The sequence below is a fragment of the Mesocricetus auratus genome, unplaced genomic scaffold (genome assembly GCF_017639785.1).
Source record: "Mesocricetus auratus isolate SY011 unplaced genomic scaffold, BCM_Maur_2.0 Super-Scaffold_100026, whole genome shotgun sequence".
NCBI classification, from domain to species: Eukaryota; Metazoa; Chordata; class Mammalia; order Rodentia; family Cricetidae; genus Mesocricetus; species Mesocricetus auratus.
The window spans coordinates 27,652,808-27,724,896 of NW_024429207.1; the positions used below are offsets into that span (position 1 = coordinate 27,652,808).

At 44.9% G+C, this 72,089-nt stretch overlaps 2 long non-coding RNA genes across 2 annotated transcripts; both read right to left on the bottom strand.

Moving 5' to 3' along the window:
• Positions 1 to 22,992: 22,992 nt before the first annotated feature.
• LOC121134167 lies at positions 22,993 to 37,137 on the bottom strand. Its single transcript, XR_005871200.1, has 2 exons — positions 36,717 to 37,137; positions 22,993 to 25,058 (listed from the first exon to the last, which is right to left on the bottom strand). It is a non-coding gene; the product is annotated as an uncharacterized LOC121134167 (long non-coding RNA).
• Positions 37,138 to 39,999: 2,862 nt separating this feature from the next.
• On the bottom strand, positions 40,000 to 46,365 carry LOC121134166. The gene is made up of 3 exons (XR_005871199.1): positions 46,210 to 46,365; positions 44,220 to 44,410; positions 40,000 to 40,113 (listed from the first exon to the last, which is right to left on the bottom strand). It is a non-coding gene; the product is annotated as an uncharacterized LOC121134166 (long non-coding RNA).
• Between the last annotated feature and the right edge of the window lie 25,724 nt (positions 46,366 to 72,089).

A 72,089-nucleotide genomic window follows, 5' to 3' on the forward strand; every position in this document is an offset into this window, starting at 1 on the left:
ACATTGCACCCCTAGTTAGAAAGCAGAAAGCAAGGAATACATAGGCTCCACTTTTGCCCACCTTTTAGTTAAGTTTGGGAGCCTAGTCCACGGAATCATACTTCGTATATTAGGGTTGGTCTTCTTGCTTCAACTGAATCAAATAGTACTTACAGATATGACCTAAGATTTATTGCCATGGTGATTCTAAATGTTATCAAGTTGACAAAGATCAACTATCACAACTCCACCCCTTGTCAACTGTACACCAAACCACATCAGTTTCAAGGTATAGCCTTTCACGTCTTGGCTGTACAAGCTCACGGATACCGTATAATTTACAATGTATTCAACTTAACTTTAAAAGTCTCCTGTCTTCACCAGTTACAGCCCTGTTTAAAAGTCCAGAGTCTAATCTCCCTGAGTCTCATAGCAATCTCTCTTTTTCTTTTCCTTCTTTTCTTTGGCTTTTCAAGACAGGGTTTCTCTGTGTAACAGTTTTGGCTGTCCTGGAACTCACTCAATAGACCAGGCTGGCCTCGAACTCACAGAGATCTGCCTGCCTCTGCCTTCCAAGTGCTGGGGTTAAAGGCACCACCACTGCCAGCTCAAAGCAATCTCTTAACTGCTGGTCCCCATAACAATGAAAACAAGTTACAATGCTCCAATAATTAATAATTGGATGATTAGTGCTACTTATCAATGTGACAGATTCTAGAATATTCTAGAAGATGGATCTTCCAGTGATTATCTTGATTATGCTAATTAATGTGTGTAGGAGGAAAACAATGCCATTAACCATGTGACTTATTAGAGGCGCATACAGATGAGGAACTAAAAGGGCGGTTTACCACACCGCTAAACACACCCACTTTAGGCATGACTAAAGACGTATAATGACGTAGGCGGTGAACTACGTCACTAGCCAGGCCCACTTTTGGGCATGGCTAGGGGCTTTACAAGGAAGGTATAAAAGACTGAACAGGGGAAGTCTAGCTCTCTTTTTCCGGCTTTCGGCTTCCAGTCTGGCGGCGGAAAACTACCCGGCTCTGACACTGGGCCCATGCTTTTGCTTCTTGGACTCCGACCCATGCCATGGGGCCTTTCTACACACTGCATCACGTGACTCTGTCTCCTGTTCTTTCTTCAGCCCTCACGGCAGTCACGGCTCATGTTTCTGTGGCATCGCTTGTCTCTTTCACTCTGGTCACCACACACTTTGTATTTCTTACACCACAAAAGAGACATGAACTATTTGTTTTCCTTTACACCTCTCACCCAGAGGAAGGTGGCCGCATGTAGTAGAAATGTGAAAATGAAATAATGTTAATCAGAGACCTGTGTGGCAGCAGAGAATATTCCAGCAGGAAAAACAGCAAAGCCATAGGAAAGCGGTATCGTGTTACAGTGGCCAGCAATAGAAACACCAGGTCAGGCTTTGAGGAAGACAGGGCCACAAGACGTGCTAAGACTTCTGACTAGGTTGGGTTTATAATAGAATGAAAACCAACATAAACATAGGAAGAAGAAAATGGGTTATGTCTTCTTGATAACTATAATCATATTCTTGGTTTGGGTTATTGTTTCTTGAGACAGCATCTCACTTTATAACGCAGGCTGGCCTAGAACTCCTTGTGTAACAGCCTCAGTCTCCAAGTGCTGGGATTACAGAACCACCAAGCCCAGCTCTCTACAGCTCTAATTCTAATCTTGAAAAAAAATGACCTTAAATGTCAGCACTTTCTTTGTTGTATTGAGACTAAGGAATAAAATGTCCTCCTCTCCAAAATAACTAAGAGTGATGGCAAGATGATGCTGTGACTCCTACTGCTGGGATGTGTGATCCCCTCAGAGTTGCCTGACTCACTGAGTACTTACTTGACTTAATTGCCAAATCTAGCTGGTCTTCCCCTTCTCCACCTGGCAAATTTATCCAATGGTAAGATGGCATGAGGCAATCGGCAAAGCCTCTACTGAGATCCAGAGATGTCCGGCTGAGGCACCGAAAGTATATTGGTGTGCCCACTTCAGAACAGAAAGAAGCTACCTACTCACCAGCATCTGGTCTCCTTTGCCACCCTTTCCCTACGCCCATGGAGACACCCAGAGACGTTCACTACCTGCCACTTGCAGTGTTAAGTTTTGAGTGACCCAGCTTCGGCATTTGAACATTCCAGCCGAGTCCAGTCCTTGTTGTCTCAGGGGAACCTGCAACTTTAGAATTTTAGCAAAAGAACAAACACCCAAAAGCAAAAAATATTTTTAAAAAATCTTTTATTTGGAAGAAACAATATTTTCCTGAAACATTTTATAAACTCAAAGAAAGAGTTTGGAGACTCAAGTGTGGTTTGTGAAAGATGTCCCACTGGCTTATGGAAATTTTAAGCTAGAGTTTTGCATGCCAAGAGCTTGTGGGGAGAGGGCAGCTCAACATCCCTCCCATGGAAAGTCACACAGGGTTCTAGAAGACAGGCCACTTGTACTGTGTAGATACCCCTACACCAAGATTTTCTCCAGGCTGCTGAGACATCACAAGTTCACAGGGAGTAAGGCTTCCCCTCCCCTTTGCTGGCCTATTACAAGCCATCCACCCACACCCCCTGCATCTTGCAGCCCTTACTTGGGGACCAAAAGAAGGGACTGAGAGCCCAAACTATCACTGCTTGTTGATTTAATACAGGTGCTCTGTTTATTTTGACTTCTAAAAACATTTTTAAACTTGAGACAAGAACCACCCCCCCAGTGGCTCTGTTGTCTGCAGCTTGAGGACAAAGGCAGGTCTCCCCTCAAAGTGGCTCCTGCTTCTACCAATGGAAAGGCCACGTCTACATGCTTGCCCTGGGCCCATCAAGGCTCTGATGGCCATAAATTATGTGTTTCAAGAGCAGATGGTTTCAACTTGATCCCAGCCATACTGTCTCAAAAGAGACAATCCTTGTAAACTACCCATTAAAATCCCCCAAAGACATGTTCTTAACACACAGCAAGGACCAGGATGGTGCCAGGCAGTCAAAAAGAAGAAGGGGGGGAGGGAGGTTAGAGCCAGCCTCATTAAAACTGCTTCCAGTGGGTGTTGAGACTGAGATTGGAGGGCCCTTGTGGAGCGGTTTCCTGAGCTCTGGATGGTAGGGGCTCCCCCTCCTCATAAACATGCTCCTCTCTCCCTTCTCACTCTGTCACTGTTCCTCTCCACATCAATAGCTAAGGGATTACTTTTAGAAAACCAGATCTTGTTAGTTCTGCCCCTCCCCACACTGCTTTTACGTTTCTGTTGATGATACCGGTGAAGGATGCCGGGTAACTCCATCCATAGCCCTCCTAGCCAACGTGTGCAGCAAACACTAGCACACACTTGTGTTTTCATGAGCTTCCCTGTGCACACTGGGGCACTAGCAACAGGAATCCAGTATTGATGGGTGTAGTGAGCATACGTGCCATTTTGTTTTGTTTTGTTGAGGTAGGGTTTCTCTGTATAGACCTAACTGTCCTGGAACTCACTCTATAGACTCGGCTGCCTTAGAACCCAGAGGTTAGACTGCCTCAGCCTCCCAAGTGCTGGGACTAAAGGCATGAGCCACCACCACCATCCAGCCCATATGTGTAATCTTAGTAATAGCTGGGTAGAGGCCAGAGGATCACAAAATTGAGGCCATTCTGGCTACATGAGACTCTATCTAAAGAAATCAAAAGAGAGAGGGGAGGGAGGGGAGGAAAGAAGAGAAATAAAGGGAGGTAAAGGAAAGAGAAGAAGGGAAAGGGGAATGGAAAATCAAGTACCACAAGAATTCTAGCCCGTGAAAACCCAGTATTCCCAACAAGGACACCCCTGCTCTCGGGCACGCTGTCAAGGGCAGCAGGAGCACTTCCATGTAGTACCTCAGCTGTGACGTCAGGGCAAGCACGCACAGCCTCTTTGGGTCATCACCCTCTAGAATTCGGGGTGCAGGCCCCTTTGCTCAGTGAGGCCGCATGACTTATGTCTGCCCTCCCTTTAACACTTCAACAAATGATTCAAATATAGAAGAAAGAAGCATACAGCCCTCCAGTTACCACGGTACAACCACGGTAGGTCTCTGGTTATCACAGTGCATCCACAAAGCCACACCTAACAGAGCCTGTCGGGTTAGACCTTCCAAAGACTTCCAGAAGGATCTGACCTCTATCCACCACACTGTTATTTTAGAGCTGCTGTCTTGTCCAGAGCTCTGGGCCTTAAACCTATCTAGCCAAACACTTTCAAGGCTGAGAGCCACCTCCTTGCGACATCCACATCAGTCCTGCTCCTGTCTCCCGTTCATTCCCTCCCATGGCCATCAGATGGCACCACGGTCCCACAGGCCATCCAGGAAGGTCTACCAGGTGTCTGGGATCTCTTCACACCTACCCTTGCTGCCCCTTTCCCAGGCGGTGTGAAGGGTGTTGGGAGCCTAACTGCTCCCTCGAGAAAGTTCTGTGTGGTCTGAGCCTCGTACAGCTCAGCTCAGGTGCCCACCCCCCATCTGCCTGGTGCATGCTTGCAGCACCTGGTACAGAACACAACCCCTGTGGGCCATTAACAACTGCTCTGGGACTTGGTAGGGTCCTAGGACCACTGTCAGCTAGGGAGGTTCAGTGGGTCTGGCTTTATCATATTAAAGTTGTTCCTGGATCCCCCAGATCCATTTTCCATTAACCACCATCTGCTCTCCCGCCCCACCTCACTTTTCTGATTTAAGCAGGGAACCCAGACACTGGAGTTTCTTCCTAAAGCCACTTTGTATTAGCTTGTCTTCCTGGCAACTCCCAGCAATTCGATCACGTTAAAATGTGATCTTGCCCAGGAAACTCGTTTTGCCCCTTGGCCCTTGCTCCCTGAAGCACCAATCAGATGATGGTAAACCTTCTAGATTCCCCAGTGTGTTCCATGCTGTGGTCACATGGCCCAGAATTTCCTCATGATCTGGTAGGAGCATCTTTGACCAGAGGAGTGTGTGTGCGCGCGCGTGTGCGCTCGAGCAAGCGCGGATGCATGCTTGTGTGTGTGCACATGCCTTGTTGTAAACAAGGCTGTAAACGAGCTAGGGCCTCGAAGGACAGAGGAAATGCAAGGGAACACAAACTTCAGAAAAATCATCGATTGCTTGAAAAGCCACAGGATTAATGCCAGCCACCACACAATGATGGTACACACAGCATACAATTGATCTGAGAGTCAAGCTTCGGGTTATAGAATCCCCTCAAACAGATGTTCAGTTTTAGAATTCTTCGTTTCCCCTCCCCCTCCTCTCTCTTTCTCCTATCTGAGATGTTTTTCTTCAAACTTTCCAGGTTGCAGAGAAAGGGTCAGTGTAGACACAGGCCATCAAAACCGCTTCTACTCAGACAGGTACCTACAGACAGAAGCTTGGGTTTAGACACCACCACCTTGATATTTTACAGCCTGTGTCAGTCAGAAACTAATTTATAAAAGCTGTGTGAAATCTCTCTTCCTTGGGGCACCACAAACATTCTGCTCCTGACAGCCCTAAGACTAATGTTTCCACCTGCTTCAGCCCTGAAAATGCTAGGGAAAACCCCTGAGAGTGTGGTAGTGGATCTTGTCACTTCTTGTCACCAGTAAAGCATATCTTTAGTTTCCAAAGACTAGAGGGCTCTGATCTCATGAATATTTAACCCAGTGGTTCTCAACCTGGTTGGGGGGGGTCAAAAGGCCCTTTCACAGGGTCTCTAAGACCATTGGAAGGCACAGATATTCACATTATGACTCACGACAGTAGCAAAATTACAGTTCTGAAGTAAAGAAAACAATGTTATGGTTGGGGGTCACCACTCATGAGGAACTGTATTAAAGGGCCGGAGCATTAGGAAGGTTGAGAAGCACCGGTTTAACTCACTGACGACTTCAAGACTTGAATGTCGGGAAGTGGTGAAGTGTGGAGGGTGCGACCCGGCTGGAGGAAGTAGCTCTGGGAGCTTGCCTTTGGGGACTATCTCTTGCTCTAGATCCTTCTAAGGGCCCCACACAGCTTCCTGTTGGCGAAGAGGTACACAAACTCCTGCACCACTCCCTTATGCCACCATAATATTCTGTTCAACATCACGGCACCAACTAACATGGACTGAGCCCTCTGCAACCAAGAGCTAAACTAAACTAAACCCATCTTCAAGTTGCCCTGCTCATCCATGGAGTCTGCTCACAGCCACACAGAATAAACACAGTGTCGCCTGGTCTGCCGTCCGGCTCTAGACAACCAACAGACACCGTCTTAGTTAGGGTCACTATCGCTGTGATGAAACATCATGACCAGAAGCAACTTGGGGAGGAAAGGGTTTATCTCATTCACAGTTTCATATGGCAATTCATCATGAAAAGCAGTGAAGCCGGGAGCTCAAGCAGGGCAGGAACCTGGAGACAGGAGCTGACGCAGAGGCCATGGAGGGTGCCGCTTATTAGCTTGTTCCTCATGACTTGCTCAGCCTGCTTTCTTACAGAACCAGGACCACCAGCCCAGGTGTGACCCCACCCACAATGGGCTGGGCTCTCCCCCATCAATCTCTAATTAAGAAAATGCCCTACAGCCTACGGCTGGATCTTATAGAAGATTTTCTTAATGGAGGCTCCCACGTCTCAGTAGTCTTTAGCTTGTGTCAAGTTGACATAAACTATCCAGCACAACGGACCCCCTGTCAACTTGGCATGCAAACACATTGCTGTTAAGACACAACCTTTTTTTCTCATTCATCCCCAAGATCTCACACTAAAGACGTAAATAACTTTCAAAGTCCCATGCTCTTTGCAAATTCAAACACATTAAAAGTTCAGTCCTTTTAAAATATCCAATCTCTTTCAAAATCTAAAATCTCTTTAAAGAGTTCAAAATCTCCCAACTGTGGGCTCCTGTAAAAAATAAAAGTTAAGTTAAATACTTTACTTCAAGAGGGAAAAACCAGAGCACAGTCACAAACAGATCAAAGCAAAAAGCAAACTCCAACAGAATGAATAAATCAATGCCCAGCTATCGGGGCTTCACTCACCGTCTTGTGGGCTCCTCCGAGGGGCCTGGGTCCCTCTCTCCACACACGGCTCGTCTTCCAGGCCCCTCTGTTCTGCTTTGCTGTTGCTGCTCTTCCTGGTGGACATCTCATGGTACTGGAATTTCCAAAATGCTGGGGGTCTCTTGCTGCAAGTGGGCTGCACTTTCACCAACAGCCTCTCCTGGGCTGCCTCTGGGGATTCTAGGCCTGACACACAGCACCAAGGCCCCTCTGCTCTCCGTGACTCCTCGTGCCTTCAAAACCAGTACCACCTGGGTAACTCTTACACTACCAAATTTGGCTGCTAGTGTCAAGTACAACCTTGGTTGCTTCTGGAACACAGCTTCTGTATGCTGACCCTGAGGAAACACTTCCAAGAGATTTCACCTCAATGATGCTGGTCTCTTATTTTTATTTTTTATTTTATTTTATTATATTTTTAAATATTTTATTTTATTTTTATTTTTGCTGGTTTCTTATTAATCACCACTGACTTCTCAGCCCTAGTTGACCAGCATCCATCACCCCAGCAAAGCAAAGCTTTGCTTTAGTGATTCTGATCACTTGCTAATCACAGTTGATTCTTCATCTCTGCTGATCAGACACCAAAGATTCTTCACACAAATGTCCCAGGAGAGCCTTTCCTTCCCTCTGAAATGTCACAAGTCAGTCCTCCGTCATCTGCATTGCTCTCAATATTCTTATCTCCCAAGCATCTACAGAACAGCTCCCTGAACTCTCAACACTCAACGGCTGGCTCTTCTAGCCCAAAGTTCCAAAGTCCTTCCACAGTCCTCCCCAAAACAACATGGCCAGGTCTGTCACAGCAACACCCCACCCCTGGTACTAACTTGTCTTAGTTAGAGTTACTAGTGCTGTGATAAAACACCATAAGTTCCATATACTAGTTCATCATCAAAAGCAGTGAGAACAGGAGCTCACACAGGGCAGGAACCTGGAGGCAGAAGCTGATGCAGAAGCCATGGAGGGTGTGGCTTATGGGCTTGCTCCTCATGATGTGCCTAGCCTGCCTTCTTTTTTTGTTTGTTTGTTTGTTTGTTTTTAATTTAAATTAGAAGCAAGCTTGTTTTACATGTCAATCCCAGTTCCCTCTCCCTTCTCTCCTCCCCTGCCACCCACTGACCCCCTATCCCATCCCCTTTCTGCTCTGCAGGGAGGGTGAGGCCTTCCATGGGGGATCTTCAAAGTCTGTCATATCATTTAGAGCAGGGCCTAGGCCCTCCCCCATGAGAGAGTATCCCTCTATGTGGAATGTGCTCCCAAAGTACATTCGTGTACTAGGGATAAATACTAATCCACTACCAGAGGCCCCATAGATTGCCCAGAACTCTGAACTGTCATCCTCATTGAGGGGGTCTGGATCAGTCCCATGCTGGTTTCCCAGCTATCAGTCTGGGGTCCCTTAGCTCCCCCTTGTTCAGGTCAGCTGTTTCTGTGGGTTTCTCCAGCCTGGTCTTGACCCCTTTGCTCATCACTCCTCCCTCTCTACAACTGGATTCCAGGAGTTGAGTTCAGTGTTTAACTGTGGGTGTCTGCCTCTGCTTCCTTCCATCAGCTACGGATGAAGGCTCTAGGATGGCATCAATCTCATTATCAGGGAAGGGCATTTAAGGTAGCTTAGATTGCTAGTTGGGGTCAACCTTGTAGATCTCTGGATATTTCCCTAGTGCCAGATTTCTCTTTAAACCTATAATGGCTCCCTCTATTATGGTATCTCTTTTCTTGTTCTCCTCTATTCTTTCCCTGACTTAATCTTCCTGCTCTCCCATGTCCTCCTCTCCCTCCTCTTCTCCGCTTCTCTTTCTCCTAACTCCCTTTTCTCCCCCACACCCTCCCAAGTTCCCAATTAGCTCAGGAGATCTTGTCCCTTTCCCCTTCTCTGGGGGACCATGTATGTCTCTCTTAGGGTTCTCCCTGTTTTCTAGCTTCTCTGGCAGTGTGTATTGTATAGCCTGCCTTCTTATAGAACCCAGGACCACCAGCCCAGGGATGGTACCACCTACAATGGGCTGGACCCTCCCCCATCAATCACTAATTAAGAAAATGCCCTACAGGCATGCCCACACCCTAATCTTATGGAAGCATTTTCTCAATTGAGGTTCCCTCCTCTCAGATGATTCTAGCTTGTGTCAAATTGACATAAAACTATACAGTACAGACACCAAGGCCTATCTCTTCTGCAATCACAATTTATTAGAACTTTGCCCTTGTCTTCACGTGTTCTGTCTGGAATGAGTGTCTCAAACCTGTCCTGCTTAGGGTTTCCTTCTCAACAAAGTCCTATGATCTCTCTCTCTCTCTCTCTCTCTCTCTCTCTCTCTCTCTCTCTCTCTCTCTCTCCCTCACTTACTCTCCCTCTCTCTCTCTTTCCCTTCATTCCTCTTTCCCTCCCTTCCTTACTTTATTCCTTCCTTCCTTTCTTTTTTAAATGTATTTAATTTTATTAACATACAATTAGAGAATTTAACATTTGAAGTTTTGTATTTTATTTCTCTTGGATCATACTGATAATGGTCATTATTGAGCAACATGGCTGCATACTTATCCAAATGGTTCTATGAGACTTTGCTCAATAAAATATAAATAATCTTGTAATAAAATCTTAAATAAAGGAATTAAAAAGTAGACATAACACAGTTAGATCATGTTTCATTTTATATTTTTAATAGCAAGGTTGGCATTTTTTTCTCAAAAGACTCAGGAAATAATTATTTTTGCCTCTTAAGACAGTGGGTCTACAATCACAAAAAGACAAACATGGTATGTACTCATTCATATATGTATTTTAGACATGGAGTAAGGGATTGCCAGCCTATAATCCCACTGCCAGAGAGTCTGGGAAACAGGGAGGACCCTAAGAGAGATATGCATGGTGCCCCAGAGAAGGGGAATGGGACAGGATCTCCTGAGGGAATTGAGAGCATGGAGGGGAGGAGAGAGGGATCTGGGAGTAAAAGAGGGAGAGAAGTGGAGGGGAGAGGAGGACATGGGGGAGCAGGAAGGTTGAGACGGGGGAAGAATAGAGGAGAGCAGGATGATAGATACCATAATAGAGGGAGCTATTATAGGTTTGAGGAGAGATCTTGCACTAGTGAGATTTCCAGAGATCTACAAGGATGACACCAACTGGCAATCTAAGCAATAGTGGAGAGGCTACCTTAAATGCACTTCCCCAATAATGAGATTGATGATTACCTTATATGCCATTCTAGGACCTTCATCCAGAGACTGATGGAAGCAGAGGCATACACCCACAGCTAAACACTGAAGTGAACTCCTAGAATCCAGTGACAGAGAGGGAGGAGTGATGAATAAAGGGGTCAAGACCGGGCTGGTGAAACCCACAGAAACAACTGACCTGAACAAGGAGAAGCTCTTGGACCCCAGACTGATGGCTGAGAGGCCAGCATGAGACTGAATCCAGACCCCCTGAATGTGGGTGTTAATGAGGAGGCCTAGGCAATCTATGGGACCTTGGGTGGTAGGATGCTCTCTCAGCCTGGACTCTTGGGGGAGGGCCTATGCCCTGCCCTGAACCAAATGACAGACTCTGGAGATCCCCCATGGAGGGCCTCACCCTCCCTGGGGAACAGAGTGGGGATTGGGTGGGGGGCTGAGATGGCTGAGGTATTATTGCCTCATTTGAAATGGTATGGAAGACAAAGACAATGAGGGGAAAATTGCTGGAAATAAATTTCTTTAAAAGCTATGAACAAAATTCAACCTAGATTTAACTTGATTATTCATAATCACATTCCAAAAAGAGGTCAAAGGTGACAAACTGAAAATCCTCTGGATAGCAGACATGCTTTTCTCTAACCTCCCACTTTGGCCATGAGTTGTAGGAGCCGAGTCCCATGGGATTGCACCTACCATTTTCCAGCTGTACCTGACCATGGTTTTCCTGAAACAGTGCCCAGAAGAGGGGAAAGGGGGTGTCCGGTAGAGAGGAGAGTGAGGGATTATCGGGGAACAGAACTTGCCCAACCTAGGAGATAAAAATTACTAGGTGATTACCTTCCTATCAAGTACCTCCCACTTCCTAACCCACACCATCATGTTGGAGCAAGAAAAAACAACAAAAAACAATGTTGTCACAAGCACCTTGGCATCTAACATGTGTGTCTGATCTTACCTAAATTAACAGACAAACTTGGGGCCACTTTGACAGCATATAGTAACCTCTAGGACTCTGTCTAGTACGTGGTCCATTTTTGTCCCTCTCATTTTGCAGATAAGGGGGAGGCTAAGGTCTACATGTTAGCCAAAATCCACCGAACTTGGAGTAGAACTGACCTCTGCACCTAGAACCATGTGTTGCCATTGTTGTGGCATCTTTTTGTTTTTTAGTTTCCAACCTGGTTTACTGTAACGGCATGCGGCTGTAACAGGAGACAGATGATCTCTGAGAAGAACAATGTGTTATTATTAGCTGCATTTGTGTTTCCTCCACTGTAGCCCTGAGACAAGAAGCTGCCTGGGGACCGAACTCAGAAAGCAGACAGTGAGGGGGAACCTGAGACATCTGTGGAGAGAAGGCTTTATGTGGGGGGATGGGAGGGGGTAGTGAGCAATTTACACAACACCAAATGGGGCCCTACCTGGCTAGGGATCCACAGATTTGCTTCTCTAGGTAGTCACTGGGCTAGCTACCCACAAATGCCCACACCCCAACAATCTGCAAGGGCACCTCCTGCTCACAACTTGCCTCGGCTGTGTGAAATCCAAGGCTGAGGTTTTGAGTTCCTCACCTTGGCGGTCATGTAAAGCAGCTGTCATGAGAAGGTAAGCATACCCAATCAAAGATTTTTGGAGGTACAGTGCGATCTCTTTGGGGACAACCAACCTTGCCCTTTCGAAGAAGCAGCGTAATGGGCAAACAGCTGATCCCGGCTGTGCTCTACCAAACTTCCCTCACAAAACCGGGGCCATCTTGTAGCCGTGCTATTTTATTGCAGCGTAGAGGAAACTGAGACCCACGGGACAGAGCAGACATCAGCTCGTGGTCACGGTTAGGGACCTCACAGTGGAAGTGACATTAGAGCTAAAGAGAGTCAATACAGGTTCCCTTTCCAGCCTGGAGCACATACACTGAGCACTACCCAGGCCCTTTGCTATAGCAGATGGATACCCCACCCTGAATGACACCCTCATGAGCAGAAGAGGACAAGGGAGTCATGGCTGCTTTCTAGGGCTCTGTGTCTTGCACATGTTTCAGTCACAGCATCTAAGCAGGGCTTTCCATCCTGTTGGTCAGAACCCTGAGTGAGTAAGAGCTACAGAGGGCCGTCCCTAACGTGACCCCTGCCTGTCTCTCTAGGTGGGATGAACCAAGCATGCAGGCCTGAGAAGCCTGCAGTAGAGTCAACCCGCAGTGGACTCAGCCTGTGGAGACGTCTCACAAGAACAATGCATGTGTGACCAAGCACATTGGATGTTAAACAAACAACAACAAAACAACTGCTTTCCCTCCAGATGCAATGTATGCCTTTGCTTTGCTCTAAGCCCTGGAGACTGGACCATGTGAGCTACAACGCAAGTCCTCCTGGTCTCTGGCTTCCTGGTACCGTGATGTAAGATGTTCCCTTAGATCCCTCCCAAAGGGATTGGTGCAAATTGGCTGCTTGTCACCACTGAAAGACCTGCAGGTCACTTTTAACCCTGTTCTTTCAGGCATGGGTTGCAGAAGGCAACCCCATTCTAGTCCTGGCTCTAAATATATACATACATACATATATAAATAAATATATATATAATTAAATACCACTCAATTACCCAATTACAGTTACCAATTCCTTATTTCATAGACTGTTACTATATAACATGCACTATTGTGTAAAACGTGTCAGTTGAATGCCAAGGTCTTTATGTACCCTCCTGAGAGGAGGAACCACCTTGTGGCTTGAACAGCAGTACTGACCCTGATTTGGGTATGTGCACTGAAGAGGCTGCAAGAAACGGAGGGAGAGAGAACACAAGTGAAAGCAGAAGCTGGTGGCTTCTGTGTGGGTATGTCAGATTACATCCTTTACCCCAAACTTAGCATAGAGGAGGTGGCCCAGGAAATATCATCCAGATCCCAGGTTACGAAAATCTGCAGTCCAAATGGAGTAGACTGTCCAAGTTTGCTGGCTCATGCAAGAAAACAAGGCAGGACTGTCTCTCAGAATGAGAGAGAAGAACAAGCCATGGACATTTGTGCACATCATGGGTCCCTGCTGAGAGACAGACGGGGCAGTCATTTTTCCCAGGTATCCTTGGTATTCGAGCTAAGTTCTACTTAGCCTTCAGAAACAGACCCAAGCCTTGAGCAAGGAGCTGAAAAAACGTGTAAGACACAGCAGCCATAACTGAGAAAACAGCTGTAGTCTCCTTGGGTTACACTAGGTAAGAAGCTAATAATGAGTCCATGGGAGGCAATGCACCAAAGCTGTACCCTAACCCTTCCCAGTGAAAACCCAGAAATGTAAAGAGGGCAGTGCACTCAGATGCCCAGGCACCTTCAGAAGCCAGATACAGGCTTCCAGGCAGACTATGATACCCTCTTAGCTGCCATCACTGCCCATAATGTAGACATCACTGGGCTCCAGGCTCTGTAAATCAGATGTGAAATATATGAAGGATTCCTATAACTCCCCCAAACTGAAAACAGCCAGGATGCAGCCTAGATAATGAGGAAAGAGATGGGGACTGATTTAAGTTTATGCTGATTTGGGTCTCTAGAGGAAGCCACCTGCCTGCTCCCATACCCCATGAGAACTCAAGGGAGGGTCTGAATGACGTGCAGGCCTCAAAGGCTGGAGATGTCCTGGTCACTGTTTCCAAATTCACCATATAAGTGAATTCTTTTTTCCCTATGGAGATTTGTATTTTTAATCCATGCTAGTATTGAGTTCTTTAAAATTTACTGTTTGAAATAGCAATACTCTTGTTCTTTCTGTTCTGAATGATATATGTGTGATATTTTTAGGTTTGCTTATTTCATGGGTATGAGAGTTTTGCCTGCATGTATGTATATAAACTGTATATATGCCTGGTGCCCATGGAGGTCAGATGAGGGCATCAGAATGCCTGGAACTGGAGTTACTGTAGTTGTGAGCTGCCATGTGGGTGCTGGGAACCAAACCCAGGTCCTCTGGAAGAGAAAGCATCACAGGCTCTCAGCCACTGAGCCACGTCTTTGCCACAAGAATTGAACCTCCAGTGTCCAGAAGCATCTATAAGTTGGGCAGTTGTATTCCCCCCATCCATCCATGCCGTGTGTACTTATTATGAGACCCAGGCATACCTCTCAGTCTCCATCCACTCATTTTTTAAAATTGTTGTTTTGGTTGTTCTTTCTTCCTTGAGCCATCTAAAGAGCGTGAATGACTTCAGATGTGAGGTGATGGGACCTGGTGCTGTCAGAGGAAGGGGGACAAGGCTACAGTTTCACAGGATGAAGACCAGCACCGGACAAGCTATGATGTCATATGGTGAAGGCCCAGAAGAAGGAAAGAGACAATTAAAGAATGCTGTCCCCCACAGCGTGCATTCATTGAACTCTTTTTCCATGCCTGTGTAGTTTTCTATACTGTATGATGAATCACAAATTCGGTGAATTAAAACAACCCTTCTTTATTTTTCTGTGGTTCCTGTGGGTCAGAAGTTCTGACACAGCTTAGCTGGATCTTTGGCTCACAATCTCCCAAAGCCACAGTCAAAATGTTGACAGGACTTGGTCCTTCTCGGATGGCTCAACTGTGGGAAGAGCTATTCTTTTAGAGTTGCTGGAAAAATCCATCTTGCAGCAGTAGGAAAAGGGTTGTTGTTTCCTCCTGGCTGGTGGCTGGTGGCTGTTTTCATCTCTTAGAGGTATACCACAGTTTACCAACACCTAACCAAGTTGTTTACTTCCTGAAAGCCAACTGAGAGAGTCAGATGAAGTCAACCCTGATAATCACAAGAGGGGGACTAGAACAATGGGCTAGTGATCTAAACAGAGCATTCTCAAAACATGTAGTAAGAATTGCTGCAAAACACCTAACAAAGTGCTCATCATCTTTAAAAAGTAGGGAAATTTAAAACAACTGAGATTTCATCTCGCCCCAGTCAGAAAGGCTCAAGAACAAAACAATGAATGCTGTGGAGGTTGTGGAGAAAGAGGAACCTTCATTTGCTGTGGGTGGGAATGCAGATTGATACAGCCACTTTGGAAATCAGTGTGAAGAATTCTCGAAAAGCTAAAAGTCGATATACCATATGACCCAGCAATACCATTCCATGGCATATGCCCAAAGGACTTGAAATTCCTGTCATTCTGGTCATGGTGTTGCTTCATGGCAATAGTGATCCTAACTAAGACAGGTATGTCTCCTCCAGTGCTACTCTAGGAATTTTGTCAAGAAGACATGTTGGATTTTGTCAAATCTCTTTTCTACATCTATTGAGAGAATGTCTTCTATTTATATGATTTATTACATATATTGACTTGTATACATTTAACCATTCCAGCATCTCCAGAATTAAGTCAACTTGGTCATAATTGGTGATCTTTTAGATGTGTGCCTATATTTGGTTTACAAGTACTGTGTTGAGAATTTTGCACTTATTTTTGTCAGAGATTTGGTCTATAGTTGTTTTTTGTGGTGTCTTTACCTATCTTGGGTATTAGAGTAAAACTAGTCTTGGAAATGCTCCTTATGTTTCTATCTTTCTGGAATAATATGTGAAGAAATGGTTCTTGAAAGTCATGTAGAATTCTGTGACTCCATCTATATCAGAGATTTTTTTACTTGGAAGATTTTTATTATTGTTATAATCTCTTCATTTGTTATAAGTTTATGTTGTTGGTCTCTTCTTGGTCTAATTTTGGTGGTTTGGATATATCTATACCCATCCACTTCTTTTAGGTTTTCCTGCTTAATGGACTGTGAGTTTAAAATATTCCCTTATGATTCTTGAAAACATTTCTTGTCTGTTGTAATGTTTTCCTGTTTATCTTTAATTTTATTAATTTGAGTCTTCTTTCTTTCACTTTGTTAATTTATTTAAAAGTTTGTCAGTCTTGTTCATCTTTTCAAAACTTCTGCCCTTAGTTTGATTATTTGTATTCGTGTTTGTTTCTATTTCATTAAAATTTTTTTTTTTTTTGTATTTACGAGACAGGGTTTCTCTGTATTGTTTTGGAGGCTGTCGGTCCAGCCTGGTCTCGAACTCAGAGATCCGCCTGCCTCTGCCTCCCGAGTGTTGGGATTAAAGGTGTGCACCACCACCGCCCGGCCTATTTCATTAAATTCTGTACCACTTTTTATTTCTTCTTTCTGTCTACTGACTGAGAATCTGCCTTGTTATAGCTTTTACAAGCTCTTGAGTGTATCTTTAAGCTATTTATTTGCCCTTTTTCTGAATTTTTCAGTGGAGACATGCTGTGCCATAAATCTTAGGAAAGTTTTCATTATATCCCAGAGGGTTTGGTATGTTCTGTTTTAATTTTTATTTAGTTCTAAGAGTTTTTAAATTTATTTATTTTTGAGACAGTGTTTCCCTGTAGTTTTGGAGCCCATCCTAGAACTCACACTGTAGGCTAGATAGGCCTCGAATTCACAGCAATCTGCCTGCCTCTGCCTCCAGAGAGCTGGGATTAAAGGCATGTACCACCACTGCCTGGCAGTTCCAGGAATTTTTAAATTTCTTTCTTCATGCCAGGCAGTGGTGATGCATCCCTTTAATCCCAGCATTCCAAAGGCAGAGACAGATGGATCTCTGTGAGTTCGAGGGCAACCTGGTCTACAGAGGGAGTTCCAGAACAGCCAAGGCTACACAGAGAAACCCTGCCTCAAAAAAAATCTTCTTCATTTCTTCTTTGACATATTCATCAATGAGTAGTGGGTCATTTAATCTCCACAAGTTTGTGTAATCAATAAGATTATTTTGCTATTGATTTTTAGCTTGGTTACATTGTGGTCATATAGGATGCACGCAGTGGTTTCACCTTTGAGATTTACTTGTGACCCAATATGTGGTCTGTTTTAGAGAAACTTCCATGGTCTGCTGAAAGAATGTGTATACTGAGGTGTTGGGGTAAACTATTCTGTAGATGCCTGTTAAGTCCATTTTTCTAGAATGTCAGTTAATCTCAGCGTTCTATTTGTTTTGGGTCTGAATGACCTTTCCATTGGAAAAGGGTGTGTTAAAATAACCTACTATTGTTATGTTGGGGTCAATCTATGGTTCAAAGTCCAGTAGTATTCTGTTTCATAAAATTGTGTATTCCTGCATTTGGTGCATTGATTGATTTTTTTTCCTTGGTCACAATGAAGTATTCTTTTTTATCTCTTCTGATTGATTTTGGTTTGAAGCTAGTTTGTCAGATACTGGAAGAACAGCATCTAGGTGCTCCCTGATACCATTTGCTTAGCCTCCTTTTACTTTAAGGTTGTATTTATCCTTGAAGTTATGCTGTATTTCTTTTAGACAACAGAGACATCTTTTTCCTTAATTCATTTAATTACCCTGTGCCTTTTAATTAAGATGTTGAAGGCACTGATATTGAAGTTATTGTGGAAACGTGTGTGATATATGTTATCCTTTTGTGTTTTTAGCCTTACTTTGTATTTTAGTTATTGTGGGAATTCTTATTTCCTTTCTGTAGCTTTTTTAAAAATTCCTCTCTTTGGTCCAGATTTTTGTGTCTTGCGTTCTCTATGAGGCTGCTTGGTGACTAATCCAGAGGCTGAAGTTCCCCTTGCACACGACTTAGGGAATGACTCTTTCCCCCAGACTTTGTCCTTTGTCCATTCACACATCCCAGAGCTGGAATCTGCTCTTCGTGCTGATTCCTTTGTGTCTTCAAGGTTTCCCTGTCCTCCAGAACTTTCTCACTTGTCAAGCCTTGTCTTTTGCACATCCGCAGAAAATACAGGGACATGGCACCTACCAACATAGGCTCCCAGTAGCTTTTACCCACTGCCAGTGTAGTTAGCCCGACTTTGCGGCAGATACCCCTGTTCGCACATTCCCCAAAAGCAGTAAAAAGAGTTTCAGAAAACCAGATTTGCGATTGTGTTGGTCCACCCGGCTCTGCTGGGTCTCTCACTAAGTATATGACTAATCTAGCATTCATCTTACATATTTTAGACATTCTAAACTCTGAATCACCCCAAACTTAGGAAGCCATTGTATTACTCAGGGTTCTCCAGAAAATCAGAACCATTAAGATTTACGCAGAAAGAAGGAAAGCAATTTTATTACAAGGAATTAACTCATGGGATACAGAAATCTCTACTTGGCAAGGTGGAGACTCAAGAGAGTGGATGATGGTGCTCTCTCTGATACCAGAGCAAGCTCAATAGCTAGACAGAGGCCACAGTCTCCCACCCAGGTCCAGGCAGGAACCTACTTTTGGGCTTTCCTGGTGAGTCTGCTCAATTACTTACCCCATACCACCCTTAGCCTGCCCAGGGCCAGCAAGGAGCCATGCTCTCAAGCTCTCCAAGTGAGCCCTTTTAGCCTCTCACCTTGAGTTGCTTTTCCTGGGACTATGAACAGCATCCAGCAGTTTGGTTCGTTGGTAATCTCCATTGGGCACCCTTTCTGCCCTCTTCCACCAGCCAGAGAACCTTGTCTAAGCACTGGCCCTCACATCCCTTGGTGTTTTTACACCACATGCCCCCCCCAAGTCAGACCTCACCCAAGCAATCACACATACCACAACTAAGACCCCAGTGACACACACCCTGGTATTCAAGCATGAATCTCTGATGGAAGTCCAGGAAAACACAAGCAAACAGTTGAATGAAATAATGATGGCAATTCAGGGTTTGAAAAGTGAGTTTGATAAAGAGAAAATTAGAGAGATATTGAAGAAAATGCAAGATGAAACGAAAATGGAAATGAAAGATGTAATGGCCCCATGGGAGCCCAGTGGGAAATCATACCAGCAGAATGAATCAAGTACAGGACAGAGCATCAGGATTGGAAGACAAAGTAGAGAATTTGGGCCAATCAAGGAAACGGTAAGTATAAGCAAATACACGAAAAGAATATGCAAGAACCCTGAGACACCACAGAAAGATAAAATTTATGAACTATAGACATAGAGGAAAGAATCCCAGGCAAATGTTAAAGCAAGTCTTCAATAGAATAATAAAAGAAAACTCCCCCAAACTGAGGAAAGGCATACCCATCCAAAGAGGCACACAGAACACCAAACAGACAGAACCAGAAAAGAAACTCCTCATGGCGTATTATACTTAATACACTAAATATACAGAACAAAGAAACAGTATTGAAAACTGCAAGAGAAACACCACAAGTAACATAGCAAAGCAGGCCAATCAGAATAATAGCCATCTTCTCATAGCCAGAAGAGCTTGGAGCAAAGCACAAGTCCTAAAAGAACATGTATCCACTCCCCACTACTAGACCTGGCAAAACCATACACCTGGCTGCAAGAGAAAGGAAGTTCTCCATGATATGATTTTAAAAAAAAGCTAAAAGAATTCATGTCCACTGGGGTGTGGCTGGCCCTGAGTAGCATACTCAGTCTTATGTGTTATCTCAGTGTCCTGACCTTACTAAAATTATGCTCTTGCTCTGTAGAAGAAAGGATCTCTCAGAAGCTGTTGTCATGAGAAAAGGTCAATTTCTCTGCAACCCTGGAATCCTGACTTACTCAAGTTTTAGACCAAACATGTAACAATTCCAATTCCTAAATCCATCTAAAATGAAGCTCGGTATTTTCCCACCTTTCACTTCACTTTCTGTTATTCCCATGTGGATTTTCTTTTCAGTAGCGGAAAGATGAGCTAACTGGAGCTTGACTGGATGTGCTGTGGAATCAGATAGAAGGATAGAAAGAGGTCCCTTAGTGCCAACAACACACCCGGACTCCAGGCAACAAACATCTTGACCTTTGTAACACATCTAAACTTTCCTGGCTTATTCTGCTAATGCAAACCTTAGCAGTCATGATGGTTTATTAGATGAGAAGTTGTAACAAGAGCACCCAAAATGCAAAAGTTTAAATCATTACAAGTTTATGACTTTCTCATAAAGTCTAAGGGTTGTAGGTTAGCTCCTCTCAGGAATGAGCCAGGGAGCAAGGCTAAGTGTCAGAGTGTGGCTCCTACTTCTAGATCCCAGAAACAGAAATGGGTCAAAGAAGAGCCAAAGTTTTTGCCCTTAAAGAGAGTTACGATGTTACCTAGGATCGCATACCTTATTTGCTCATGCCCCATGGGCCCATAGCAAAGCCATGTTGTCACTGAACTGCAAAAGTAGTAGTAAAATGAAACTGAGAAATGTGGCTCGTAATCGGGCGACCATATATCCAGCTGTGACTGGGCATGGGGCAAGATAGTAAGCAAGAATGGAGAAGAAGAAAGTGGTGACATTCTAATTACCGACAAGATGATCCCAGAAGTCCTTGTGGTTTAGGCGGAGGCTAGTTTCTTCATCCGTTACACAATCTTTCCTAAGTGCTGGCTTCAACTTCTTGTCATTCCTCTATTCCAACTGGTCCATTTTGTTGTTTTGCACATTTCACAATCCGCAGCTGACTGTCATCCTGCCTCTCTGACACCCTTCAGAGGTTGGCCTGTTCCTGCTTTGTGTTTTATAGACCACGTCTCCGAACCTGAGCTCACGAGTAAGTCTATAGGCAGGTACTCCATTCAGAGCTGCCGTCTTTCATGGCAGAGTATCCTGGGCACGCGTTGTCCTTCTTTGCTAATAACTCATGCCAGACACATCTTTCTTATTCTCTCCCAAGTGTTTTATACCATGCAGAGTTCAGCCTGGTAGACAAAAATCAAGGACAAGCCATCAGCTCCCCACATCGTTTTTTCCCTGCTCTTGCAAAGGTAAAAGCCATGAAGGCAAACCAATGTCTGGCGTCCGGTTGGATAGCTATTGCCCCATTGCCTTCTCATATCTGGAGTGGAATTTTCAATACTCGATACTTCACTGTGCTGAGCTCTGCTTTCCCCAGTGTTTGCCAGGTGTTTCTCTCTGCAAACTGTTCAGCAGTGAACTGTCCTGCCTCACTTGGCAAACACTGCAAGCCCAGCACCAATAAGGCTCCAGACGGCAGTTCCGCCTTACGCTTCCCTTGACCCTTAAGCCACTTTCTCTTCATTTTTTCCCCTGGGATTACGCTGTTCCTGGGACACTCCCTGTCCAGAGAAGAGAAAGCTTGCCTAGATGAAAGAAGAGAAGGAACAAAATGTGCAGAGCTGGGGTTGAGAGGGAGGTAGCCAAGAAGTAAACTAAAAGGAGAGAGAGAGAGCAGAGTCTTGGCTGGAGCTAAAGATCCTGGGGCCATTGCTAAGAAGTTTCTGGAACCCACAAATGATGATGGTAAAGAAAGGGCACAGCCAGCAGCTGACTAAGTAAGTATCTAGGAAGCACAGTGTCCTCTGCATGCAGGACAGAGAGTGGATCCCATCACCCAGGCTGGACGAGAAAGCCACAGTCTCTGGGGAGCACACAGAGGAGAAAGGGTAAGGCCTGATGAGTAGACACCAGCTCCAGAACACCCCAGAGGACACAGCCAGTCCTACGGCACCAACGTCAGGAATCACGGCCTATGTGCATAGCTCGGGAGTGCTGCTTTTGTGGAGAGAAGACCAAGGAGGTCCAGGAGGCCTAATCCAACTTCACAGAGGCAAAGGACACACCCATCTTTGCCCTGAGAAGTTCACTGTAGGCCATTTCCAAATGAGACAAGAAAAAGAGAAACGGTGTTAAAACACAGGAGGTGAGAAGAGGCCCTTCTAGGTTTTTGTTTGTTTTTTTTGTTTTAGTTGTTGTTGTTTGTTTTGTTTTATATTGTAGGCTCAGAATAAGTAATAACAAAGGTTGGATGAAGCCTGCTGTTACCCTGGTTTGAGTGTTACTCAGACCCATAGCACATGTTTGAAACAATTCACATGAGAACACAGAACTGGAAGGAAACATTTCTTACTACTTTGAATTTTTAAAAACCACCCACGGAATCAATTCCAGGTTTTACAGGGGAAGGGCAGGGTCAGAACAGTAATAATTCAGATCAAATGCAGCCTCAACCTCTTCAGGGAGAATAATCTCCTCCTTTGCAATGTCTTCCATTTAAGATGGCCTCCGAGGTCAGATGGGAACCAAAGTCACATTTCAGTCTCCTAATGAACACTCTCCCCTTCCTCAGCTGAGATGACAAACTAGGGGAGCCCAGGAAGCTTGCTCAGAGACATCAGGAACTATAGATGAGGGCACTGGGACAAGACAAAGGTGCCTCTTTCTCAGAGAGGTTGTTTCCCTGGTACTAACTAACTCCCCAGACTTTCAAGAGTCCATCAAGTTTAGCTCTCGGGTATTCTAGCATCCCTCAGAATTTTCCGAAACCTACACCCAAACTGTTCTAGGTAGTCAGGGATTACCAGCTCTGCCCAGGCTGTCCTGGGTAGTCAGGGAATACCAGCTCTGCCCAGGCTATCCTGGGTGGTTAGGGATTACCAGCTCTTCCCAGACTGTCCTGGGTAGTCAGGGAATACCAGCTCTGCCAAGGCTGTCCTGGGTAGTCAGGGAATACCAGCTCTGCCAAGGCTGTCCTGGGTGGTTAGGGATTACCAGCTCTGCCCAGACTATCCTGAGTGTCAGGGAATACCAGCTCTGCCCAGACTGTCCTGGTTAGTTAGAAATTACCAGCTTTCTCAGGAGTCAAGGCAGACCTAAAGAAAAACAATAAACCCTCTGTCAGTTCTCCTAATCCACTACAAGCATTTTATAAGTAAATCAGAGTCCATATTTTTTAATTGGCTGTAGTAAGATGTGTCTTCCAAAGGGACAATCTCATGCTGTGTTTTAAGAACTGTGGATGAGGTCAGATGCTATCCTACATAGGAATCTGGGTCATGGCGGTCAGGGGGTAAGGATTGGAGTGGAGGAAAAGGGATAAGTGAATGTGAACTTGAAGCCCTTCTTGGAGCTTATAAACAGTATAAATTTATTTCACAAATCTTTGGCACAAAAATCCAAAAATTTCTTTATTTTTCCAACGAACTTAAGCTTGGCTCAGCCCCTACATCAGTTTATGTTCTTTGGAGACAGTTTAAAAAAAATCAGGAATTTACACAATAAGAAAATTAGGGGAACAGCCTCCTGTCTTCATCACCTCTTGTGTTCAGCACTTGGATGGCCAATGAAGGGGCTCTGCTGACCCAGGTACCCCCCTCTCTAAACCAAAGAGGGAGGTGTTTCTATGTACCCCACAGGCCTGTCCACACTTCATCCATAGTCCTACTGCTATCTCAATGCATAGAGACTGACAGACAGACCCAACTCCCAAGGAGCCCAGGCCCCATCCACCCATCCCCCCCCCCTTTTTTTTAAGACATTCATTTGCAGCAATAAAAGCACTTTGCTTTGGGACACAGAGTTCCTCTCCTGATGACCCTATTCTTGTTTCTTCCTAGGGTAGGGGAAGCAGAGATTTCCTGTGTAGGGAAGGAGGTGGTAGATCCCGTTCGTTCTCTGAGAACTCTGAGAGAACAGAGAGAGTGAATTCCTCATCCCAGCTGGTTATGTGGAAGAGCCCCTTCCTCCTTCCCATGGGTGCTTCCTCTGACTCTCTACAAAATGATGGGGTCCATGTTACGTTCTCTGATGGTCTTACACTGGGGCACCTTAGCATGTAGAATGTGCCCAGGGTGCCTCCCTCTGGTTGTACAATGTGCTCTGGCACTGTTTGCCTGAAGGAGGTGCCGTCGGCTAATTCACACAAAGGTGCAGTATGCGCATGGGCAGTCCTGTACCAGAAATCTGTATGCTCCTGGGGTTTCATGTCTATCCCCCAAGACATAAGTGAGAACATGGGAATGGTAACCATTGTCCAGCAAGGGGGAAGATATCCCAGACTGCTGAAAGGTGTGACCCAACTGCGCCGGTCCCTAAGGTAGGTCAAGCTAGGCCAAAGCTGGAATCTTCTCCCTCTAAAGCAGCCTTTTCCTAGAACTCCTCCCTTCCAGCTGGGGCAGCCTGCTGCACTTACTGGAAAGAACACTGCAGTCAAAGCTGGGAATAGTCTGCTTGCTCTTCCAACAACTTGGGGAAGTGACGTAGCTGTCTGGTCCTTGGTTTCTTCAGCAGCACAGTATTCGGGCCTGCTTCTGTGGATAGAGGATCACTTTGAGGGAGGCAAAGTGGGCAGACGAAGTTAGACCTGTTCACCTGTGGCTGAGGAGAGGAGGTGATCTTCTGTTTGTAGGCCTGTCCTTTCCAGTCAGGTCTTGCCTCCGTAAGAAGCCATCTTGCAAATAGAGACTGAAGGTGTCCATGAGGGTGCAAGGAAAAGTCCACGTAATTGGCTTTTGTGCTCCCTTAAAGTTGAACTGGATACAACCTGTTTCAGCTGGACAGGAGAGGGCGAAGTCTCCCCCATCTCTCCAAACTCCTGGCTGTGGGTTTCAGATACTGTAAAACATTTTCTGCATGGGTTATGGTCTTGTGATAGATAGTCCCTGTCCTCACCCCTCTGGAGCCACCCAGAGGTGCCATCTACACCCCAGGTGGCCCTCATGAGGTCTTCACTTCTCTCTGGTCATGCCAGCCATGCACTCAGCTCTGGGAAGAAGAGGGGTGGACGAGCAGCACACAGGATCGGGAGTTAGGAGGCAGAAAGGCAAAGGCAGCCGTAACCCCAGTCCCCTGGAGCAGACTTGGCCTCTAAAAATAGTTCCATGATGTAATCCCCAGAACAAAGGATTCTTTGGCTCCAGGAGTCAAAACTCTCAGCTTGGAATTCAAGGAAAAGCTTTGTTACAAATACTTTACGTGACAGAACCCATTAATATCTCCAACTAATTGCACCCATTTTGTCATCCGTGTGTCAAAAGTTCCAGCCAGGTCAGTTAAGGGGAGAGGCTTGGACTTATCAGGGGCCTCCCAAGTTGCTGTAAACGAGGTCACACTTGGCACTTAATCCAGTTCAGAACCTTGTCGCCAAGATTTGCTCTAAATTTCTGCTCCACGGATAGACCCTATTGAGTTCTCCAGGCTGGTCTCTTAAGAGGTGATGAGAAGGGAACCTCAACAGGAAACAGAAAGAAGTGAGTTTTATCAGACCTTAAAATGAGAGCAAATCTCCTACAACACAAGAGGAGGGGCAGTTTGCTTTTGACTGGATGCAAGCTATGTCTCAGAATACCTCAGCTGCGCTTTGAAGCTGCTAATCATCAAATTCTTCTCTCCACCTTTTGTTTGTGAAGCTCAGACCCTACAGGGACAGTCAGATTGTCTGTTCTGCCAAAGGAAACTAGAAACCACTATGGACATAAACTATGGAAACTGACAATTCAGGAAATGGTGGCCCAGACCTCTGACCAGACAGAAGACTGCAAAGAAAAACAAAACAGAATAACAATACAACAACAAAAACAGCTTCATAGTAGTGTTTGTTAGGTTTCTTCCAAATGCAAAACTCTAAGGAGGGGTGTGGTAGCTGGGAATCATTGAACATCTGTCCCCCTAATAACCAGATGAGACAGCTAGGATGGGAAAGCTGATGACACTAGAATTTAGGTGTGTTTCCAGGCTGGAGGGGAAGTAGACCTTTCCAACCAGTACACAGATCTACTGGAAGACTTCACACAAAAACAGAAGAATTAATGCCCAAGTTAACCAAGAACTTAAACTAATTTGATTGGAAATTCTCTCAGAACGTATTTTCTGGTACTTTTTATTTGAACTATTTAAATTGTTGCTATTATTGTTTATTGAGACAAGATCTTACTCTGTAGCTCAGGCTAGTCTAGAAACTCTGTAGTTCAGTACAACGTCAAACCCATGACAAGTCTCCTGCCCAGTTTTTTTATGATTATTTTATTTAAATAACTTTTTTCATTTATTTTATGTACCAACCACAGTTTCTCCTCCCTGCCTCCACTCCCCACTTCCCATCCACCTGCCCCAACTTCTTAAGTGTTGTGATTACAGGCATGAACCACTACGCCCAGCTAATTAGCTAGTATCTAATACATTGATTACATTGATTTATTCATTCATCAAATGGGTTTTCAGGACCCACCATGTTGGTCCACAGTAGCTCGTTTTGTTTTCATTTGCCTTTTGGTTTTTGTTTTGCTTTGTTTTGGAGAATTGGCATCTGAACATAGAGACTGGGGCAGAGTTCTCACTAATGTCATTCTTCCATGTTTGTTCTGAATAAATCGCATCCTCGACTCTAAGTTCCTTTTGGTTGAAGCTCTTATGAGCTTCCCTGACTTGTTTGGAAGTTTCAGGAAAATGATGAGTGCACAAGCTGCTGTCACCAGCTCAGAGCAGAGCTGTGACCAGCGGGTGGTCTCTGCAGCTGTGCCTCCTCGAATCTCTGCACTGTCTGCATTGCAGGTTCTCCTGTGGTCTTGGGTACATGTGCTCTTGGGCAATGGCCAGAGAGAGCTGTCTCCTGTAGGTGATGACAGCTTCCTGGGGCTAGGGCTGTGTCCTGGCACATCCAGACTTCAGATCTAGAATGAGAGCCACTTGGAGAAGGGGACACGCATCTGAACAGCTGGAGTTACTAAAGAAGAGCAAGACTTGTTGGAAGGCGTGGTAACTACAGTCCACTAGAACATTTGTCCCCAGGGACAAGCTTAGAAACTGAAGCTTCCTAGGTGGCCCTGCTGGCACATATTCCACAGCTATGGACAAGGAGCTGGTCATATACTTGAAGTCCCAAGTGACCCTGCATCTTCCATTCACCTACCATAACTTTCTTGGACCCATCTCATTATGTATTTCTTTTGTGTCTAGGATCCTGACTTCAAAGTGAGGTACTGAGCCTGGATGGTGGCCACCTTAAGGAAACACCAGGCGGGGACCATTGGTGGCTAAAGGAAAAGTCAGAGACCTGATCACATACCCAGGTACCTGCCAAAGGTGTCATCTACTCTCACATCTCTTGGTCTCCTAAGGAAAATCAGTTCCAAACATATTTAACTCAGTCCTTGAGCCTTGAAAGCCTTTCCCTTTGATAAGCCTGTCTCCTTTCCCCTACCCAAGGCAAGCGAGCACCCTTTACATCCTTTTCTCCTGACCCTCTATTGTCTCCTCTTCCTTCTTGACTCCCTGGCCTCCCAGTAGGGGGCGTGTGGGGGCCACATGGCTGTCCACTTTCATTATGTTCAGGAATTATCCTCAAGGCAACAATTTCACCAGCACCAATGTAATTATGAAGTATCAACCAGACTCACTAGGTATTATTAAATGTGCCACTCCTGGATCCTGGCCAAGGGCTTTGGCAGAGAGAGGACTTCCAAGGAGAAAAATTAAGAACATACTCTCCAGCACCACCACTCCCCAGCCCAGTGCTGCTGTGGAATTAAGATATATGTAGAGTTTTCTGGAAGAGGAAAGCTCTGGGGTACATGGCAGAGTGATGGTCCTGCTTGGGGGCGGGGGCGGGGAGACTTTGAGAATTAGCAGCTGAAACAATCTTGTACGGAGTGAAGGACCATGTGGAAGCCATTAAGTACAGTAGGGTTATTACCCAGCACCTTCATGTTGGCTTCTTGGAGACAGGATTTGGGTAAACAGAACTGTGTCTGATAATTAAACAAGGGGTGGTGAGGACTCTTCGTCAGGGGAACATTTATCCTTGGAAAAGAGCTGGGGTTGATGGCATGACACATTCCTTAGTAGAGAAAAGCCCTTGGGAGAGGAGGAGTGCAGAAACCTCTCCTGTAAGGCTGCAATTATCTACGCCTAAGCTAAAGGAAGCCACCGGCTCTTCTTCCGGACTCCCTGGTGCATCACAAAAGACCCACCCCCATAGCTGGCTTGGTTTTGATAAGTGACAGTCATTCGTTTGTTTGTTCATTTGCAAACTTATTTGCAAACATATGTGTGTTATTTTCTTTTCCTGTGGATGTGTTAAATATCCAGACAAAAGTCACTTAATGAAGGGAGGGTTGGTTCCAGCTCACAGTTCAAGGATACAGTTCATGGTAGTAGGGAACTCAGTGTGGCAGGGTTTGAAGTAATCTGGTCACATTGCAAACATAAAAAAGAACAGGAGCAGTAAACACATGCTACTGTCAATCCCACTGACCCAAGTCATCATTGCCAAATTAATTAAAGCAAGCTTTTTTAATTCATGGACATCAGCTTTCCCTCCCTAAAGGAGGGGTTCAAGAAATCAACCTTGGACATTGGTAGAATAAAGGTTTAGGAATATTTCAGGAATAGACAGGGTTACTGAATCAGGAATATAAGCATACCAAGTTGATCATAACAACCTACTGAAACAAAGACATGGTTGCAAGATGGCCATAGCAAGGTAGTCATAGGTGGTCATAACAACTGTTTGAAACAAAGGCATGGTTGCTGTCTCCTGGAATAGGCAATACAGAACCATTTGTAGAAGGTTACTGGTGGGGCATAGCCCAATCCTTGAGAAACAGAGGTTTAATCATAAACAGGAATGAACCTAGTTTGTCTTTTCTATAAGATGGCTTTCAAGCCTAACACAGGGGCAGGCTAGTTTACCTATAACTGCTAACTTTCTTTTCTCTGTTTATACAGTCCTTGTTTAGGGAAATGGTACAACCTACAGTGGACAGCTCTTTTCACTTCAGTGGATGCAATCAAAGATAATCCACCAGAGGCATCCCCAGAGGTCCATCTCCCTCGTCATTATAGATTCTGACAAGGAGCCATCACAGCTCTACCCTTTATCAACTTAACATCAAACTTAAACAACTTAACTTCACTTTCAAACCATATCCTTCTACCCCTTGTCACTACAGGCTCATGACCACTTTATATAATGTAAAATGCATCAGTTTAACTTCAAAAGGCTCCATGACCAACAAGTCTAACACTTTACAAGTCTTCAAAGTCTCTGAAACAAACTTGAACTTCTATAAAAGCAAAACCAATTTACATATTTCCAATATATAATGGCAAGATTTAACACTTCTATTCCAAAATGGAAGCGTTGAGGCATAGCAAGAAACAAACACGCAAAGGCAAACTAAAACCCAGCAGGGCAAACACCAAATCCTGCAGATTCGTGTCTAGCATCTGGAGCTTACAATGTAATTAATTGGTGTAGTCGGACTTTCTTTGGACCACCAGCTCTCAAATAATGACAAGGAGACTTACTTATTAAGTATGAAAGCTTGGCTTTAGATTAGGCTTGTTCCCAACTAGCTCTTATAACTTAAATTAAGTATTCTATTTATAGTTATATATTATACTATTAATAATTATATATTAATAGTTTATATTAATTTATGTTCTGCCACATGGCTCATTACCTCTCCTCCATACGGTATGTCTGACTCCCTTGCTGGTGAATCTCCGCACCTCCAGTTTCTCCTAGAGCTCCTCTCTTCCCAGAGTCCTACCCATCTTCTTCTGCCTGGCTATTGGCAATTCAGCTCTTTGTTAAGCCAATCAGAAGGTTCCTTAAGAGAGATACATCTTCACAGTGTACAAAAAGATTATCCCACAACAAATTGGGCCCCTAAAGGCAGCAGATCACATGGAGTCCCTTTAGGGATGGCTCTGTCCCATGCTCACACCGTCTCCAGTACATATATCACAATCCTGGCTTCTCCAGTACTTCAGGATCTCCACTGCAACCTTGGCCTCATCTTCCCATGTTCACAAAATGCACAGACCCTGCCACTCCTTGCTTTGCCTCAGCAGCACTTTGAAACTGTGGAACAAGACTCCATGATCCCCAGGCCTCGCAAGACTGTGTAGCAGATAAAGATGCTTGACAACAAGCCTGATAACCTGAGAGCAGCCTCGAAGATCCACATGGTAGAAGAACCAACTCCCACAAACTTCTCTTCTGACCTCCACACCTGCTGCTCAGCATGAGCGTTCTCATCCACATACACACACAAAATAATTAAAACAGATTCTGTGACTCAGTTATCCTGTCTTTCCTAACTCCCACACCAGCACCTTGTGGACAATGCTGCTAAGTTCTGCTGCCAGCACAGGATGAAGCCTCATTCAAGTTTTCAACACACTGGCAGAATGAAGGCAGATTTGTGGCCCCATCATCACATGAATATCTCAGTCTGCAATGGAGTCCTCATTCCGATTTGAAACCTGATGTGCCATGCCTCCACTGTAAGCATTTTTCTTGGCATTTTTGCATTCCACACTCCTATGAGAATGGCCTGTTAAGCTGGGTTTATGGCATTCAATGGCTTTTCTAACCCAAACTTCCAAACTCTTCCATGCCCCTCCTGCCAACAGTCCCAAAGGACTGTTGGACCATAAGGTCAGGTTTATCACAGCAATGGTCCCACTTCTCAGTACCAGTATCTCTCTTATTTTCTTTTCCTAGTTCTGTGATAAAATACCATGACAAACATAACGTTAAAAAGGTTCCTTTTGTCTACAAGGTGTAAGTCCACCATGGTAGGCAAGTCAAGCCAAGAGAAGCTAGATGCAGCTGGTCATGTTTCATCCACAGTCAAGAAACAGAGAGCAATAAATGAATGCCACCACTACTTAGCTTCCTTCCTTACACAGTCCAGAATCCCAGCTATGGATGGTATCATTCACAGTGAGGAGGTTTTTCCACCTCAAATAACACAGCCAAGATAGTCTCCTACAGGCCTGCTCAGGGACCCATCTCCCAAGTTAATCTAGATTTTGTCAAGTAGACAACGAACACTAACCATTATAATATTCAAGTAGCTACATGAATATGTACTATGGGCAGTTTAGAGACAATAAAGAAGGGCTGAGAAAAGCTCAAACATGGGAAAAAGTCTACAGTGATAAGTTAAATTTGCAACACAAACTGTAAATACAGAAAGGGTGAAGTTCAAATAAGACCTTTGTAGGAGCAAGGCAAGAGGCTGCTTTCCCAGGAACACAACTTAGATGAACTAAAGTAAGTGGCAGGGGAAAAGTGAGTCATATAGAGGAGGGAGGTTGTGTCTTGGCATTAGGGACATCTCCCCCTATTGTCTTTCACTTACAGACCAGCCATGGGAGAACCCTATCATCAGGGCTGATTATATGAGCTTGGTGTTGAAGGAAGACCAAACCCAGTATTCTTCGCTGTGGTCAGAAGACAAATACAGGGGTTAAAGAGATGGCTCAGCAGTTAAGAGTACTTGTTACTCTTGCAGGGGACCTGGGTTTGGTTCCCAGCACCCATGTGGTATCTCACAACCACCCATAATCCAGTTCCAGTTCTGACCTCTGCAGGCACCAAGCATATACATAGTACACACACATATATGCAGACAAAACACTCATATACACAAAATGAAATACACAAATATAAAATATAAACAAGTACAGAACTAGCCACTGTGTCCCCTGCCCCTAGGGGTACTCCCAACGGTCTAGAACATGATTCATTTAAGCTCTGGCATGCTCCAGACCCATTACTCCCCAAGATGGGAGAAGTTCTGAGCTTTCTTCCCCAGAATCCCCTCCCATCAATGGTTCTGTAGTGAAAACATAAGTATCTGCCTATTTCCTGTGCTTTGTCTTCTACCCAGGACAGTGGCCAACAGGACCCATACTGCTTCTTCTTCAGCTGCTGGGAGCAGGTGAACTCATAACCTGTCTTTGCAGTAGTTTCTATGCAAGACAGCTCCAGCAAGGAAGCCATAGCCTCACATATCCATCGGAGAAAGGAATTCTCCAGTTTAGCCAACTACCCTTCTGTTCCATAAGATGACCGGAGATGCCACTGCCGAGGTGTGTGGGCAACTCATGATGGTAATTGCTATTTGTCAATTTCATACAATTTAGAATCCCTGAGGAGTCACATCTCCAGATACACCTTTGAGGGATTATCTAGGTCAGTGTTTCTCAACCTGTGGGTCTCCAAATGACTCTTTCACAGGGGTTGCCTAAGACCATTGGAAAACACAGATATTTACAGTATGATTCCTAACAGTAGCAAAATTACAGTTATGGGGTAGCAATGGTTTGAGGGGTCACTACAACATGAGGAACTGTATTAAAGAGTCATGCATTAGGAAGGTTGAGAACCGTTGATCTAGATTAAGGTTAACCTCTGGGAATATCTGTAGTGAATCAGCCTGACTATGCTAATTTATGTTGAAGACTCTTTTTTTTTTTTTGGTTTTTCAAGACAGGGTTTTTCTGTATTGTTTTGGAGTCTGTTCTGGAAGTTGCTCTGTAGTCTAGGCTGGCTTTGAACTCACAGAGATCCCCTTGCCTCTGCCTCCCGAGTGCTGGGATTAAAGGCATGTGCCACCAATGCCCAGCCTGGAAGACCTACCTTAATAGTGGGTAGGATTGTACCCTGGCTGGAATCCTGGACTGTAGAAGCACAGGAAGGTAGCTGAGCAGCAGGGAGCATAGCATCCTCTCTCTCTCTCTCTGTCTCTCTCTCTCTGTCTCTCTCTCTGTCTCTGTCTCTCTGTCTCTGTCTCTGTCTCTGTCTCTGTCTCTCTGTCTCTGTCTCTCTGTCTCTGTCTCTGTCTCTCTGTCTCTGTCTCTGTCTCTCTGTCTCTCTCTCTCTCTGCTTTTCAATCAGTTGCAATGTGCCCAATTGCTTCAATCCCCTGCTACCTTCACTTCCTTACCATAATGGACTGTACCCTTGAACCATGAGACAGAATAAACCCTCTCTCCCTTGCCTTTATCAGAATATTTTACCACAGTAACAGTAAAAGTAACTAAGACACCACGCCAGGTAGATATACCCCATTTCTCTTCCCTAAACTTCCTTTCTGTTTCAAGACAGCAAAAATGGTGTCTGCTCTCCTCCTTTTCCTCCTCCTCCTCCTCCTCCTCCTCCTCCTCCTCCTCCTCCTCCTCCTCCTCCTCCTCCTCTTTTCCTTCTTATCCTGTTAGCCAGGGCTCTCCTGGAACTATGTAGCCTGTGCTGATATCAAACTCTCAGTCTTTCTGTCTCAGGCTCCCAAGAACCACCAGACCCAGTTCCTGATATTCTTTTAAACTTCTCTTTAGTTCCTCCGGCAACTCCTTTCCTCTTCAAAATTTAGCAGGTTCCACAGGTAACTATAAGTAAGATCCCAATTAAATGCTTTCTTTTACAAGCATTGCCTTGGCCATGGTGTCTCTTCATAGCAATAGAACAGTGACTAAGATGAGGTTCAGCAACTGGAGATGTTCTTCTTGAATTAATTACTCAAAAATAAAACATCTTGAGATCTTGATTCTTAATTCCAGGTAGCACAATCAGGAATCGATTCTGAATGTTTCTTATCCTGCCTTCTAAAGGTATTTCATTCTCATTTTTACCACCAAAGTAAGCGTTGTAGAAACCATAACATTAAAGACAAAGACGGTGACTGCCTCTGATAAAATTAGGTCCAAGTTACTAAAATGCAAAAGTTGGAATCTTAAAAATCAGGTCACAGGGCCATAGTAAAGCTGTCTATGGAGCATGTGAACACTTATTATTCATTACCTACACTAGACCATTCATCTTTGAGCCACATATCCTTAAGTGATGGCATCTTCATCCTCATTTTTACAGATAAAAAGTGAACTGAAAAACACCCAGCAAGAAAGGAAATGACTTCAGTTCTAATCCGGATCTGTCTTCCAACAAGACACGTTTCACCAAGGAGACACCACCATTCAAAATGGAAGTCACCTCCCTTGTCCTCTAAGAACACTGCTCACCCAACCCACTTCCAACTGTAAAACCACAAACCTAGTTTCAGACCCCCACCCTCAAACCCTTTTTTCTTGTGACTCACCCTTGTAGGGTAAGTTGCTTCTTCCTCTCACATCTCCACTCCATCTCCCATCCCTCCTTGCCTGTGGCCACCTTCACACCCACAGGTATAGGACCAAATTGGCAGGCTTTGAACTTGCTTTTTTCAAGGACCACTTTTACCTGGTGGGACACTCCTTTCCTCATCCATACTTCCCTCCGCCTGTTGCCATCTCTGCACCCACAGACCTCACACCAGACTCAAGGTTTGGGAGCCAGCTTTTCCTCATCAAGTCAAATGGCTTAGCCACAAGTTTTACCTAGCCAGGCAAACTTCTGCAGTGGCCCACACTCGTGCACTTCTTGAGTTTCTGCACTGGCCCAGTCTAAGACAGACCAGTTTATCACATCAGACGTGCAACCAAAGACAGAAGTCCACAGGCCCAAGTCAAATTGTAAAAACAAAAACAGCATGAATGGCCAAGAGAGTATGTCTCTCATCAACCCCACTGGTCCTATAGAAGTGATATCTAATGAGAACTACCTAGGTGAACCCTAGGATCCAGAATCTAAGAGAATATTGATAAAATGTTTCAAAAATTCAAGGAATTTAATGAAAACATGAACAGACATAAGGTAAAGAATCTAGATTAAATAATTAAAGAATAAAAAATTAATCACAGGAAAGGAACATGCAGGAAATGTGAGACACTACCAAAAGACCAACTCTTCAAATTATAGTCGTAAACCCTGGAAAAAAAAATCTAGGTCAATGGTAGAGATCAGATCTTTAACAAGATCATAGAAGAAAACTCCCCAAGCTAAGGAAAGACACACCCATGCTTACACAAAAACCACACAGAACCCAACTAGACAAGTTCACAATAGACACCCACAGCATATCATAATTAAAACACTAAATATACAGAACAAAACCATTGAAAGTTGTAATAGAAAAAAACCACAAGTAATCAAAAACATATAATCAAAAACCCTCAGAATAACAGCTGATTTCTCTGAAAGCCAGAAGAGCCTGGAACAATGCATTCCAAATTCTAAAGGACCAAGACTGCCAACTGATACTACTGTACCCAGTGAAACTATCCACCACAGATGAAGGCAAAAGAAATCCTTTGCAGGATACAAACAGCCTTAAATTTTACATTGAACCAACAAAGAAGCAAAGCTAAACAGAATATGGGAAGCATAGTCTTTTATTTATTTATTTATTTACCTATTTCTTTATTACTATTGACATCCTGACCAAAGTTTCTCCCTCTCTTCTCCTTTCCCACACCTCCCCTCTGCCTACCCCCATCTACTCCTCCATTTCTATCCAGAAAAGGACAGTTCATCCAAAGATATCAACCCAACATGGCACATCAAGTTACAGTAAGATTAAGCACCTTCCCTCAGACTAAGGCTGAACAAGGCAACCAAGTATGAGGAGTAGGGTCCCAAAAGCTGGCAAAAAGAGTCAGAGACAGTTCCCACTCCCATTGTTAGGAGTTCCACAAGAATACCAAACTGTACAACTCTATCATATATTCAGAGGGCCTAGGGCAGATCCAAGCAAGCTCTCTGGTTGTTGGTTCAGTCTCTGTGAGCATGAGCCCAGGGTAGTTGAATCTGTGGGTTTTATTGTGGTGTTCTTGACCTCTCTGGCTCCTACAATCCTTCCTCCCTCTCTTCCCCAGGATTCCCCATGCTCTGCCTCATGTTTGGCTGTGGGTCTCTGCAACTGTTTCCATCAATTGCTGGATGAAGCCTCTGTCATGACAGCTGGGCTGGGCACCAATTTATGAGTATAGCAGAATTAATAGGGGATACATAGCCGGAATTGGCTATCTCCTGGAACCAGGCATAACTTCCAGTGGAGGGATTGGGATACCAACCCAGTCACAAAACCTTTGACCTACAATTTGTCTTGCCTACAAGATGTGCTGCGGTAAAGATGGCACAGAAATTGTTCGAGTTGCCAACCAATGACTGATACAGCCTGAGATCCATGCCAAGAGAGCGAGCCCATGCCTGACACAGCCTGGACAGCCAGGACCCAGAGGCTGAATAGCCCAGAGTCCTAGGATAGAGCCAGACACAACTGTCAAAAACAAAAGCATCATTTTTTAAAATGGAAATTACCACCCTAGTCCTCTAAGAGAACTGTTCATCCAACCCACTTCAGTCTGCAAAACCAAAAGTCTAGTTTCAGAGCCACGCCTGCAAGGCCTTTTTGTTTGTGAGCCACAAACAACCAAACTGAAGAAAGAAATTAACACAGACTCGATGGGAGAAACAAGACAAAGAGATAATTAAATAAAATACAAAGTACAATATCTTAGGGTGACTACTGCTGTGATGAAACACCAGGACCAAAGCAAGCTGGGGAGGAAAAGTTTATTTGGCTTACATTTCCATATCACTGTCACTGAAGGGAGACAGGACAGGAACTCAAACAGGACAGGAACCTGGAGGCAGGAACTGATACAGAGGCCATGCAGAAGAACTGCTCACTGGCTTGCTCCCCATGGCTTATTCAGCCTGCTTTCTTATAGATTTCAGGATCACCAGCCCACAAAGGACTGGGCTTCCCTGGTCAATCACCAATTAAGAAAGTGCCCAACAGGTTTGCCTCCAGCCAGATCTGAAGGAAGCATTTTCTGTTCTCAAATGACTTCAGCTTCTGACAGGTTAACATAAAATGATTCAGCACAATTGACCTCTCGTCAGCTTGACACACAAGCACATCACTGTTAAACCATAACCTCTCCTTTCTCAAAATCAACACCACCCTATAAAACATTTTACAAACGTAAAGGGTCCCATAGTCTTTATAAACTCAAACACTTTAAAATCCAATCTCTTAAAATCCAATCTCTTTTAAAAACTAAAATCTCTTTAAAATTTCAGTCTCCCATCTCTGAGTAAAATCAAAAATAAGTTAAATACTTCCTTTCTTCAAGACGAAAGAATCAGGGCACAGCCACAATCAGATCAAAGCAAAACTGAACTCAATGTCTAATACCTGGGATTCACTCACCATCTTCTGGGCTCCTCCAAAGGGCTTTGGGACACTTCTACAGCTCCACCGTCTGCAGCACACACAGCTCATCTACTAAGCTCTGGGGGGGAATCCATTCCATAGCTACTGCTGTTCTTGAGGGTCATCCCATTGTGTGGCATCTCCAAAGTTCCGGAATACCCTGCCGAAGCTGGGCTACACTTTCATCAGTAGCCTCTCCTGAGCTCTCTTCAGGGACTCCAGCCTAGCCTAACAGTCCTAACAGTGCCAAGCCTCAGCTGCTCTCTATGACCCCTTCATGCCCATACCACCTGGGAGACTCTCAGACCATCAAGTTCTGCCGCCAATAGAAGGTAGAACCTTGGTTGCCTCTGGAACACAGATTCTGTGTGCTGACCCTGAGGAAACACTTCCCTGAAGATTTCACCTCAATGCTGCTGCTGTCTTATTAATCACAGCTGATTTTTCAGCCCCAGCTGACCAGCACCAAAGGTCACTCAAAATATGCAATGGCTCCAATGGATGTCTTTAACTGACTCTCAATCCTCCCTCTGGACCTTCACAAACAGGCCTCCATCAACTTCTTTCGCTCAACATTCTTATCACCCAACCTCCCACAGAACAGCTCACCAAGCTTTGAACACTTACTGGCTTTTCTAGCCTGTGCCACCACTGAACCTCCTCTATTACACCCATCTGTAGGGAGAAGACTTCCTGCCAGCCTGGTTCCAGAGCCACATCAGTCACAAATGAAAACACAAGAGGCTATGTTAATTATGAAGCTGTTGGCTGTTTGCTTGATTTCTTACTGGCTATCTCTGACTTAAGTATTTAACTCATAATTGTTAATCTAAGTATTTTCTCTTACTGGAGAAAGGGATCAGGACCTCTTATTCCTATGGTGGCTACATGATGTCTCCCTGTGTTTCTCTCTCCCAGAATCTGCCTCGACTCCTAGTCCTACCTATCTTGCTTCCCTATTGGCCAACAGTGCTTTATTGACATATACACAGGACTTCCCCATCACCCATCACATCTTTTTATTAATTTATGTTTTACGTTCCAATCCCAGTGACCCTCCCTCCTCCCCTCTCACTTCCCCACTCCCCCTCCCACCTCCCATCTGCTCCTTGGAGAGGGTAAGGCCTCCCCTAGGAGGTCTAGTAAGTCTGTCCCATCATCTTGTTGAGGCAGGACCAAAGCACCTCTCCACCCCTCCCCCATGCCTCAATCCAGGATGACAAAGGTATCTCTCCATATAAAATGCACTCCACTAAGTCAGTTTGCGCATTAGAGTTAGATCTTGGACCCACTGCCAGTGGCCTCATATATTGTCCCAGCCACACCATTGTCACCTATATTAAGGGAGTCTAATTTGGTCTTATACAGGTTCCCTATTTGTCAGACTCAGGTCAGCTGATTCTGTGGGTTTCCCCATCATGGTCGTGACTCCTTTGTTCATATTATCGCTTCTTCCTCACTTTGATTGTACTGCAGGAGCTTTGGCCCAATGGTTAGTTCTGGATTTCTGCATCTGTTTCCATGTGTTTCTGGAAAAGGGTTTAGTTTCTCTGGGTTGTGGATTGTAGGCTGGGTATCTTTTGCTTTAAATCTGGTATCCACTTATGAGTGAATACGTACTATATTTGTCTGTCCTTGGGTTACCTCACTCAAGGATGGTTTTTTTCTAGTTCTGTCCATTTGCCTATGAATTTTAGGATGTCATTGCTTCTTACCGCTAAGTAGTACTCCATTGTGTAAATACACCACATTTTCTTTATCCATTCTTTGGTTGAGGGGCATCTAGGTTGTTTCCAAGATCTGGCTGTTACAAATAATGTTGCTGTGAACATAGCTAAGCAAATGTCCTTGTGGTGTGAATGTGCTTCCTTTGGGTATATGCCCAACAGTGTACCAATCACATTTTAGAGCATTCATTTAGTTACCTGATCATATGATTCTTTCCCAGACAGAAGCTTCCTCTAAAGACAATGTCTCTCATTCATCTCTCCTATACAGCCAACTGCCTTGCTAGGTGGGAAGTGTGCTGTTCAGTGATATGTTTCCATTCATGCACACCCTCATATGAATCATACAGAGAATTATTTCTGATTTGTCCCTTACCCACTACTCCTGAATCTTTGCTTCTGATCTTCCCCTTGGCTACAATATCCTGCAGGCTCTTTTCAGTTTAGCCTTTTATTTCTTTGAATATTTTCTGTAATCAATATGTAGAATGTACCAAATCCTTAAAATGGTTCTATTATATATTGTTTCTCTTGTTCAATTGACTTGTTTCCTTGCATAGTTTGTGTTAGGGGACTGTTAATTAATGTTTTTGTCAAGTGCCCTAACATAGGGCAAGAATGAGTTTAGGTTAATTTTATGGCTATAACTTCCTGTTCACTATCGTACTATAAATTCAAACCCCACCTTCACAAAAACAGGTGTTTGGGCTCCATGCATTAATACAGTAAAATACCTGAGGGTGGGTGATTTAAAGATACAGACATGTGCTGTTTCACTGTTCTGGAGGCTGGGAAGTTCAACACCAAAGCAAGTGTGTGTTTATTATTCTATTACATTAAGCAGAGGACTATTCTGTTGCAAAACCATCAGAATATTAAGCCTTTTAAACAGCCCAGAAAGCTGAGAATGTCGTGGGAAGTAGCAATAAAATATTCAGGCTTTGCTTTTGACAAAACTGGATTAAATCCCAAGTGCTATTGATCACTTAGAGAAACGATTCAGCCTTTCTAGGATAGAAAATATCCTGTTTAACTTAAATGATATTGAGACAAAGAGATTATATGCACAAATAGGTAGTCAGGCCAAGATGATGGTCCATGAAAACAACTTGTTCATTGATAATCTCACGACACATTTGAAGATGTCTTATGCATTATGTATTTAAATGGGAATCTGATCTATGTTTGTATCCTAGTGTGTGAATTGTGGACAAGAAGCCTCAGCAATAACAGAAATGGGGAGTTGAAAAAGATGTATTCCTGGACCTTGCACAAAAGCAGACCTCCATCCAATCAGTAACAACCACAAACCTTGACTGAGCGCTCACTACATCATCTACCAACTGATGCCAATTGACTGTTTCCTAGTGCTAATGAGAACTCCCCTGGGCTGTCAGTCTGCCTTTGCCCTCCTTGACCTCTCTGTTGGTGTCTTGTCCTATGATGCCCAGGAAGTTTGGGTCTTGCCTACTTCTTGTTCTTCAGGGGAAAGCAAGGTTGATTCCTTTCCTTCTATCTTGGCATTTGGAGCCTCAGGCAGAAAGTTAGAGATGGGGTGACTCGAAGCTGTGCCAGATTCTTCCGGGCTTGCTTGCAGCTATACCTACATTATTCACTGGAACTGCTGGACTCTGCACCTGGAGCTGCAGCCTGGGAAACAAGCTAGCCTAAGGAGAGTAAGCAAAGAGATCACACATTTATTTACAACCCAAGCCCTAGAGGAGGCAGAGAGTGTGCTAGTGGGCAGCTGGTTCCTCTGGGAATAGAGCCTTGGCTCCTTTGGGAGCTGTACACATATCCTTGCTGACTCAACCTGTTTAAGGCCTTGCCTTATAGCCTTCAGACCCTCACCTCCACCCCACCACTCAGTGCCTCTGTTCACTAGGGCTCCTGAACACTGTAGCTTCATGGCACCTAACTCCTTTGTCATTTCCTTCTATACAGTCAATGGGATTCCTACCCTATGCTCACCCTGCCTTTCCACACCCTCTATGCTCTATCATTTTTATTATCCCACCACTTCTGACTCAGTCAATTCTGGATCAGATGGTCTGGGTCCAGAAAAAATGGACAGGCAGTCAGAAGTTCAAGGAGAACAATGAGAAACTTGCTGGGCTGAATCCCCAGAGCTGCACAGTTCTCTGCTGTGGGTCCTTTGACCCACACATGGGCCAGATTGTCAGATGATGTGCTAGTAAGGCTGTTGTCCTACTATGGGGTCCAGGTGAGGGTGTCACCGCTTTTGTTGGTCTATTATACTTAATAAGTTTTTGGATCTTTTTCTGATGCAGTTTTTAGGTACCTGTGTGTTCTCAGAGTGATCTGATAAGTTTTATAAGTGGCACCTTCTTGCTTTCATGGGTTAGTATTTATCTTGATGCAACTCCCAAATGGTGCTAGGCACAACATGTGGTAGTATCACTGTGCACAGACAAAGGACAGGGTTATTCTGCCTCTGCATTTACATTCAAAAATCAGACCGAATGCTTGCAAAATTGAGCCTGCCTGGGAAAGGCATGTCTGAAAGCCATTGTCTCACACACTTGACAGCAGGACAAAGCCTGATCGCAATTTGTATGCATGAGAAGAGCTTGAGACAGGTAGAGAACCGAGAACAATGACAGCAGAAATCTGGGTGTCAATGAGACCCTCAAAAGACCTGGAGTGGACTTGCCAGATAACTCAGCAAGTGAATGTGCAAGCCCAATCTGATGATGGGAGTTTGATCTCTAGGACCCAAATAGTGGAAAAAGAGCTCAGATGCTTTGGAAAAGACCTGGGGATGCCTGTACTTATGACCATTACTGGTTGCATGACTCTGTAAGATTTATGGGGCTATTTCTTATGAACTGTCACTCACTTGACCTTCACAATGACCTGTGACTCAAAAATATTTAGGTTTCAAACAAACAAACACTTAGGTTCAGAGAGTTTGAAGTAACACCCAAGGTCATTGCTGGCGGCAGCAGCTGGTTTCTAGTTAGAAAACTACAAAGCACTTTGCATGAGTGTAGGTGTTCACTATGTTTAGTCGCCTAGGGCTAATTTTAAAACTTTGTTCTTACATAGTTTTAACATTCCCCTAGAGTAAAAGATTTCCCAATATTAATTTAAACTGCGGGCCACTTCTTTGGTTTAAATTTCTTCTGGTAAGTGCTAGCTTGACCTTCATTCATGGCATAGGTAGTGAGCCAGCCTCTGAAGTGGGGAAATGAGCACACTTCTGAAGTCTAGTTCTTTATGTCCAGTCTCCTGGGCCAGCCCAGAATTTCCAACCTTATACTTTTCAGACATTTCTAGCATTTTTATGGCATTTAGTGTAGCATAGAAAAGACCGACTTCTTTCCCATCTCCAGTTGCTGTCATATTTAGTGAAGATTAAAAGAATGATGTCAAGTCAGAGCATCTTAATTCTTAAATTCTGAAGCCGTACTCCAGATCCAAGCCCACAGGACATACATAACTGAGATAACTGAACTGGACTGATAACAAATAGTGACCCCCCCTCGATTTTTGGTTTCTGCTTCCCTCCCTGTTGTTTGTGAGGAGTGTGTTTTGTTTTATTTTGTTTTGCTTTGTTTGGGTCACGGTGAGTTACCAAACACTTCATTATGAAAGAGAAGGTCCTGTAAAGTCTTCCAGCTCAACTCCTAACCAATGTTGGACGGTTTCCCTTCCCAGCAAGAAGACTCTCTTCCACAGGGAGAAGGGCCACCAGCCATCACCAGGCTTGGAACATAGAGCAGATTGGATCCCAGGCTCTTCTGCCTCCCTGGGCTGTTAAACTGTAGGGACAAGGGATAGGGCCTAAAAATAGAATGTCACCATTGTCTTGGGGCAAAAACTAAGCACCCTCAGATCGTCCATGTCAGGGTACCCAGCCTTTGACCATGATTTGCTCTAGGCCTTAGGTTTTAAAGTCCATGTATTGATTTTCAAGGTCTCTGTATCACAAATGATGACTTAAAACAGCAGACGTCTTGTGCATTCTGTCACAGTCTCTGTGACTTCATATGTACATCTGCCCTGTTGTGTCTAGAAAATGTTATTTATTTACAATTGTCCACCACCTCTTGTTCTTACAATCCCTCCGGCCCCTCTTCTGCATAGACCCCTGAGTCTCAGGGTAGGAGAGTAATAAAGACATCCCATTCAGGGCTGAGCAATCTCAAGTCTCTCCCTCTCTGTACATTGTCCAGCTGTGGGTTTCTGTGTTATTTTCCATCCACTCCAAAAGCTTCTCTGCTGAGGGTCAAGTGGTACAATGATCTATAGGTATAGCAATATGCAATCAGAGTCTTCTTTTTTTGTTTGTTTGTTTTTTGTTTTCAAGATAGGGTTTCTCTGTGGCTTTGGAGGCTGTCCTGGAACTAGCTCTTGTAGACCAGGCTGGTCTCAAACTCACAGAGATCCACCTGCCTCTGCCTTCTGAGTGCTGGGATTAAAGGCGTGTGCCACTACCGCCCAGCATAATTAGACTCATTTTTATTACTATGCTCCTTTAGCAGAACAGTGGTAGATTTTTTTTCCCCTTAAGCCCATGACCCATCTAATCTCAGGCTCTTGGCTTCATTAACAATGTCAGAAATGGGTTCCAGCTCATGGAGTGGGCCTTAAATCCCATTTTTAAAAGTGGTTGGTTACTCCCCTAACATTAATGGCACTATGGGTATCTTGCAGGTAGTTTGTTATTACAGTTCTCAAGCTTCATAGCTGAATGAGACCGATAATTACTTTTCTCTTCTGGTACATGTATAGTACCTTCTAGCACTGTAAATGCTAACCATTAGGAGGGTGAAGCTACCAGGTGAGTACCGGTTAGATTTTCCCCATGTTCTCTGCCATAAATTTATGGTGTCTTCAGCAACAGTGTCTTACTGCCTCTAGTCCAGGCTGACCTGAAAGTAGCTACAGAGCCCTCACTGGACTCAAATTGAAGCAATCCTCCTGTCTCAGCCTCCTCGGGCCTGAGATTGCCAGGACCTTCTTTTTCTTAAAAGGATGCAAGTCATTAGGTTTCGAACTATACTTAGTACGTCCTCACCTTAATTGATGTGATCACAAAGTTCTGTTTCCAAATGAGGTGACAGTCAAAGGTTCCAAGTGATATGAATTTGGGGGAGATGATATTTGTCCCAGTCTGTGCCCTGCCACCTGATAGTCTCTGACCAGAACTCTAAGTTGCCTGAAAGTCTCCACTATTATGTCTCCCTACCCCAGTTTTAAGGTTCCTTTGTTCCTATGTCCTCTCTGGGGTCTAAATCAGTGGTGGCAAATGGAAGGAAGGAGAAAGCAAAGCAAATGCCAGCCACTGTAAATCTCTAAAAATATTTCACCTTGAAACTTTACACAAAAAGGCACAACCTCATTAGCAACAATCTTGAGTTTTCTGTGACCCACGGGCAAATTCCAAGGGATACCAATGGCCTGAGTCTTAGAATTGCGTCCGGAATAAAACAGGTTAGATATTAATGACCCCCCCCTTTGCCACACCATTTCCCATGGAATCGGGAGAGCAAGCACTGAAGGCATGCCTTTGTGACACAGCACAGCTATCAATCCATTCTCTGCACCAGAATTGTAACCCTCGCACCAAAGTGAGTCACTCTGGTGCACTCAGGGTCTACTTACAGAGAATACAGGGGACCTGCCAGCTAAACTCCTTGACAGAAGCATAATAATTAAAGCGTGATTAAGCCTGTATATTAACAACCAAATAACGCTTATTCCCTAAGCTGAGTTAAGATCTTTCTCTTTCCATTATTCCACTTACTGCAGGTAGTCCAAACACTTCTTTGACTTCAGGAAGATGTGCAGACCAAACCTGGCCAATCAGACCACTGAAGTCATCCAGACATCAGAGTTGGATGAAAGATAGTTGCTGGAGACAGTGAGGACCAATGAAAAGCGATAGGACTGTGTTGGCCGCCATGTAGCCATTATGGAGTTAGGCAGAAACAGAACCTAGAAAAAGAACAGCAGAGCTGAGAGAATTATCCAGACCAAGTCTTGATGACTTCAGTTGAGCTCTGGTTTGAGCCAGCTGGAGATGGAACAAAAGGCTCTCAGACTTTCAGTTACCTGAAAAAGTCCATTCTCTGCTCTGCTTGCCTGAACTGGATCTTCTGTCACTCGCCACAGAGTGCCCTAAAATAGCAGGGTACAAACAACCCTCAAGGACATGTGCAATGACTCACCTAGGAGGAGGCTCTGCAAAGGGCACCTTTGTCTCTTCCCAAGAGCAGAGTAGGCCACTCTGAACCAGTGTTACCACCACAGTTACCAGAGGACTCTCCCCCGGATCTCAAATTGTTCTTAGCCATCTTATCGTGATCTTCCTTTGCTCTCAGTCTTTGTTTATATATCTGGTCTGCACATTCAACTTCCATCAACCCTGGACCAGTGGTTCTCAACCCATGAGTCACCACCCCTTTGGGGGATAAATGATGCTTTTGCAAGGATCACATATCAGATATCCTGCACATCAGATATTTACATTACAATGACAATAGTAGAAAACTACAGTCATATAAGTAGCAATGAAATAATTTTGTGATTGGGGGTCACCACAGTATGAGGAACTATATTAAAGGGTCACAGCATTAGGAAGGTTGAGAATCACTGCTTTAGATGGAAATGGAAAATATAATGCTTTCGATAGTGTGTAACTATATCAATCTTATCTCTCTTGAGTCCCTATCCTCTGATTAGCAATATTAATGCAACCCTGTCTAAACGTACTCTCATCCAATCATGTAAACAACTTTTTTAAGGGAATACACTGACTCACTCAGATGAAAGTCTCAGTTGCTTAGACTTCCCTCTCCTGGTTTTTGCACAAAATGGTTTACAGAGTTTTAGGAGGAAAACTGCTTGCTAGTCCTGGGCCAATGAAATCTAAGTGCCTTGGGTTGGTATTTTCTGTCTCTTCCCAACTGGATATAATCTCTATGCATCAGAGAAAAGCTTGGATTGTTATCAACACTGGGTAGACTGAAGTATGGACATCTCCCAGGATGGTCCTACTTCTCTGTGTTGCCTGCATCTTAGCAACACTGCATGCTTACCAACCCACCAGTTTGGTGCTGACTAGGAAGGTCAACACCAACACTGGTTGGTCACCTCCACCTGCTATGATGAATGTCACAGTAAGCCTGCAGCTACCAGCTCAACATCTACCCACCTAGTGACAAAAGTAAGGCCCCAAGACCTTCCAGGGACACTGTGTGCAACAGACAGACATGGCTGTCTCTTGAGTGATGTGTGACAAACTTCTTGATGTGGTGCTCACATTCCAGCTGCATTTATTGTCAACCTGACTGATCCACTGAGGGAATTAGTGAGGACACCTCTGAGCATGTCCGTAAGAGTGTTTCCAGGCACAATTAGATTGTAAGAACCCTGAATGGCACTATGGAGAGGTGGTTAGAGGTAGGAGGTAGGAGGTAGACCTATTTGGTAGAAGTAGAGCCCTGGAGGGATGTTTTGGGGCAGGTATCCTACTCTGTTCTCGTCCTGCAATTCTTTTCTCTGCTTTCTGGTTAGTCTTGGCGTGACTGGCTATCCTCCTTCCCCAGCTACTGTTGTCATGATGTTCTGTCCCAGAAACAAAGGACTGAGTCCTCTAAGACCATGAGCCAAAATAAATCTTTTTAAAAGTTACCTCTATCAGGTAATAGTACACAAGTAACTAACTAATACACTAGCCATGGCCTGGAAAGGACAACTCAACAAGCCTGCTACCTACCAGCCCATATTCTTACCTCCTTTCTGCCTCCATTCTGAAGGTTAGAAAAGGATCTGCTGGGGGCTGGAGAGATGGATCAGAGGATAAGAGTATGGGCTCCTCTTCCAGAGGTCCTGAGTTTAATTCCCAGCAACCATATGGTGGCTTACAACCATCTATAATGAGATTTGGTATCCTCTTCTGGCCTGAAGGCAAAAATGAAGGCAGAACTATATACATAATAAATAAATAAATCTTTTTTTTTTTTTTTGGTTTTTCGAGACAAGGTTTCTCTGTGGCTTTGGAGGCTGTCCTGGAACTCACTCTGTAGACCGGGCTGGCCTCGAACTCACAGAGATCCGCCTGCCTCTGCCTCCCGAGTGCTGGGATTAAAGGCATGCGCCACCAACGCCCGGCTTAAATAAATAAATCTTAAAAAAAAAGTCTGCTTGTGTTTTGCTTCCTCTACCTCACAAGTTCTTTCGCTATGACATCATCCAAGCAAATCTTCTCCTGTGCTGTGGTAGATATTTTTGAGATAGACCATTCAGGCTCAGTTGCTGAGATATGGAAATTTATTTTCAAGACAATAGTCTGACTGCACAGCTATCTTCCTGTTGAAAGATCAGATCTGAATTGCAAGGACTAAATATCAAGTTGTGTTTCCTCTGCATTTCAAAAATAACTTTCACATTCCCTTCCACATTTGAACAGAAAAAAAATGCTTGAGACAGATCTATTGAGAGCTGCCTAAAAGGATTTAATGCCACAATGCACAGGCTCTGTATCCGTGCTCTTGCAGTAGCCACTGGCTGTGTGTGACCACTGAACGTCTGAAATATGTGCAATGTCCTGGAGATTGGCCCCCAGTGACCTAATGGCAACCCAGTAGGCCTCGCTTCTTGAACTTCTCACCCCCTCCTAGTAAGCCTTTAACTCGTGAGCTTTTGGGAGATGTTCCAGACCCAACCTTTAGGAGACAGAGAGAGGAAGCGATCTAAAGCATGACTCAAAGAAGGGGCCACCTTGCCAATATCAGTCTTGTTTTGAAGATTAGGTTTTGTCCAGAGCATGATGAAGAACGACGCTTGTACACTGTGATGATTAATCTCTATTGTCAACCTGACGGGATGTAGGATCACCTAGGACACACAGAGGTGTTTAGCTGGAGTGGGAAGACACTCTGAATGTGGGCAGCAGCATCCCCATGAGCTGGATTCCCAGACCAAATAAAAAGGAAGTTAATAGTACATCAACATACATCTCTGCTTCCTGACTGTGGACCCAACGTGACCTGATATTCCAGCAGCCACACCTTCCCCATCCTGACCATCTGTACCCTCAAGCTGTGAACCAAAATAAAACCTGTGCTCTATTAGGTTGCCTTTGTCTGATACTTTGTCACAGTAAGAGAAGAGTAACTAATACACCTAGTTTTTAGCACTTTCTTACCTAGCTTGCATCCCAAAGCACAGGGAACTTCGGTAGCACCTCTGGGTGTCAGAAGAATCCAATGTCTTATTTGAAGTCATACGCCGGGAACTGCTTATGATCTAGGTTGGCACAGAGTTAGGGATAGGTATGAAGGAGAAGGTGCCAGGAATAATATGCTAGAGTGAGGAAAGGTGTGATCATTTCAGAAAAGCGTTGATGAAAGAGCGTAGTTAGCCCAAGACAGCACCAAATTACTCAAAGAACTGATGCACTAAGCCTTCAGGCCGCTGTCCTCCAGCCCTTTGGTAGCAGAAGCACTTACAGTCTCACACTTACGGTCTTCATGCTCAGGCATGTTTCAGCTTGCCAAGATATTTGTATGCACACAATCTTATTGGACTGCCTGGCAACCCTGTAGCAATAGCAAAGAAGGACTCTGAGATCAGTCTTAGGTGAAAGGTCTTGACTCGCAGTCCATGGCATTTTTCTTTCTAGTCAAGGGTGGACTGCTTGCTCCAAAGATCAGTATGGATCACTCTGCTGCCTAAGCTGCCTCCTCTCCAGCCACTGCAGCAGCAGGAACAAAAGCTGGAGCATCCTTTAATTGCTTATGTCACGTATGATCAGCCTCACCTTGCAAATGAGTCACAAAGAGTCCCAGAGTGCCCACCAAAGAGGAATCTATGTCCCTTTGCTGCAGGGGTGGAGCCATCTGCGATGCAAACCTGTGGTGTGAGCCTGCATCCTGTTAACAGGAAGCCCAGCCTAGGCCGGGCATGCCAGCCCAGCTGCCAGAACATGTCTCTGTTAGTCATCACATTGCCTCCCTCAGGACAGCTCTGCAGAGCTCACACAGGCAGACTGCTTGCTGACTCTGGCAGCTCTGCGGCTGATGCTTCATCAGTGCTTCTGCATGGGTATTTGTGGGGACACGCTCTGTGTACAATCCCTCTTCTGTTCCCCGAAGATACTTACCTTCCCGTGTGTTTCCTCCTTACTCTCCCCTGTGACCTAGGATCCCGGAATGGTAGGCAGCTTATCCTTCCTCTGCTGAATTGACACCAGATCCTACAGGCACAGGTAGCTCCTGCTTCCTTCCTGATATATTCCTTCAGGAAGTATTCTCGGAAGGGGCTCCGGGCTCCTTGGAACAGTATTGACTTTCCTATACAGAAGCAGCAAGGCCTAGATACTCAAGAACCACCCACCAGGAGGCTAATTCTTCCTACAGCCAATGCCCCAAGTCTACCCTTCATACAGGAGGCCTGAAGGGAGGGGAAGCAATGGGGCTTGTGACTGGAAGAGTGACCCATTCTGTGCTAGATGCGTGACTGCAAGCAAGCCATTCCATTCCTCTTCCCTGGTCACCCTCTGGCCCAGCTTTCAACAGTGCAAGGGAAGCGGGCATTCTCGCATCACAGTTTACATTCATCCATTCATACCCTGGGTGCCAGGTGCTCTGCTAGGGAGTGGGGAGCTGCTACAGCACACGGCAGCCCCTGTTGCCTACAGAGCTTCCTGTAGAGTTCTCAGAGGAAAGTAGTTCCCCCGCTGGACATGGCGCCTGGAATGAATGAAGTCATGTCTCACGAATGCCTGTGGACTCAACCTGTCCCCTTGCTCCAGGCTGCTATGAGAGGTTACTAGGAGGGACAGAATAAGCCTTTTGTAGAGAACATTGGGAGATAAGAGAAATGTCAGGGGCTGGGGTATTTGACTGTGGCCTGGATGGAGACTGAACTCTGCTAAGCAGTTCCCAAGTAGAAGTGTAGAAAATTCCTAGCCTCAAGACCACTGGGGTGTGACAGCTAGAAGGTGCTTGCTGAGGAGAGCCCAGAAGCAAGGCAAGACCATTCAGGGCACTCAAGCTTAAGCATCTGGGCCCTGAGGCAGATTTACAGGCTAACTGCAGTGGCATACCACAGGGGTATCCTCCGACTCTGCATGGGACAAGTAGGCCTATCATAAAGAAACCAGGGGCTGTGAGATGTCTCGGTAGGCAGAAGCGTTTGCATTGCAAGACTGATGGCATCTGTTGGGTACCTCACTCCCATGGTGGAAAGAGAAAACCAGCTCCCCAAACGCTGCTGTGAGAGTACTAACCAGCTCTGCACGGCCAAGAAGAAGAATGCAGGGCTCAGGGCTACCTAAGGAAGCACTTAGAGGCATGTGCATGGGCAGAGCTGGTTCTGATGGGAGGTAAAGCTGGACATGCTGACTGTTCTAGAAACACACAGAGAGCGTGCGAGCCTTCGGGGAGCTGGCAGGAATTCTGGTCGGGATCTCAGACAAGCAGGTTCCTACCGAGTCCATCTGGTCTTCATGAGCCTTGACTATATGGCTGGCCTCCTTGGTCTCATCATTCAAGTATAAATCCTGGTGGTAAAGCACAAAGAAACTCAAGAATCATTTCCCTTCTAAGTTTGAAAGCTCATGGCTTAGATGCAAACGACTCAGGCCTCTCAAGTGGAAAGAATTACTGACCGCCCCGTGATCTGGCTGAAAGCTCTACAGGGAGAATTAAAATTCCATTCTCCCAGGCATATAGGGGTCAGAGGTCTCCTAACCCAAGCCTCTTTCCTAGCACCTTCAACATACAGTAAGGCCACAGGCTACTAAGAAGGCCACTCCTCCAGCCTGGAACTCCGACCTGAAGGGACATCTGGCTTTGCTGGAATTGCTTAACGCATAAGTTACAGGAGACAACGATTAACACTTGCTGTTTTGATCATGGACTCGCCAGTTTTAGCGTGAACCTCCCAAGGCCTATCTGAAAACCACTGGAATAGATAAAATGGATAAGTTCTGTCCTTCCTCTGCAGGATCCGGGCCTACCAGGTGACAGCCACCATGCAAGCTCAGTGAGAGCGGAAGAACTTGACCCAGCTGTGGGGAATGATGGTTTGCAGGAGAGGTATGGCCCTGTCAATCCACTGTTCAGCTCCAACATTGGTAATCAGGAGTTGATGATGGCGCCTTCTTTGACATGCTGACGGGCCTGCTCGTCCATCACCACTTTACTCATGGGATGAGAAGAAGAGTTGAACACAGAGTTCCGTCTGTCCCCAGAGGAGGCCCAGTCTGGTCCAGGGAGAGGCAAGCGTTCTAAACATCGATGCTGGGGAGGAGGAGCCTTGAGCAAAGCTGCCTAGGAGGTCCCGCACTCACAGCTAGCTGAGGTCTTGGGTCAGAAGCAGCACCTGAGGATGTTACATCTGGACGGAACAACGTGCATGTGCAGGAGGTCTTTATATAGGGTTTCTTGCAGAGGCGGAGGGGGCAGCTGCCTTCCAGGTTGGCCTGGGATTGGTGGGATTTTCGTACGTTGTGCGTGGGGCAAGCTCAGGGATTGGTGGGTCTGGATGTGTTGTCTGGCAAGGGAAGACAGTTTATCAGAAACCTGACTACTCAAGCGCTTCTAGAAACTACTGAGATTCCTCCTACCTGGCTCCCCATCCCACAGCGGTCAGAAGCAACGTTGGCAAAACAGGAAATGGCAGGATCTTTCAGACACTCAGAAACAGCTACCCATTGGCAATGGGAGAGGGCAGAAGTGGGCACTGGCCTCTTTCTCGGATTGTTGGAGAGTTAGTTGGGCTTCTGGTAAAGACAGCCGCTCCTTGTCTCCATGAACTAGGATGGTCCAGAGAAGGAAGAACTTGGCAATGAGATACTAACTCTCCGACCACATTTCCAAAGCTGACAAGGCTTTCAGTGGAGAAAGTGGAGGAGGGAGGCCTCTGGAAAATCTTCTCCCTCCGTGGTGTTGTAATGAAAATGTATTCCACCTGTCCCCCTGGATCAGAGCCTCTGACATGTGTCTGCTGTCACCACTCGTGAGAATGGTCCTAACTTGCATGCTTTGATAGCCCAACACATTCCCAAACGTCACATGCTTGCAGACCCTTGTCTCTACCCCTACATGTCACAAGCAGGCACTCTGCCTCTGCCTCCACATTCATCTGCTCCAGTCATCTGATTCATCCATGAAGAGCCACCTCTTCGAAGAGAAGGCCAGCTGATATCGCGTTCTCTATACTTCCACTCTTGACGTCAGCTGTCCTTAGGAGAACTACAAATCCTGCAGCAGACCACAATTCAGTTTTACAACACCCACAAGACCATAGGTTCTGAAGGTGGATGATCAGTACACCCTGAGAATATTCCAGGATAGACTTCCTATGAGCGACAGGATTCCAAACTTGGGAGTCAAGGGTTGAGCAGTTTCCCAGGTGGGATTTCCACCTGGATGGGATGTGATGGGGTGGGCACTGCTGTACACCGAGTCTCCCACCTTGCCTTGACTTGGGCAGACCCTGGCCTCAGCCTTATCCAGTTCTCTAGAAGGAGCTACACAACTTGTTTCTGAGTCTTTAGCTAATTTGCATCACTGTAAACCTCAGCGTACTGCTCACTTAGACTATAAAATGGCAGTCATTCATCCAAGGTGTCCAGTACATAATCTTCATAACACATGTACAAGTGCCATCCAGCTTCTAGATGCCTCTCTTGTAGACACCTTTCTTTTGTAGATGCCTCTTTTGTAGACACCCATCTATCTTTTGTAGGCGACTCTTTTGTAGACACCATCTATGACCACCAGAGGAAGAGCTGAGCTTCCCATTCAGATGAAAATTCAGCCTGTGGCCTGGGAAAGAGCCAGCTATGTTCCTTTCCATTATGAAGCCATGTGCCAATATAAAGACTGAAGCACTCCCTGGCATCTCGCTCCCACCTCATGACGAAGAAACCCTGGGCAAGACTTTGTACCAAGCCAAAGGATGAACCTTTTGTTCTGCTGCCCCAGCCCCTGACAAGCATCATCCATCTTGGCCGCAAGTCTCAGAAGCTCATGAATGCCAAATGGCTTCCCGACATCGAAGCCCTCTTCATTTTCTCTGACCCAAAGAGTACCCTGACCTCATGGGCTGCCCACACACTTGTGGGGAGCCCATCAATGAGGAACTGAGCCCTTACTCACTCTATTAAGAGTTTCCAGACAGTGCGTAAGCATGGGTAATCCTGCAGCAGGCAGGAAAGCCTCAGGAGGAGTGGAAGTGACAGGGTGTTTAGCAAATGTTAAACTAAGGAAGCTTTGCAAGGTCTCCAAGCATCCTTAAGTAAACATTTAGGATGACTGGGAGGGTTGAGAATGAGGTGGAAGGAAAAGTGCTCTCTGTGGGTGGGAGAGGCTTTGTCATCCTGTCCTCTTCGGGTCACAGGCTGTGAGTCCCCAAAACAGCAACCCATGACTGACAGCCATCACCAGCCCTTCCCAAAGCCAGGTGCTAATATAGAGCCCCTTCTCTGCCCACGTCAGCAGCCGGGTTGGCTCTGGCACTATTCTGTAAGATAGCAAAGTAGCACCTGCAATTGCTTCTCCATCGCTGTGACAAAGCTCCATGGCCAGAAGCAACTTATCCAGGGAAAAGTTTATTTGGACTTACAGATCTGGGAGCTCATCACGGCAGTGAGGCATGGCAGCAAGCAGCAGGCATGGTGGCAGGAGAAAGCTAAGAGACCACATCTGAGACCTTATGCACAAAGCAGAAAGGATGAACCGGATGTGGTGTGATGCTTTTAATCTCACAGCCTGCCCCCCAGTGATGTACTTCCTCCATCAAGGCTGTACCATCTAAACCTCTCAAAAAGGTGCCATCAACTGGGGAGCAAAGGCCAGAGCCTACAGAGGACACAGCTCACTCAAACAACTGCAGCACCTCTGGTCCAAGATGACTGCAGGACACACTTGACCCAACTCCTGCTTCCAAGACACCAAAGCTGGATTAACAATGGGCAAAACAGCATGGAGACCACACAGCCCCAAGTGAGTGCCAAACTCCTTGATGACATCACAAAACAACTGCCTGCCTGACACATTCTTACCAGAAAGGGACACTGAGGCTGAGGGAGAATAAAGTCACAGAGTTGGTGGCAGAGCCAGAGTGGGAGTTCCAGTCCGTGGGTCCCAGCACCCTCTCTCTGTACCACCATCTGCATTGTTGGCAAGGGCAAAAGAGGTTTTCACCAAGCCCTTCTCCAGATTAACTCAAGAGGAGATGAAGAATGGCAGAAAAAGAGGCAAGTCTACAGCACAAACAACCTTGGGAAGACCATAGCCTCGTGTCTTTACTAAGCCCAGCATCTATGGCCCCCTCGCCTCTGCAAACTTCCTGGTTGTTCATCTGCAGCAGGCTAATGTCTCATTAGGTTCCTCAGTGGCCAGGGAAGGGCTGAGGAGTGAGCTTTTCTCTGAGGAAAGGAAGCCAACCTGCCCTTTTGGCGCTAACCCTGGCATCATTAGCACTGCCTGAGAATTTGGAAGCCTCCCTTCATGCTCTGCTGTGGGGATGTGAGTTGGCTAATGAGCTTGTCAATGCTTTCTTTATTCCTGACTTCCAGAGGCAGAAGGCTAGCGGGCATGTCTGCTTAGGACAACTCATACCCCAGACACCACACACACACACACACACACACACACACACACACACACACACACACACATGCCCTTTCTCCAACAACCAGCTGGCCAAATACCAGGGCTTACCACAGGCCCACCTCCCCACAAAGGACCTTGAGCTGTGCCTTCTAGCCCTGACAACTAGAACTTAAGCCAAGGCAGCCAAGCAAGGAGAGCACATAAATAATTACTTGATAGATGCACGGAAAACAAGAGAGCCAGATGTGGCTACAACAGTGTTCCGGTCACAGCAGCAGCTGGGCCATTGCCCTTGCATATAAACTCATTCTACATTCCTGGCCTGTTTGGCCACCTCCGTCCCAGGAGTCACCCTCAGGCTCCCTATTAAGCAAGGCAGAAGGGGCTGCCAGCGCCCACACTGCCCTTCTATTAGACTTCAGAACCAGCCAGCATCGCCTGCTCTGCTCCCTCTCCATCGTGCTGTGCCAAGCTCCAGGTTTCTTCCCCAAGTTGGCCTTTGCAAACCATCCACCCTTTAATGCTCTGTTCCGCTCCTCTCTTGCCCTCTCCCGGCCCAAGGCATTTCTGTCTCCTGTCTCCTTCCAGCATTTGTGAGCCTAGAACTTGGCTTTATCTCTTGTGCCAGATTTATCACTTAGACCCTTGGTCCCTGATAGAGACCACACCTGTTCCTCCTTGCCACCTGGCACACAATGAGTTAGCTTGCCAGGATGGGAACATGTGTCCTTTGACAATAAAGTCAGACAAGCAGAAATCACTCCCAGTGGGCTGGCAGCGGTTGGCTCTTTCTGGAAGAGCTGCTGTTCCAAAGCTGCAGTGAACGTATACCAGAGGCCCAGAGACCCCAACCAGACCCGGCACCTGCCGGAGCCGGCAACAGATACAAATCAAGCCTCAGAAGTCAAACCATCCAATTTGTGTCGTGTTGAGATAAATTCCAGTGACATAGGAAAGAGGAATTAAAAAGCAGGCTTTGGTGTACATACTGAACCAGTTAGGAACTTCCACAAACAAGCCTCAATCTTCTCCACATTGAAGTTATTTTTATAGTATAGTACATGACTCCAAAAAGAAAAAAAAATCCACCATTTGTGTGATTGCAACTGCTGGCAGGGCCTATCTGAAGCCTCCAGCATGTGGGTTTGCTTACATGAGCTCAGATTTTTAACTGTTTTGTTATAATTTTACATTTTATGTGGATGCCTCTTTCATTAGGACTATTTTTCAATATTCAGAAGTTCCTGCATGGGGAGTTCCAGAAAACACCAGAGAAGGAAAATTAAAAGAAAAGCATGAGCATCTGGAGTCTGAAGTACACCCACGTAGTTGCACAAATTACGGTACACTGGATTGGGATGAAGTCAGTTAATTTTATTGAAGAAGAAAATCACTTACATGAGAAACTGGTATCCCAGGGTCAGCGCTCCCAGAATGCAGTCTCAGCTCTCTCCAAGACCTGACCAGAACCCCAAGGAACACGAGTTGCCTCTCCCCGGGTCTTTATCCCACACCCCATGTATGCACCTGTGACCACACCCATTTGGGTGAGGTCAGCACCACAGGTGCCTAGTAAGATCTCTCCCTACATGCTTATCCCCCCACTGTGTTCTGCAGGTGGCAGCTGCAAGAGGTAGACCAGAGCTCCACCATGTTAAGTCTGCTCTCTGTTACTATAACAAAATATCAGAGATAATTAACTTTTCAAAAGGACTGTCTTAGGGTTTCTATTGCTGCAATGAAACACCATGGCCAATAAGCAAGTTGGCTTATACTTCCAGATCACTGCTCATCATCCAAGGAAATCAGGACAGGAACTCAAACAGGGCAGGAACCTGGAGGCAGGAACTGATGCAGAGGCCATTGGAGGAGTGCTGCTTACTGGCCTGTTCATCATTGCTTGCTCAGCCATTTTCCTATAGAACGCAGGACCACAATCCTGGGGTGATCCCACCCACCATGGGCTAGACTCTCCCCCATCAATCACTAATTAAGAAAATACCCTACAGGCTTGCCCATGACCCTATGTTACTGAGGAATTTTCTCAACTGAGACTTCCCCTCTCCAGTGACTTGGCTTGAGTTGGGTTGACACAAGACTAGCCAGCACAAAGAGGAAAGAGTTTTGAAGGTTTTACTCTATAGTCAGCTGCCACTGTGGCTTTAGGGCCTGAGAGAGGAGGGCATTACAGCAGGGAGAATGCCACGGAGCCTACTGCTTACCTTACGACTGGAAATTGAAAGGAAGAGAAAGGAGGCAAGGAATGACAGAGGGAGGGGAGAAGGAAAAGAGAGAAAAAGCCCTCGTTCCCTGTGTGTACGCGTTCCCAACAGCATCAAGCCTCTCTATTGGTCCCCTTCTTAAAGTTCTCACGAGCTCACAATAGTACCACCCTGAGAACCAAGCCTTTAGGATGCAGTCTCCTTTATTAGGAACATGCAAGGTTCAAACTACAGTAAGTACCCAGATCCTTGAACTCTTAGACAGGTGACTGACTTTCTGGAGAAAGGCGTACTTTAGCTGACGCATACGAAGTGTCCATTTGCAGAGTTCCATGCTAATGCATGAATATATAATGTCATGATGAGCACATCTATCAGCCTGAACACATCTATCTCCTCACTATTTCCTTATGGTAAAAACATAATCCCTTCCTCTGGGTCTTGGAAGTATGCAAGCATGCAGCCAAAAATTTGAGGGACATGTTCTTTCATGTTCTTGCATGTCAGTCATGCAAAGGAGCAGAACTGGTAAGCAGTGATGGTAAGAAGTCTGGCAGGCCTGGTCACTTCTCCACGACAACAATTCTGTTGCCAAAAAGAAAATAAAATGGAAATGGCTCTTCCATTTCCTGAGCTGAACCTACTATCATAGCACCAACAATGCAACGGTCCTGGGACCAGCTAATGGGCCGTGGACAACTGGAGCTTAGCCTTAAATATGGAGTAGACTCTCCCCCACTTTAATATCACCACATAATTTAACTCTATCTCGGCTTAATACTGGCACGTCATGGACAAGCACATGGTGTGTCGGCTGTGCAAAGGTATTAGAATAATTGCCTTCTGCAATCATGTTATATCACAGAAGAGTCATTTTTCACAGGAGACAGAGAAAATTCATTTCTCACATATCACCCCAAACCTTCCCACCCCAAAAAACTATCGCTGGAAATGGAGCAATACTCACTCCAGCATGGGCTACTTGCTATGGCCTCAGGAATTGTGATGTGATTGAAGGAATAAGCCATGTGAGTAACTGCTGGTTCTGCACATTCTAGATCAAGCTACCAATGACACAATCCATAACAGCTGGATGACTCTTGGTCCTAATAAGATTCTCTGAAAGAAAAACAAAACAAAACAATATTGCAGGGTCCCACATCCAGTCACATGACTTTGCCTTTTTGGGTCAGAACCTGTACAGATCTTATCCCGAGCATTTCAATTTCTGTGAGACAATACAAGTGATGCCACTTTGTTTATTCATTTATTTGCATGTTTACAGCAGGGGAGATTGAACACAGAGCTTCACGTGTGCTGAGCAAGTACGCTGTCATCAAATTAGGTGCTCAGCCTTGTGAAAGCCTTTGTGAAGTTTAACAAATGAGCCAGTGTGAGATGGCTAATCCCAGAAAAGTGCTTGCCTTGCAAACCTGGTGGTAGCCTGAGTTTGATCCTCAGAACATAAATAAAGCAGGAAGGAAAGAACCAATTCCACAAAGTTGTTCTCTGACCTCCACATGGGCACTGCAGGCCCAACATGCTTACTCGAGTATACATCATGTAAACACACATGCACACACAAATAATAGTAGCAATGATGATAATTAAATATTGAAATCTAAGTTTAAACAGATATCAGAGACATTTCTATGGTCTGATAGCTCATCTTTATTGTCAACTTGGCTAATTTAGAATCACGTACGAGAGTAATAAAACCTACCTCAGGTATATCTGTGAGGAAATTCCTAGAAACACTTGACTGAAGATTGAAGACACATCCTAAAAATAGCATCATTCCATGGGTTGGAGACTGAGATAGAATAAAAAGGGAGAAGGAAAAGGCCCCTGACACCAAAACCGCACTTCTGTTCACCCTGCTTACCAAGATGCCAAGACCAGCCTCTGCCACACTCATCCATTACTATGGTCTATGCAAGCATAAGGAGCTGGAGCAGGGACAGTGGCCTAGCTGGAGTTTCTATTGCTGTGATGAAACAGCATAACTAAAAAAGCAAGTTGTGGACAAAAGGGTGTAATTGGCTAACACTCCACATTCTCCTCCATCATAGAAAGAAGTCAGTGCAGAAACTCAAGTACGGCTGCAATCTGGAGGCAGGAGCTGATGCAGAAGCCATGGAGGGGTTCTGCTTACTGGATTTTTCATCATGGATTGCTCAGACTGCTTTCTTATAGAACCCAGGACCAGTAGCACAGGTATGGAAACACCCCAAATAGGCTGGACCCTCCCCCATCAATCACTAATTAAGACAATGTCCTACATTTGGATCTTATGGAGGCATTTTCTCAACTGAGTCCCTACTCTCAGATGACTCTAGCTTGTAGCAAGTTGACACAGAACTAGCCAGTACAGCAAGCAACTATGGACTAAAGACTTCAAAACCAGGAACCAAAATAAACCCTTCTTTCTTAGGTTGTTCCTGCCAGATATGTTGTAGAATTAAGAAAAGTAAGTAGTGGGCACCAGAGTCAGGACAAAGTTCACAAAGACCTAAGTGTGGGAAGGCACTGATCTCAAGCCCAGAACCCACAACTCTGCCCTACACTGGTTGGAATCTTTTTTCTTGATGCCCAGATGCCAGCATCTGGAAAGACTGGGCAGAGCATCCCACCCTCTGGCAGGGTTCAAGGAATATCATCTTCACCAAGGTTGGTAGAGACATATTTCTTATCAAAGTTCCTTGGCATCTTGAATTTTCAAAATGACTATTGTATGTATCGCCCCCTCCTAAAAATAAAAGTATTGGGAATTGGGGAATTGCTTCAGTCAAACTGGGCTGCTTGAACCCAGTAGTGTGATGGGACTCCAGGTAGGGCTAACAGTACCACTTAGTCCCTTTAGACATGATGCCTGACCCTAGCAATAGACAGTTGTTGAACAGCAGCTTGTAAAGTCCTCCTGAGCTCCCACAGACTCAAAACCTAGGCCTGATCTTACTCATTACACATGAGGGCCAAGTAGACTGTTGGGACCTTGGTCCCTTCCTCTTTCTCTCCGTCTCTTTTGTCCCTTCACCGCTGTGAGGTGATAAGCTTTGCTCAGCCATGAAGCCTATCCACAAACCCCAAGACAATGCAGCCAATTGACCATGGACTGAAACCTCTGGGCTAAAGCAGTCACATACTTTACACACTTCACTTAAATAAAGTTACATCCTGACATTAATTGGTAAAGAAGCTGAAGGGGATCTTTAAGATAGAGATTTGTGAGTAACATGACCACCAAAGTAATGGCGACCTGGTCTGAGGAGAGAAGTACAGCTACTAGAGCTACCTGGATATGCACTGTATCTGAAGACACATGTCCTTTGTGGATGTTCTTGACAGAGAAGGGGCTTCCTAACGTGACTAGAATAGCTCTCCCCTGGATAAAATGAGTTGGTCCTATTTCCCCAAACCTCAGTCCTTACTCAACAGGCTCAAGAGCAAAGTTCCCTTGGAAGCATGGACAGAAGATTTTTTACAGTCTTGGCGTGGATCCATGGCAACTGGAAACCCACCATGGGTGATTGAGCTGTGTTCCCTCTGCCCACAATGGATGCCAGCAGCAAGCTCTCGGTGTGGCATTACTCCCTGGGGGCTCAGTCACTCCAGGCATGGAAAGAGCAACAAGTTTGCTTTCACTGAATAATCGATTACGCCACAGTCCTCTTGTCCCCACCATCAGAACACTTTGCCTTACTGGTTGTCACAGTATGCCTCCGGCATTGTGTTTTATCAAAAGTGATAGCTTACTGTGCCTGTCAGCTTGACTAGTTTGAATGGCATTTACAAAATGGGTAAAGTACAGATTGGTGTTTCTAGAAAGACTGGCTTGGGAGCCAGCAAAGGAGTGAGAACGTGTGGGCTAGGTGCCGGGATAGAATGAAAGAAGGAGCAGAGCTGGTGAGTTAGCTCAGTGGTTATGAGCACTTGCTGCTCTTGCAGAGGACCCAAGTTCGAGTTCCCCCAGCACCACACGAAGGTTCAAAAACACCTGTGAGCCCAACTCCAGGGGGATCTGGAGCCTTCTTCTGGCCTCTGTGGACCTATGCACACCTGTGATGCTCAAGTAGACCAGTAGGCACACATAAAATAGGGAAGGGAGGAGAAAGAGGAAGAGGATAAGAAAGGGAAAAAAGAAAAAGCAGACGTTCATAGGCACAGGCCTGACCCTTACTGGGCAGCTGAGTTTCTTTGTGAATTTCACCTGTGGACATCAGACTGCAATCTCATCAGCCTTTGAACATGGCCTTGCGTCAGCATCTCAGATTACTTCCAGGCTTTCTCGGCTTTGCCGTGGGGATGCAACATCAGTCATCTCTCCTCTTCTGGGCTTCCAGCTTCTTGAGCTGAGCAGATACTGGTTCCCTAGCTCTCCAGCCGGCAGGAGAGGGCAGATGGTCAGCGCAGGCTGGAGCTGGCTTCCAGTTTCCCTGAATAGGTCTGGCGTCCTTACCTCCTCTGTATCATAGACATTGTCTCAGGGCTGAAACCTGCATGCTGACTTGAGGCTATAGCACAAGGTAGGGAAGCGACAGTCTTCCTCAGACCTGCTAACCAATGCTAATGAGTGCTTAGCATCTCACAACGCCATAGCACAGAGCTCACTACACACCCTGGCAATCACGGCCCCTCTGACAGATGCTGGCTGTGATTTTGCTGCCCCTGACCCTTGACCTGTCAACCCAAATAGGCACAATAGGCTATCCTGGCCACTGTCCTGATGGAAGCTGTGGTTGGCACCAAACCGGCAAACATCAGCAAGTTGGATCTGAAACAGTGTGGTCCACAATATATTCACGCCAAAACTTGTTTGCTAATGTTACCTCCCTTGGCTAAGCTCTTTAGGAGTACCTAAGCATGTTTAGTTACTAACCAATTGAATTTTCCCCATGCTATACGACTAGCAAATAATCAGAGTTGCTCACCAGCCCAAGAAAGCCGAAACTCCAAATCTACCCTGAAACAAAACCAACAAAAAGCAAAGAAAGCTGGCCTGCAGTTCAAAGGTCACAAAAGAAAAATAATCCTCACATCTTTAAATTTCCCTCAGAAGTGAATCCTGGTGATGTGCTGGTGAAGATTCATGACGAATGTCTCATATAAAGCAAAGGCAGATTTCTTGGGGGAAGAAAGTGGACTATCGAGGGGAAGATGTGGGAGGCCAGCGAGAGCAGACATAAGCAAGGAGTGAAACCCGTGAGTACGGAACTGCCACAGTGCGACCAACTGAAAATTAGAAACACAGATTTCACTATTGCTAAGTTTGTGGTTCTAGGGGTTGGAGAGATGGCACAGTGGTTAAGAGCACTGACTGCTCTTCCAGAGGTGCTGAGTTCAATTCCCAGCAACCACATGTTGGCTCACAACCATCTGTAATGAGATCTGGTGCCCTCTTCTGGCCTGCAGGAATTTATGCAGACAGAATGCTGTATAATAAATAAATAAATAAAATCATTTTTAAAAAGTTTGTGGTTCTAAATAAATGGACTTGCCATCCTTGGATCAGCTCCTATCTTTAAATGAAGGAAAGTTCACTGAGTCCAGAGAGTTTCTAGGGAGAGATGTCACCAGTCGTCCATCAAGGATCTAGATGGCAAACGAAAGCCTGAGCAACCTGAAAGCCAAGTAACCAGAGCTTCACTCATCATGCCTACATGGTCATCAACAGCACGTGGCTTGAATGAAAAACAACCTTTTTAAGTTGAGAAATGATGAGATCTGTCCATCAACATAGCTAGAACCAACTGTTCATAACTTTCAAGCTCCATTTTTATAACCAAGGCCTCAATTTCTTTCTTTAAAACTTTAGTTTTTGCTTAATTTGTCTTTAAAAATGAAACCATTTTCAGATTAGATTTTTAAAAGATATTTAGGGTAGGTGTTTCCTCATCTTATAAGTGAAGACTTGGAATTTTAAGATAAAAGAGGGAGGGGGGAATATGATAACACACTGTCTATGACCAAGAACAACTACTAGACCCCATCAAAGGGTCCCAACTGGTCACCACAGGACAGTCGAACTTGAGAAAATCTGACTGGAGTCACACTAGCTACATTCTAAACCTAGAGTCATGAAAGTTATGGTTACCATTCTTGACCCACAGGGGAATAGAGAAACGCAGGCTGTGAGTAGTTTCTCAAGAGAACTTGGTTTACATAGATCTTCACCTTTCTTTTTTTCAACACTGTGGCCCAACCCAGGAGTATGCAGGTCTTGGTCATATACAAGGGAGCCTCAGTCTTCTAATAGAGACAGCCGATTTCACAACTCTGTGTCTGGGGTCCCTGTAACACTTCCTGACTGGCCAGTGGAAGGTACAAGGCTGCACCTTGGCACACTTGCCAGGAAAGAGCAAGAGCCCCGTCCCACTAGTTGATTTTGAAAGAGCTTCTTGTAGCCAGAGAGTGCCTTCAGAGGGAGAGCAAGTGAGGGAAAGCTAGGCATGAGGATGAGAAAGTGACAACTGGTCTTTGACCATGAAATAATGACATTTTTCCACTAAAAACTGTGTTAACATAGAAAATTTAGAGGTACAAGTGGCCCTGGAAATTCTGTTTGTTTGTTTGTGTTTTTTGAGACAGGGTTTCTCTGTGTGGCTTTGGAGCCTTTCCTAGAACTCTTGTAGACTAGACTTTTCAAGTAGCATTGTTTATCATCGTCATAGACTGGCTTCGAACTCACAGAGATCCACCTGTCTCTAACTTCTGAGTGTTGGGATTACAGGCAGGCATGGGCCAACACTGCCTGGCGTGGACTTAGAAATTTAAAGAAGAAAACTATTGACTCCCAGGGTCTCTCCTTCCCCGCCAGAGAATCTTAGAGACATTTGGGGCACTTCTTTTCATGTCTTCTCCATGGATCTATAAATAGAAGTTGTGTTTTTAAATAAAGTCAGATGATGTGTTATGCTTATCAATTCAATTTGTTCTCTGAACGTTTTATAATGAACTTATTTTGCTCAAATGCTCATTCCAAGCACTGCATTTATAGCTGAGTGATTCTTTTTTGGACATTTAAGCTGTTTGCACTATCTCATCGTGATAATAGCACAACAGCTGTGCACAAGTGTCACTCTCTGGGGCCCAGCTAGCTCAGTCAACAGAGCATGAGACTCTTGAACAAAACTCCTTGATCACATTTTGGATTTGCTGTTGTTGATTTTTTTAATAGCATCTTTGAATGTGAGATCATCATGATAAATGATATAAACATTTTAAAGAAAATTCTTATTAATGAATTATTTACAGAAATGTTGGATATACTTTTTTGGTTCTGTCCACAGTGTGCTTGGCAAAGCACTGCAAAAACAAGCCCATGTTTTAAAGTATTTTTCCAATTAATGGGAGGAAATGGCATCTGGTGATTTTGGCCCATGTCTCTTGGCTGACAGTTCTGTTGGCTGGTTCTTGGGCTGTTGGCCACTCAGGTCTCCTGGTAATGAGCAGTTTCTCATTTTAGTTGGTCATTTTTCAGTTGAGATATTAGCATTTTTATTAACTTGATACAATTAAAGCTGTGTATTCTTTGCCATGGTTTAATTTCAGCTTACGGTTTTATCAGAAGGGGACTTTTTAAATACAGGTGTTTGGAGTTTTGTTCATTTGTGTTATATAGTTACATCTAAAGACAGTTACCTTTGTGATCTACCCATGGCTTCGGGGTTGATAAGGCTCTCCTATCGCAAGATTGGCTCAGTGCACTCTCATATTTTCCTTTAGATTAAGAAAACATATAAAAATCACAAGATATCAGAATTGAATGTTTATCAAACTCCTTCATTTTATGAAACGTAGGCTTAAAAGGGTAAACTCAAAAGCCAACACATATAACTAAACTAAAGCTTTGTTTTTTTTATGAAGGGTATAACTGCCATACAATAAAATATTAATTCTTAAGTATTTTCATTTCATAGGTTTGGGCAATCACATACAGCCTTCTAAGAACCCCTAACCTAACCAAGGTGATACAACATTTTATCAGCCTCAGAAAACACCATCTCATGTTTGCTTATACTTAAGCAGAATCAGAAATTACTGTTCTGTGATTACATTCATTTGTTGACATAGTACATTTGAGATTTGATCATGATATATGCATAGGTAGTTCATTCTTTTTCATTGTTGATTAACATTCTGCTGTACGACTGTATTGAGATGTGTTACCTATTATCCCAATTATGGATATTTGGATTATTTCTTCTTTGAGGCTAGTTTGAAAATGACTCATGAATATTCTCATAGAAGTATTTATATGAATATATGATTTTATTCCTTTGGAGGTAGAATGGTTAGCCAATTGAGAGGTGTATATTTGACTATAACAACTAGATTTTAATCTCACTATCTGACACTAAGAACCATGTCCATAACCTCTGGACCACACTGTCCCTCATAGACACAGGCATCATTTTCATCTCACACATTCTTTTTGTTTTTTCTTGTTATGGAAGTCTGAGCAAGTTCCTTAACTTAGCTTTGTTTCTTTATTTACAGGGTTGTCATGAAAATTAAGAGAAGGTGCTCTTGTGCACACTCAACATTATAGAAGAGAATGCTCATAAATACTTTGTCAAACCCTGGATTCAGAAAGCCACTGCCTTGAAACTAACCGGGAGGCCTCCATCTTCCAGTCCCTATAAGTCTTGGTCCACCCTTTAAGGTTACTGATGGCAAAAATCTGCTCCTATCTACAATGTGAGCTGGACATGACATCTGACTGCCTGAGCATCTACGTCTGTGACCTCAAAAATCCTGGCTGCCTCTGAGGTTCTTGTTTCTCAGCTGTTGCTGGGCTCAGCATAAACCACTATCTTATTTGATGTCTGGCCTCAGCCTGTTTGTCCTCTCCTTGGGTGTCAACCAAATTGGCTAAGACTCCATTAACAGAGCCGCTCCCTGATGCCCCAGGCTGCACACAATTTAAGGTGTGGTCTTTGAGTGATGCTGGGGCTGAATCGAGGAACATTTTTCCAACCTTGAATAGTATGAGCATATGTGTGTATAATTGGGTGGAAAATATTAAATACTGGATGGACGCTGACTGACTTGGGACCAAATTATGTGGATGAATTGTCTACAGAGGAGCCATAACTGGCTTGATAAGGGCAGGAAGTTTGGAGGGATTTACCCATCTGACATTTACCAGAGCTACTGTGTCAGACCCTGTTGGAGCACCGTGGGTACACTTGTTCACAGACAGACCCTTGTGTCTCTTGAGTTCTTGTTGCTCTGCAGCCCAGAGGCAGAAGAGCTCATTTTCCAAGTCCAAACAGCTGGCCAGGGCCCAGGTTCAGGCTGTGACTGTGTGGCAGGTGAGGTCAGGTACACCAGTGAGGCCCAAAGGCTGGGGTCCACTACCTGGAAATGAGACACAGGACAAGAAAAAAAAGAAGACGAAGGAGGAGGAGGAGGAGGAGGAGGAGGAGGAGGAGGAGGAGGAGGAGGAGGAGGAGGAGGAGGAGGAGAAGAAGAAGAAGAAGAAGAAGAAGAAGAAGAAGAAGAAGAAGAAGAAGAAGAAGAAGAAGAAGAAGAAGAAGAAGAAATCTTGCTCTTTGTCCGATTCCAGGGTGCAGCCCAAACTCTGTGAAAGGGACAGCATGTTCCCTGCCCCCAAGGAGTTCACAAATGAGTTCTGACAGCCATTCATCCGGTGGCTCATTCAGCAAGCACTCCCTGAATGGGCGTGTGGAAATCACAGTAGCTAGCTTTTCATCCTAGTAAGCTGGTGCAAACGGGATGCCCAGCCTCGGCGAGAGCAGAGCAGGAGGAGGCCTGGTGTGTAGCCAAGACGCCCTGCCTAGGCTGGCCTAGATAAACTGAGAGAGTTACGACCACACTTGTCTTTTCTTCAGCACAAGTCCTGCACTATCTTTCCTTCAAACAGTGTTAATTCCCCAGTTCCTGGCTCCCTGGCTGACCCAGGCCCCAGCCCAGCAGGCCTTAACCATAACTTTCCAAACTCAAAACATCCACTCAGGGCAGATAAATCTCCAGTGCAGAAGCCTGGGAAGGGGTGTTAGGGGGTACACTTGACTCATCCTGTGCACGGTGACGGTTTGATGAGCAGAAAGTACCTTCAGGGAGTCAGAAACCTGGGTACCTGGCCTCTGCCACTAATCACTTGGTGACCTTGCAAAGCCACTTGACCCTGTGGGACTCCCTTTCTTTACTGGCACGGGTGCAGGCTTGACTCTCCTAAAAGGGGTCCAGCTGTCCCTACTGTATTCGGTTTCGTAGAGCTGGAAGATTTAGTATCCAAAACCTGGCGTCTTAGACGCTAGGAATTTATTGTGTCATCTCTCTAGAGGGTGACAGTCTGAAATCAAAGTGTCTTCTCTTAGAGCCACAGGGAAGAATCTAGTGCAGGCCTCTTTCCAGCTTCCCCTGGTTTGCCGGCAATTTGTGATAGTCTTTGACTTAGGAACACATGGTCTGTGGTGTTCTGTGTGTTCTTGTGTGTGTGTCTGTGTCTGTGTGAGACTGTATATCTGTGTGTGTGAGAGACTATGTATCTATGTGACTGTGTGTCTATATGTAACTGCTTATCTGTGTGTGTCTATGTGACTGTATGTGTGTCTGTGTGTGCCTTGTGATTATATGTCTCTGTGTATGTGTGGAACTGTGTATCTGTGTGTGTGTGTGTGTGACTATGTGTCTCTGTGTGTGACTGTGTATCTGTGTGTGTGTGTGTGTGTGGAACTGTGTGTCTGTGTGTGTGTGTGTGGAACTGTGTGTTTCTATGTGTGTGTGTCTGTGTGACTATGTGTCTCTGTGTGTGACTGTGTATCTGTGTGTGTGTCTGTGTGACTATGTGTCTGTGTGTGTGAGACTGTGTATCTGTGTGTGTGTGTAACTGTGTATCTGTGTGTGTGTCTGTGTGACTATGTGTCTCTGTGTGTGACTGTGTATCTGTGTGTGTGTGTAACTGTGTGTCTCTGTGTGTGTGTGTGTAACTGTGTATCTCTGTGTGTGTCTGTATGACTATGTGTCTCTGTGTGTGACTGTGTATCTGTGTGTGTCTCTGTGTGTTTGTGTGTCTGTGTGACCCCAAGAACTTTCCTATTTCTTTCCCCTCCTTCGTTTCCTTTGTCTCCCTCCTTCCTTCCTTCCTTCCTTTCTGTTTCACTGTTTTGCTTTGTGACAAGGTCCTACACTGTGGTCCAGGTGGCCTATAACTCTAGATCATCCTGTCTCAGATTCCAGAAAACAGGGCTAGCTGGCATGTGCCACAGCACTTAGCAAGACATTCTTTCCACATGTCACCATTCATGTTGGATTAGGGGCTCATCCTATTGTAGTATGACATAATCATAAATAATTATAACTACAATGACCCTGTTTCCAGTAAGGCCCCATTAAGGAACTAGGGGGTTAGCAATTCAACATATGAATTTTTTGGAGAGCACAACATAATATAATATAATGACTGTTTGAGACCTCTAATTTCTCCTTCCCAGGCAGCCTTAGCATTCATCATTAAATTGAGAACTTCAAAGGAGCAGGGCTAGCAATGATAGAGGACAGACATACCACTGGGGCTGATCCAGGCAAACGGGGATTAGGGTCCCCTAAGAGACCCATGAAACAGAACAGAGAAGCCCAACACAAGGCTGGGAAGCAGAACTCTCAAGCACTGGCTGCCTCCCAGTAGGTCATTCTGTCGCAGGACTAAAACTTCATCCTATCTCAAGGTAAGACGGACCCAGTGGGAGATACAGAGAGGAAGGGAGGGAAGGTACCTAGGAGGCAGTGAGGGCTGCAGAGAGGTGGGTTGTGGCTTGTTGCAAGACTCGTTGAAGAAAAGTTAGCCAGCTACAATCGAGATGTATGCTCTAGCCTGGCAGAGCCAGAGGAGTGCACACACATGGAGTTCAGTGCTGTGTGGGAGCGCTGCCTCAGTGGTCGTGTGACAGTTCATGTGACTGGTGAGCTAGCACACAGTGTTATAGGGCTCTGGGCAGAAGTCCAGACAAAGAGGCTCGGAGCATTCCGCAGCAGGTGAGCGCTAGAGACTAGCAGCGGGGCCGGTGGAGCCGCGTGCATGAGCTAACTAAAAGGCCCTGCTGTGCCCCCTTTCCATGGGACTGCTCTCATCTCCCCCTTAAAAGCTGGTCACATTCTTTAGAGAAACCACCTGAGCCTTGGGCATTTATTATTGTCACTTTTGACTTAGTTTCCCATGTATCTATAATGCACTGTTAATGCTCTGTGATTTCTGATGTCTTTGGTTTCATTCTAGATATTGGTAGCCCTTGTCTTTTTTTCTTTTTCTTTTTCTCTTCTGATCTTGCTTGCCCCAGACAACAGCATGTCAGCATTCATTGTGCTGGGTGAAGAACGAGCCTTGGGAATCATAGGAAGGTCACCAAATTTCATCTTCCCAGTTCATCAGTAATCTCCATCCATTTCCCTTTCCTTCTTTTCATTTTCTCCTTTTTCAATTCATAAAGTAGGAGTTTAGATCACTGATTTTTCCTCTCTGCCTTTATATAAATACTTACTAGTACAGCCTCCCCTCCAAGCTACAACCTCTAGCTACACGCTTGCCATTCTGACTTTCCACGGCTTCTGAACTCAGTTCCCCCTCCTCCTGCTCCCCAGTTTATCATGGGCATCTCTAAGGTGCATCTCTGGTGTATAGCATTGCTGTTTCCCAAGGTCTGCACTTCCATCCACATCTTCACATACTTTCCACTGACTGTAACTAAAGGCCTCACGAATAGACGGTCCTTTTATCTGTTTCTACTTGTCCTACTCAGGGCTTTGGACCTTTTTACAGCCTTGTTTTCCTGCTTTCTTCTTAGACAGCTGGTTACCTTAAATAATCTCTCCTCTTATCTCTGATAGCCTCCCAGATGGACCTCTTTGTTCAAGGTTTATGTGGTCTACTTTCATGTGACACTCTGCATTACTAAAAGTTAGAGACTTTCTAGGGCACACTTGCATTTTTGAGATTGTGGTCGTATAAACTTCATGTATAATGTGTATTGTAAATTTCACAATACATTATTATGAAAATGTCCATAATTTTAAAAGAACATTCAGAATGAAGTCAATGGGCTTGTTTGTAATCATGCATTTCTACTCCCGGGACCTCCTCTCTCCTGGTACATCTGAGCCCAGCCTTTGGAGAACCCTCCAAAATTCCTGGAAGGCAAGTCTTGTGTAGAAAGTCCCATTTTGGTTTTGTTTTGTTTGCTGTTTTGAAAAGTCTGATTTCACTTTTCAGGGAAAGACTCTTTTACCTGAACAAGTGTCCCAGGCTGGCACATTCCTTCATACCTCCCACACTTCAAAGATGCCTTCTAACTTGCAGTTTCTGACAATAAGGTAGCATTAAGTGTCAACATTGCATCATCATGCCTCGCCCAATAGAAATGTTTCACTACTTTACCTTCTACTTTTACAGTGTATGTGTGAGTGTGTATATGTATGTGTATGTGTGTGCACATACACGTGTGACCCAATGAGTTTAATTAGGATTGCATACATGGACAATAAATAGCAAGTGTTTATACAGGAGCATGTGTAACATACCAGTGCCTACCCACTGAAGAAGATGTCATCCCTCTCTTAGCAAACATTAGCTACCAAGGGACTCTGAAAAAGGAAGGCTTATGCATCACATTTTCATTATCCATGATTCAATGGACATCTAGGCTGACTTTATGCCATGTCTGAGAACAGCAGAGAACATGTATGTGCATGTATTTTTGTAGGACAGTGTGGAGTCCTTTGGGTATATCCAGGTCATATATACAATAGTTATATTTTAGCTTCTTTTTTTTTTTTAAGGAACCTTGCTATAAGTGACTGGTCTCTGAGTCAAGAGACCACCATCTTAGGTAGTTCAGCTGCCCACCTCCTTGCAACAAGCTGGGCTTGCTAACGATGTATACCCCTCTCACAGAAGCAAGGACAGACTCTCACCTGAGTGTCCAACTGCTCTCTACCACCTGGCAACTCTGTGAGGGAAAGGAGCTAGAGTATACAGAGGTTGGGGAAGACTAAAGCAGGATTTCATCTACATGGCTACTGGGAAGCCCTCATCCCTGCTGGGTAAGGCTTTTCAGATGCAGCTGACTGGGGTGGGGGGAGTGGCCACACCCCTGTAAGTAACCCTTCACCTAGGCTCTGTCAGGAAGCCTGGTAAATTAATTGGTTCTCCAGAGTGAACATGGATGGAATTAAGACCTCAGGGGGAGAACAGATGTTGCACTTCCAGGTGTGTGCTAAGATTGTTTTTCCTATTCTGTGAAGGATGGCACTGGGATTTTGGTGAAGACTGAACTGAATTTACAGGTGCTTCAGGGAAGACAGACACTTTCACAAAGCAGTTCTTCCAACCCACAAGCAGAGGAGACCTTTCCTGGTGTCCCCTTCCACCTCTCTCTTGAGTGTTTACAGTTTTCATTATCATGCTTTTCAACTTCCTCGGGTTTATTCTGAGGTATTTTATTTTACGTTCCATGCCAATTTATTTCTCTGACACTGTCACAGCACATTTGTCATTAGTAGATAGAAAAGCTACCGACTGTGAATGTTAATTTTGTATCTCCTGCTACCTTGCTTCAAGTGTCTATCACTGCTAAGAGTTTTCCTGTGGAATCTGCAGGGTCTCTCATGCACAGAATCTGCAGATAAGGACTCTTTAACTTCTTCCTGTTTATATCCCTTCTATTTGCTTCTCTTGTCTACTGCTCTAGTTAAGCCTTCCAGTATTATGTTGAATAAGAATGGAAATAGTGGACAGCTTTCTTTTGTTATGGAATAATCATTTTGTACACTGTGAAGATGTACCATTGTTACTGGTTTAATAAAGAGCTGAGCGGCCAATGGGTAGGCAGGGTTTTCAGGGCAGAGAGGATGCTGGGAAGAAGGCAGAGATGCCAGGAGTCACCAGCCAGATAGAGAGGAAACAGGATGGGTGGTATAGAGTGAAGGTAACCAAGCCTCACAAAAGAACATAGGTGAAAAGAAATTGGTTAATTTAAGGTATAAGAACTAGTTAGGAACAAGCCTAAGCTATGGACCAAGCTCTCATAGTTAATAATAAGCCTCCGTGTCATTTTTTGTAAGCTAGTGGCCCGAAAAGAAAAGTTCATCTACATACTTTTGTTCCTGACTTTAGTGAAAGTGTTTTGAGTTTTTTCCTCATTTAGTATACCATTGGCTATAGGTTTATCATGTGTAGATTTTATTATGCTGAGATATGTTCTGTCTATTGTCAGTTTCTTCAGATCTTTAATTATCAAGTGATATTGGGTTTTGTCAAATCTTTTCTGTGTCTAATGAGATTATCATGAGATTTCTGTCCCTGGGTCCATTTTACATTTGTTGAACCCATCCTACATCTCTGAAATCAAATGAAATTGATCACAGTAAATAATCATATTGATGCGTTTTTAAATTTTAATTTGAAAGCATTTTCTTCTATGATTTTTGTTGGAGATTTGGTTGTCTATTCCTGTAGACTACAGTTCTACTCATATTCCTATGCTCATCATTTATAGATCCCACCCACAGTGGCCCTGCCTGCATGTGTTTTAAAAAGCCTAGTTACATAGAACAGCAGGGTGTCCATGTCTTTTCTACCACTTGACTTTTAGATAGTAGAAGAGGGACCCAGGAGCTGGACCTAGAGTTTCTCTCTATCTATTGGAAGTATAGGACTGACTACAGCCAAGCGTTTCTCTTCTCTAGGCCACACCAGCTCCAATAAAATCCTGGAAGGCAAGTCTGCCCTTCCCAAGTTTCTCCTGAGAAGGAGGCCTTGCTAAGGGGTGCTGCTCCTTATTTCAAAGGGCTTTCGTCTCT